Genomic DNA, 72,089 nt, shown 5'->3' with positions numbered 1-72,089 from the left:
CTGGAACTGGTCCAACAAATCATTGTCTTCAACGAGTCACTAGTTCATCCTTCCCTTCCCTTTACTTACTGTTGGTCCTTGTGAAGTCATTGTACGATTGCATCACCATTTGGCTTCACTGAGTGATTACTTATTCTGATTGGCTTTACAATATCTTCCTACCTGATCCTTACTGCCTAGCTGCTATTAGTCATTGCGCTTTCACTTCATTGAATATTTGACTATGGTTTGCCTAGTGTAGTCTACCTTCCGCTACATGGTAATAGGTTTATTTCTATCGTTTGTTTTCGAAACTTCCATGTTTTGAAGACTTTCATAAAAATCGCCTATTCCCCCCCCCCCCCTCTAGTCGATCACTAGCACTTTCAATATTACATAATCATTGCCTTGGATATCGTCATAACTTTGCGATTTTCTATCAATTGCTCGACGGTAATTTGTTCACCCACCATATTATTTACCTTCAAGAGAGAGGCCTCTTGTGAAACCTACGCCCCCGGGTCTATTTGCCATCATATTAGTTTCCGATCTATTATTTTGTAGTCTTTTATTTACAGATCTATAAACCAAAAAATATTTTATCTTTCATTTTATTTATCTATCTCTATCAGATCTCACATTTGCAAGTGATCGTGAAGGGATTGACAACCCCTTTATCACGTTGGGTGCGAGTGTTTGATTGTTTGTGCATGTATTGGTGATTTGCGTGTTCTTCTCCTACTGGATTGATACCTTAGTTCTTAACTGAGAGAAATACTTATCTCTACTTTGCTGCATCACCCTTTCCTGTTTAAGGAAAAACCAACAGAAGCTCAAGAAGTAGCAGTATACAGTTCATGGAAAAACGGCTCTATGGGCTGGCGTGGGCGGCGGCAGAGTCAGACCCCGCAAATCCGTAAATCAGTAATTTACATTTCAATTTTCGGCATGAAAACACATTTCTTTACTTCTTTATTTTCTTCAAGGGCATTGGATACATAATAATTCATCAAATCTTTGCTAGAATAGTAAGACCAAACAAAACAAGAACCACAATTAGACATTTTAGAAGATATCCAACTTCCATAACTGCTCCCACTAGTTGGACCAACATCTTCTCCATGCATTCAATGTTGATCTGCGGATTCTTGATCTTGCATTCTTCATTCTTTTTTTGGTTCTAGTGAAGTAGACATTACTTCCCCTCTAGTTCCTTCTCTAATTGCACATGCAGCCGCATCATTACCCTCAATTATACCAAGGTGTGCACGAACATCTATTAAGTTTCTTTCTATCAATAAATCAATATATTCTCCTTCCCAAAACCAAAATGAGTATCCATCTTCCTACACACATGACCATCTCAATAAGCTATCAAAATTGAACGAATAGGTTGACAAAGACGAATGAAAACAACAACATACCCCGTCGCTTTCGCATTTGAAGAATACTCATTCGGGGTGGTTCGGCGTGCTAGATGTTAGCCACAACACTGTCCGCATGCAGTCGTCGCACTGTGCAAGCGCCGAGCCTGGGCGACGGCCGGCTGAATCCTTGTCGGCAAACCTACGACGATCGCTAGAGGACAAACCAGTACCTGCATGCGGCGCTGGGGCTTTGCCGGAGCTGCGCGGGGTGCTCCCGGACCAATCCATGGCCCGGCGCAGCCACCGGTGGCCGGAAACACCAAATCCGGCGGCCGCGACAAACAGTCGCGGATCTGCAGCTTTCCGGCCGGCCGAGGTAGGAGGAATTGGTGGACGACAATCTCGGGCACGTGGCGGCCCGCCGGCGTGATCCCGCCAGCTGGTGTGGCCGGAATCGTTAGCGGTGGCCCGACGGTGGTGACTGGGGAAAAGCGCGGGCTGAAATGCCCCCTCCCGCCAACTGCTACCGCTATATACAGGGCACCGACAAGGCGAGGGGGAGAACCCGCATTTTCGTGGGTTGGGATGAGAATTTTGTCGTGCCCGTAATTTTTTTTTTACAGATCAGACGCATTTGCGGGGTTTGATCGGACAATATTTTCCACACTGACCCGTATTTTGACAATTATTTTACGAATCGGGACATTATACAGGGTCTGCTAGAGATGCTCTAATATCACCCGCCGCCGCAATGCCGGGCACCGAGCGGCAAGCGACAAACCCTATCTTAACACCAACACTGTTGCACGAGAGAGAAGATTCCCGAGTCAATTCTGTCGCTTGCCAGGCCCAGCCACGGAGGAGATGTACGAGTGGCCGTGGTGCCGGTGCGTGTGCAAACCTTTCCGATGGAAAGGCGTCCGTCGGCAAAATCACCATCAAGCGTGCCGGGGGAGCCGCTGCATGCGCTGCCTAGACGCCACGCACCGATGATCACCTGATCACGCATCCTGTGCATAAACTGTCGTGGTTGCGGCGCGCGGCAAGCGTATATATCCCACTACAAGTTGCGGCGCGCGGCAACATATGTGCATGGCTCCCTTTGCCCCTGCAGCCGCTCTCGCGCCCGCGCTGACCCGATCACATATCTTTTGTTTTTGTCGTCTGATCCGATCCGATTGACCAATCTAGCTAATCATTCGCTGTCGCCCTCGACATCACGTGCTTGTGTCGGCAACCAAACTAGTACGTACACGCGCACGCAAAACCGTCGTCGAGTAGGTTTCCTTGTTATATGGGCATGATACATATTAAAATGCTTTCCGAAATGATCATAAATTTAAAAGTTGTTGATGAATTTTTAAAACGTCCACACATTTTCAAAATATTCATGTATTTCTATAAAGAAAAATAAAAAAGGGAACATGTATTTAAAAAAAAGAACAGGAGAAAAAATCTTGTAGGGGGAAACATGCACACAAATTGAACCGAAATAGGAAGAAATATCCTACATGGACCAGCCCAATAGCGCACACGGTAGTGCGCGTTTGCTCGACCACCCATCGTATGAGCGAAATAGGAATCGCGTCACGCTCCTAAAAGGCCATCAAGGTTTCCATGATGCTGAAATTGGGAATTTCATCAATTTTTTGTAAACTCTGTCATGAGAATCGGCAATTTTTTGTCAACGGATGCTCTTATTACACTCGTAAACTTTGAAGGATCAGAACCCACTATGTAGCATCTACATCGAGAGGGGTGTCGTGGGACACTATGTGCATGCGGAAGTTTCTTGGTGGACCCAGATTGTGATTTCATGGAAGCAACTTTGGGAGGCCATCCCTCCCAAATCCAGAGCACCATTCTAGAGGGACGAGATGCGTTGAAAGTTGGCGTAGTTCAAAGAACTGGAGATGGAGCAAGCATGGGAGTATGTCAGCGTAATTGGTTACCGACTTACCGTGCAGTTCTAGACTCCTCCCCATGGTTGCCTTGTTGTCCAATCCTCCCCATTTGGTTTCTCAACTGATAAATCACATGGCATTTCTTGGATATTCTTCAACAACATTTCTTGCCAATGGATATTGATGTTATCAAGTCCATACTAATATGTACCTCGAACCAGGATGACTCATGGGCCTGACATTTTGAGAAGTCGGGAAACTTCGTTGTAAGATTGGCTATATAATGGCCTCTTTGATTCGCAGGATTTTAAAAATGTAGGATTTGGAAAAGTACAGGGTTGAAGTGGCATGCACACTTGAATCCTATAAGATTAGCAAGGAGTGCTTGATGACACAGGAAAAACAAAGAAATTATGAAAAGAGGTTGGAGTAGATTTTAGATTCCCTATAAAATGCAGTACAAAAAATTCCTATGGGATCCAATCCTATAAATCAAAGAACCACACAGAAAAAATTTCTAAGGATTTTTTTGCGAGTGACAAATTTCTAAGGATTTCAATCCTTCATAAATTCTATAGAATTCCTTTGAACCAAAGGAGCCCTAAAAGAGTATGGTGACAATAAGAAAACTCATGAAGCTTGGCTAGAGAATCAGTCATCTTCTTCGATGACTGAACAAAAAGAATGGTGCACCACCTGGAAAACAAAGGTGCCTAGAAAAATCGGCGTCTTCCTTTGGAGACTAGCGCACCAATCCATCCCGACGGGGAGTGAGGCATCATCGGGACATGGCTACCACATGGGATTGTTCTTTCTGGAATGCTTCAGACCATGACCGGCGTTATTCCCTTTTGGACTGTGCTATGGCTCGCAGCGTTTGGGCAAGTGAAGTGCTACCAGATTGACCCTAAAAAAGGAACTGCGTCCTGCTCCAAAAAGGGCCAGGAATCATATCATACATTTTGTAAGTCCGTACTTGGTGCCAAGTCGCAACAAGTCAGTCGTCCGATCGTAATGCATACTCTATGGCGGCAATACTTCAGCCGTCCGATCAGAAATCAGGTGGGAGCCGCCACAGGTTCTCACGATGTGACATGTCAACACTTTATGCGTGAAACACACTTTTAATCCGGTCTTTCAAGCGCTGATTAGTCTAGGACTTGCGAAAAGGCACACCACACGTCGTATCCTTTGAACCACAGTCACACCGAATATATTATGCGTGCGCCGGAATTTCACTGGGAGGCCTATAAATAGCATGTTACACCGCTGCAGACGCCATATAACACCAAGCTTTCACGTACGGCAACACTGCTGGCTAGCCACATCTAAACCTAATCAAGTGCTCAGCTGAAGTATAACAGCCGAGCTCGGCCGGCGGTGATCGAGCATGTCGAGGGATCCGCTGATCGTCGGAAGGATCGTCGGCGACATCGTCGACTACTTCGACGCGTCGGCGCGGCTGAGGGTGCTGTACAGCTACCGCGAGATCACCAATGGGTCCGAGCTGAGGCCGTCGCAGGTGGCGAACCAGCCGACGGTGCAGATCACAGGACGGCCCGGATCACTCTACACGCTGGTGAGTGCTCATATATACGTTATACGATTGATCTCGGTTTTTTTTCAACGGGAGTGCTAAATCTCAGTCGAACTAAGACTTTGAAGTCTTAGTCGATACTGTATTCATTAGATTTTACTTGAAGATTCGTGTAAAATTTTCTTTGAAGTTCTTCTTTCTTCTTTTTTTTTTAAATTCTATTCATTGACAGAAACTTCGTTAAGTCTCAGTCAAATGAGATCTAGCCACATTCTTTTTCAAAATTATGGTAGTTCGTTTTTATCATGCATGCATGTACGCACTCGGCCTTAGTTTAAGGAAGGTGGTACAGACATTTACATGTGTCTATCTATGTTTATGCGCGCATAAGTAATGTGATGGCATGCTTATTTGTTACAAGGTGATGGTAGACCCTGACGTACCTAGTCCAAGCGATCCTTCCCAACGGGAGTACCTCCACTGGTACGTGCATGATCATGCACTACAAAAATATCACTCAGTTTTTCTCAAAAAGAAAATCACTCATTAGTACCTACGCTGGCACCAGCTTGTTAAGCTAATTAACCAAGTTTAATTTCTTGCCTACACATATAGGTTGGTCACAGACATACCAGAACGAGGTGACGTCAGCTGTGGTAAGAAATTAATCTATCTCCTTGTCTTTTATATGAAGGAAAAAAACCACCCAACCGGCATTAATCCTGTGGAAACCATTAAGACCTTTGTGTGTTTGTGCATGCAGGAACTGAGGTGGTGCCGTACGAGAGACCGCAGCCGACGGCGGGGATCCACCGTGTGGCGTTCGTGGTGTTCCGGCAGGCGGCGCGGCAGGCGATCTACGCACCAGGGTGGCGCTCCAACTTCGTAACCAGGGACATTGCGGAGTGCTACAGCCTCGGCGCTCCGGTCGCCGCCGCCTACTTCAACTGCCAGAGGGAGGGCAGCTGCGGTGGCCGGAGGTACCGGTGAAGCAAGCTGGTTCTACGTACGCACGCACGCACGATCGCTCCATACACAATATGTGCAAGCTAGGTGTAGCTGCTTGTAATACATCCGGTGTACTACTGGCTAGCTATCTCGACCGGCCGTATGTAATTGTCCGAATATATATTGTGCACTTGGTGCATGGCCTAAACAAAGCATTAAATAATTTTAGGGAGCGTCTGTAACTCATCTACACCTGACATCATTGCGATTTGAACTGGATCTTTCACCCTTCGTCTCCCTCGTTTGCGTTGACTTTTTTTTACTTGGTACTAGGAAATTGCCCGTGCGTTGCAACAGGTACATAAATATTTTATATTTAATCAATGTGATTTATTTAGCATGGTTCTCACATTGTGCTAGAGAACCGAAATAAGAGATGCGAGATCACAATTTGTCAAATGAGTACACAATCAACTGTCATTTTTCCTTTTTCAGCTATGACACAAAGCAACGTCCAATCTTTCAATTCCCATTTTAATTATATTGGCAATATAGCTATATTTCTAGTGGTTACAATACCAATAGTGCACTGAAGTGCACCATATAGTCATACCACACGCATCAATTCACAAGCAACTGATTTGAATATGTGAAAGTAAAAAAAAGGAAAATCTAGTATACCTTTGGCACCCGCAAAAGAATCAGTAGAACTTTGGATCAAAAAAGTACATCAGAAGGTCTTGTTAGTTGCAACTCTTGCACAAGAGTACTCCTTATGCAAGCCAAAAATATATTGGCAGCGTGTGCTTATCTAATAGATCAAGGGCAAGCAAAAGCAATCGTTCCCAGATGCCCTAAATCTTCCTCGGCAAAGACCTTGCATTGCAAGTTGTTGCAGTAGAGAATCACCATGTATGCTGCCGCCTACACGCCCCTGGAGCAGCAAATAATGCACACCGACTCAATATAGGGAGTTGCAGAGAGAAAGCGAGCTGCCGCTCTACTCACATCCAGTAATAAGTATGTTCTTTTTAAGTAGAAGGGATGAGATTAATTAGTTTTTTCACTTTTGTATATTGGCACCTTGAATTCCAGTGGTTCTTGCACTTATTTTTGGCCGGGCTGCACTATCATGTTCACAATGGAACACAATGTCTATACCTTTACATAAAAATCTACAGGGGAATATGAGCTGCCAACCATCGTTCATGTACACTTTGATCTGAGAACCTGCCGTAGGCAAGTGAAAACTGTTTCTGAATTTCAGAAAGGAAATGGAAAAGAGGGTATGTGTTATATACCTTCAGAGTTTGTCTTCATCGAAAACCTTTCCAAGCGAACAACTATGAATTAAGAAACTGTATTTATAATGCACAAACATTCTCTTCATAAAAATCCATGCATTAACCATCGGGAGCTCTTCCATATCCTTGCAAAAGTAGTGTGGTTATGTTAGCAACAACTGAAGAGAACACGTATATTTATCTTAGCATCCCAGTGGCAAGGATAAATATTAAGAAACAATATGCACTATAACGCAACTAATTAATCAGAGCAATTCACTTCCTGTAACCGGAGATATGTAAATAGTAGGTATTCAATCACACTACAATCATAACTGCATATGCATCTCGAATGCCACCATTTGAGCATCATGCACGCCTAGCCAACAAATTGATTATAGTTCGATAAAACTGAAGCAGGTCCCCTTGGAGTAACACCTTTGCAAGGCATGGTTTTCTGACAAATGACGATTGAGACCACAACCAAAGGAACAGAAGTACCAAACTGAAAGTTTTCACATATCGCATTGTGTGCTATGGGAGCTTGCCGAGGGTAGGGCTGTCCTTGAGCCTATGACAAGTGGTTTGAGATTAAGCTTGCGGACAGTTTTGGCTGTGATAGACATTACCTATTGATGCTATGGTAGGCAAGGAACAAAAGAAAAAGCAAACACATCCTACATTAGACCTGATCGCATGGGCAGTCGAGCTGCCGCTTTAGGAAACCTTGGGCGCATATGAGCCAAAGGGGCTGTCCGCTACCCATCAGTGGTCGCCGGTGCTGCGACCCTTCTTGCTGCAAGGGTGGATTAGGGAGTTGTCGCCGTTGCTGGAAAGTCCTTGGTGGAGGACATGGGAGAAGATGGTGGTATGGAGAGGAGACTCTTCCTGGCTCGATTGCCACTGGTCTTGTTCCCTGGAGAGCGGGACAGGAGTAGTTGACCACCGATTGTTTGAGGCCTCTCTCAATTGGCTCTCGCACTGCCGACCGTCATCGCCCCTCGTTCCCTGGTGACACCATCGCCAATGGTCGCAGAAAGGGAGAAGAGATGACTGGGCGTACGTCAAGAGATAGTTGAGAAGAGGTGCCGACCTGCAAGAGCTCGTTGTCATCTGCATCACGTATTGCCGCCGCCGCCGCTGCCCCAAGAGAGACAATGAGATGTGTTTCGGGAGGAAAATAGGGTTAGTGGAGAGAAAGCTGAGGGGATTGAGGGGAGGGGTCGAACCGGTTGAGTGGACACATGGACGAAAAAACCAGTGAAAGGGTAAACGAAAAAATTCGGCGGAGGAGGGATGTGCGGGAGGAGGGCAGACGAAGGACAACGACGTAAGAGGGGAAACGGAACGCTCCGTTTCTTTTAGATAGTAGAGAAACCCGACCCGCTATACATTCACGGCGCGTCTATGAACAGTGACCAATTAGCCTTCATATTTTGTCTGCGGCATCCAAATCGCTCAAAGTTGATACCTCAAATCTATACAAACCATGGAGAGATATGGTGCCCGAGACTCCTCTATCTTGTATTTGGATTATCACCTAGCCGCCACTGGATTCTGACTTTCTGAGATCATGAGGTCTTCTCGATGGCGAGTCCGACGCCCCAGCCGAGAGAGGCGCCGCCGCCGCCGCCCAAAGCCGTGGCGCCCCAACCGAGTCCGGCGCCCCAGCCGCCGCCGGCGCAGACGACGCAGCAACGGCCGCCGGAGATGCTACCCTCGTCATCGCAGGAGTTTGATCCAGGCGGATCCACCACAACCTTGACTTTCGATCGGGACGGAGAGCATTCAGAGGGGCCGGATTCGCAGCAGTGGAAGATTCGGCTCGTCGACGTTCGGAGATCGGGAGATTGGCTCGAAGGACGCCTTCACTACAACATTACGTCGCGATGGTCGACAGTGCGAGATGAGGAGAATGATATACTTGCCGGTCAATACATACCGGAGGACGTCCGGATCTCGGAAGGTACGCAATTACGGATTGATGTATTTGACGTTGTTGTGGTTCAGTTTGTGCAGGATGATTGCAACCAGGTGGATCCAATCGATCTCATTGACTTGTCGTTGGACTCCGATGAAATGCAACTGGATCCACGGATTGGGGGTAGGTTCTGGGTTCTTGCAGATGTCAATGAGGATGAGGAGGACGAGGCAGTGGGCGCTGCGGACGCGGATTGGATGCCGCTGCCAAATCCGTCCGAGGCGGTGACGGGCCATCGGCGCGTTCAGGATATGAAGCGTGAGGCCGTCGAGTCGCCGAAGGACTCACGCTGGCTTCCCGTGGTTCCTCAGAAATTGACGATGAAGCCATGGATCGGGCCAATTCCTAAGGTATGCCGTCCACCTGTTACCTTGTCAGATTATTTTAAGCCGGAATCTTGGACTTTAGTTACACGGAGTAAGAAGAAGAAATGCAGTACGATGGCGCGGCTGCCGGCGCCGGTGACCAGCACGGCGGCTGAGATCCGGGTGGCTAGGAAGTCCCGTTTGAATCAGCTTTTGGGCCAAGCTGGGCCTAAGGCTGAGCGGGCCGACATGGGCTCTTGCATGACTGGGTATGTGGCCCCGCATGCGAGTCGTGAGGCACTGATCGACATATCTCGGCGGATCAGATCGGAAGTAGCTGGGTATGAAGCCCAGGCAAAACCGGTTTCATCTACGGGCAATCACGTAGCTGCATGCACGAGTTCGCCCGGTCGTCGTGATCGTAACCTTCTGCTGCCACCGCTTAGGGTTCGTCTACGCAGCGCCATTCTCGGGTTCCCTAAGTGTGGACCTGGGCGCGCCGCCCGTATCCCTCCTCTCGCGGCCATGGCGGGGCGTGGAGGTGGTCCGCCGGGACCGAGGCCTCCGGTGCCCGTGCCGGCCGCTGTGGGTCGCGGCAGTGGTGCACATGGGCCTAGGCCGCCGGTGCCTGGGCCAGCTGTGGTGGCGCCTGATACGTTTCTAACGTATTTATAATTTTTGATTGTTCCATACTATTATATTATCTGTTTTGAATGTTAATGAATTTTATTTTCCACTTCTATATTATTTTTGGGATTAACCTATTAACCCAAGGCCCAGTGCAAATTGCTATTTCTTTTGCCTATTTCAGTGTTTCACAGAAAAAGAATATCAAACGGAATTCAAATGGAATGAAACCTTCGGGAACGTGATGTTTGGAACAAACGTGATCTAGAGGACTTGGAGTGGACGTCAAAAAACGAACGAGGAGTCCACGAGGCAGGGGGCGCACCTACCCCCTGGGCACGCCCTCCCCCCTCCTGGCTCAACCGACCTACTTCTTCCTCCTATGTATACTCATATACCCCGAAAACATCCAGGAGCACCACGAAATCCTATTTTCACCGTCGCAACCTTCTGTACCCAAGAGATCCCATCTTGGGGTATTTTCCGGAGCTCCGCCGGAGGGGGCATCGATCACGGAGGGCCTCTACATCAACTTCATGGCCCCTCCGATGATGTGTGAGTAGTTTACTTCAGACCTTCGAATTCATAGTTATTAGCTAGATGGCTTCTTCTTTCTTTTTGAATCTCAATACAAAGTTTTCCTTGATCTTCTTGGAGATTTATTTGATGTAACTCTTTTTGCGGTGTGTTTGTCGAGATCCGATGAATTGTGGATTTATGATCAAGTCTATCTATGAACAATATTTGATTCTTCTCTGAAATCTTTTATGTATGATTGGTTATCTTTGTAAGTCTCTTCGAATTATCAGTTTGGTTTGGCCTACTAGATTGATCTTTCTTGCAATGGGAGAAGTGCTTAGCTTTGGGTTCAATCTTGCGGTGCTTGATCCCAGTGATAGAAAGGGAAACGACACGTATTGTATTGTTGCCATCGAGGATAAAAAGATGAGGTTTATATCATATTGCTTGAGTTTATCCCTCTACATCATGTCATCTTACCTAATGCGTTACTCTGTTCTTATGAACCTAATACTCTAGATGCATGCTGGATAGCGGTCGATGTGTGGAGTAATAGTAGTAGATGCAGACAGGAGTCGGTCTACTTGTCACGGACGTGATGCCTATATACATGATCATGCCTAGATATTCTCATAATTATTCGCTTTTCTATCAATTGCTCGACAATAATTTGTTCACCCACTGTAATACTTATGTTATCTTGAGAGAAACCACTAGTGAAATCTATAGCCCCCGGGTCTATTCTCCATCATATTAATCTTCCGTTAACAAGCTATTTTTATTACCTTTTATTTTGCAATCTTTACTTTTAATCTTTATCATAAAAATACCAAAAATATTATTTTACCATCTCTATCAGATCTCACTCTCGTAAGTGACCGTGAAGGGATTGAAAACCCCTTTATCGCGTTGGTTGCGAGGTTCTTATTTGTTTGTGTAGGTACGAGGGACTTGCGTGTGGCCTCCTACTGGATTGATACATTGGTTCTCAAAAACTCAGGGAAATACTTACGCTACTTTGCTGCATCACCCTTTTCTCTTCAAGGGAAACCAATGCAATGCTCAAGAGGTAGCAAGAAGGATTTCTGGCGCCGTTGCCGGGGAGTTTACACACAAGTCAAGATATACCAAGTACCCATCATAAACTCTTATCCCTCGCATTACATTATTTTTCATTTGCCTCTTGTTTTCCTCTCCCCCACTTCACCCTTGCCGTTTTATTCGCCCTCTCTTTCCGTTCGCTTTTTCTTTCGCTTGTTTCGTCGTTATGGCTAGTCCTTTATCTGTCCCTCTGTCTCCCGAGTTTGAAGTTCTTCACTTCAAACAAAGACAAGGAGAAAATTTAAAAGATGCTTGGTTTAGGATGATGGAATCTTATCGTAATTGCACCTTAGAGGTGAACTTTAGAATTTTACTTCGCAATTTTTATGTTGGACTAAATATGTCCCATAGACAATTCTTGGATTGCGTTGCCAAAGGAAATTTTATTGAAACGGATCCCGGTATTGCTCATGAAATTTTAGTGGGAATAGTGGGAACACTACCTCCACCAAAGGGGCCACATAATACCCAGGAAGAGACACAAGTTTTTGAGAAGATTTGCGAAGTAACGGAAATTTTACAAAAATCTCTTGAACCTCTCAAGAGTGTCAGCGGAAATCTTCATCGCATGAATATGTTAATTACCCTTTGCAATAAGCGGTTGGATTCTTTAGATCTAAAAATTTCCGAATATGAAGGGAAGCGTAAGGAACCTCCCGGATTCGAGCATGACTCCGCTAAGAAAATTAAAACCAAAGATGACCATACCTAGATCTATCATTGCTTTTAGGCCTAGCTAGGGGTGTTAAACGATAGCGCTTGTTGGGACGCAACCCAATTTTATTTTTGTTCTTTGCTTTTTGGTTCTATTTAGTAATAAATAATTCATCTAGCCGCTGCTTAGATGTGGTTTTATGCATTTAATTAGTGTTTGTGCCAAGTAGAACTTTTGGGAAGACTTGAGGAAAGTCTGCGATCTTGCTGTAAAAAACAAAAACTTTAGCGCTCACGAGATTTGCTGCCATTTTTTTACTGGAGAGTGTTATTTAGTTAATTATTTTTGCAGATGATTAATAGCTAAATTCCTCACGTCCAGAAAGTTATTTTAGAATTTTTGGGGTCCCAGAAAGTATTCTAAACCTACAGATTACTACAGACTGTTTTGTTTTTGACAGATTCTGTTTTTCGTGTGTTGTTTGCTTATTTTGATGAATCTATGGCTAGTAATAGAGTTTATGAACCATAGAAAAGTTGGAATATAGTAGGTTTAACACCAATATAAATAAAGAATGAGTTCATTACAGTAACTTGAAGTGGTGATTTGTTTTCTTTTACTAACGGAGCTCACAAGATTTTCTTTTAAGTTTTGTGTTGTGAAGTTTTCAAGTTTTGGGTAAAGATTTGATGGATTATGGAACAAGGAGAGGCAAGAGCCTAAGCTTGGGGATGCCCAAGTCACCCCAAGGTAAAATCCAAGGACAACCAAAAGCCTAAGCTTGGGGATGCCCCGGAAGGCACCCCCTCTTTTGTCTTCGTTCATCGGTAACTTTACTTGGAGCTATATTTTTATTCACCACATGATATGTGTTTTGCTTGGAGCGTCTTGTATGATTTGAGTCTTTGCTTTTTAGTTTACCACAATCATCCTTGCTGTACACCTTTTGGGAGAGACACACATGAATCGTAATTTATTAGAATACTCTATGTGCTTCACTTATACCTTTTGAGCTAGATAATTTTGCTCTAGTGCTTCGCTTATATCTTTTAGAGCACGGTGGTGGTTTTATTTTATAGAAATTATTGATCTCTCATGCTTCACTTATATTATTTTGAGAGTCCCTTAGAACAGAATGGTAATTTGATTTGGTTATGAATTTAGTCCTAATATGATAGGCATCCAAGATCGGTATAATAAAAACTTTCATAAAAAGTGCATTGAGTACTAGGAGAAGTTTGATACTTGATAATTGTTTTGAGATATAAAGGTGGTAATATTAGAGTGTGCTAGTTGAGTAGTTTTGAATTTGAGAAATACTTGCGTTGAAGTTTGCTAGTCCCGTAGCATGCACGTATGGTGACCGTTGTGTAACAAATTTACATGAGGTGTTATTTGATTTTCTTCCTTATGAGTGGCGGTCGGGGACGAGCGGTGGTCTTTTCGTACCAATCCATCCCCCTACGAGCATGCGCGTGATGCTCGGTTTTTGATGACTTGTAGATTTTTGCAATAAGTATGTGAGTTCTTTATGACTAATATTGGGTCCATGGATTATATGCACTCTCACCCTTCCATCATTGCTAGCCTCTTCGGTACCGTGCATTGCCCTTTTTCACCTTGAGAGTTGGTGCAAACTTCGCCGGTGCATCCAAACCCCGTGATATGATACGCTCTGTCACACATAAACCTCCTTATATCTTCCTCAAAACAAACACCATACCAACCTATTATGGCATTTCCATAGCCATTCCGAGATATATTGCCATGCAACTTTCCACCGTTCTATTTATCATGACACACATCATCATTGTCATATTGCCTTGCACGATCATGTAGTTGACATCGTATTTGTGGCAAAGCCACCATTCATAATTTTTCATACATGTCACTCTTGATTCATTGCCCTTCCCGGTACACCGCCGGAGGCATTCATATAGAGTCATACTATGTTCTAGTATCGAGTTGTAATCATTGAGTTGTAAATAAATAGAAGTGTGATGATCATCATGTAGGGTAACGCAGCAGAAAACAAAAAAATTCTGACCCACGCACCAGCCCAGGGCCACTATGGAGACTGCATACATGATTTGATCTTTTTCGTTACCGACTCGTAGCGTAGCGGGAAGTAGAGTCGATGACGATCAGCGGTGCAGATCCCCGCAGCTAGGATTTACAATCTCCCAACCGTGAGGATGTATACCCTCATCTGCTCCTCAGATAGCCCTTCGGTAGGACCTTCGAAACTCGGACGGTCACACGGACAGCCCTCCGAGAGGCACTCACGAACTAAGACCGAAACTACGATCTCTCTACAGAGTTGCACACATACGGTGTCATCTATCCGGCAGGGCTTCGCCGTCCAGAACTAGTTCCCGCCGGAACCCAGATAACCTTTTGGCTCTACGAAACTATTTCGCGGGGAGGGAGAGAGAAGCCAGATCATTGCATGGCACTTGTATGTGAGAAGGGATGAGGAGAATGGCAGCCCCTTCTCCTCCTTTTATAGGCCAAGGCAAGGTGTGGGGTGGTGGAGGAAATACCAAAATGCCCATGCTACATGTCCCACATGAAGGGTGAAATGGTAACTCAAGTGGGGGGACACCATGGAGGCACCCCCTTGGCCAGCCACAACCTTTCCCCCTCCCATAGGGGGGCAACAAGCCACCAATATGTCTCCTAGAAACATGGGTGCTCCCTAGACAAAAAGCCACCAAACATGTAACCTCCTATATATCTCCATATACCCTAAAACAATCGGAGAGCACAATAGATCGGGAGTTCCGTCGCCAGAAGCCTCCGTAGCCACCCAAAGTCAATCTAGACCCGTTCCGGCACCCTGCCGGAGGGGGCAATCCCTCTCTAGTGTCCATCTTCATCATCCCGGTGCTCTCCATGATGAGGAGGGAGTAGTTCTCCCTCGGGGCTAAGGGTATGCACCAGTAGCTATGTGTTTGAGATATCTCTCTCTCTTGTGTTCTTGATTTGGCACGATCTTGATGTATCGCGAGCTTTGCTATTATAGTTGGATCTTATGTTTCTCCTCCCCCTCTTCTCTCTTGTAATGAATTGAGTTTCCCCTTTGAAGTAATCTTATCGGATTGAGTCTTTAAAGATTTGAGAACACTTGATGTATGTCTTGCCATGCGTATCTGTGGTGACAATGGGATATCACGTGATTCACTTGATGTATGTTTTGGTGATCAACTTGCGGGTTCTGCCCATGAACCTATGCATAGGGGTTGGCACACGTTTTCGTCGTGATTCTCCGGTAGAACTTTGGGGCACTCTTTGAGGTCCTTTGTGTTGGTTGAATAGATGAATCTGAGATTGTGTGATGCATATCGTATAATCATGCCCACGGATACTTGAGGTGACATTGGAGTATCTAGGTGACATTAGGGTTTTGATTGATTTGTGTCTTAAGGTGTTATTATAGTACGAACTCTAGGGCTGTTTGTGCAACTTATAGGAATAGCCCAACGGATTGATTGGAAAGAATAACTTTGAGGTGGTTTCGTACCCTACCATAATCTCTTCGTTTGTTCTCCGCTATTACTGACTTTGGAGTGACTCTTTGTTGCATGTTGAGGGATAGTTATATGATCCAATTATGTTATTATTGTTGAGAGGACTTGCACTAGTGAAAGTATGAACCCTAGGCCTTGTTTCCTAGCATTGCAATACCGTTTACGCTCACTATTATCATTCGTTACCTTGCTGTTTTTATTATTTCAAATTACAAATACCTTTATCTACTATCCATATACCACTTGTATCACCATCTCTTCGCCGAACTAGTGCACCTATACAATTTACCATTGTATTGGGTGTGTTGGGGACACAAAAGACTCTTTGTTATTTGGTTGCAGGGTTGCTTGAGAGAGACCATCTTCATCCTACGCCTCCTACGGATTGATAAACCTTAGGTCATCCACTTGAGGGAAATTTGCTACTGTCCTACAAACCTCTACACTTGGAGGCCCAACAACATCTACAAGTAGAAGGTTGTGTAGTAGACATCAAGCTCTTTTCTGGTGCCGTTGCCGGGGAGGTGAGTGCTTGAAGGTATATCTTTAGATCTTGCAATCAAGTCTTTTAGTTTCTTGTTTTATCACTAGTTTAGTCTATAAAAGAAAATTATAAAAAAATGGAATTGAGTTTGTCTCATACGCTTCATCTTTTTAATATCTTTCATGAGTATGATGGAAAGGAAAATTGTGCTCAAGTGCTAGAAAAGAAATCTATAAAATGTTTGGCACTAAATCTTTGAATGATGAGCATGATTGCAATGTTGTTAGTATGAATTCTTTGAATACCCATGATGCTAATGATGATTGCAGTAGTTATGATGAAAATGCCTCCTATAAACATGTCAATTTTTGTGGAGTGCATATTTGCAAGTACACACCAAATAGGGAAGATAGATATTGCAAGGGGCATAAGTACTTAGAAAGCAAATTATTGCAAGAAGAGCTAGACGAATGTGCTGAAAATTTAAGATATCTTACCCATACTTGCAAACTTTGCAATGAACATGGTCATTTAAATATCAAATGCAAATTGTTTCATGACCGTATCGTGTCCAAAAATTGTGATGACTTGATTTCCCTTGCACATCATAATGAACTTAGTTTGCTCTTGGGTTATGAAGAAATGAAACATATAACTGAGGGTATTCTAAAATTTAATCTCGATAAACTTCTTGGTTTTGATCTAGATAAGATTTATATGTATTGTGCGGTGAATTGCATTGAAAATCCTTATATTGCCAATTACATAAAGAAAAGAAAAGAAATAGGAGATGAAGAGAATACTAATGAAAGGGAAGAGACTTCCCAATATCCTCCTATTATTTCTTATGATGAATCAGGTAACGAGGAGGAGCCTTCTATTCAACCAATCTCATTAATAAGGAGCTCCAGAAAGAGGATTGAACCCACACATGAGGTGAAGAAGAAGAAAAGAAAAAGGAAGAGAGGTAAAAAGGTATCGCTCCCAAATAAAGTTGCTCCTATTATTGTTGTGCCTCATGAAAATGAAGATGATACACTTGATGATGATCTCGTTATGCCTATTGCTTGTTGTGATGATTATGATTGGGAAGATAATGATACTTCTTATGATCTTGAAAATATTTTTGGCACTTGCTTGGAAGGATATAATAATTGCTATACTATTGGTGCTATCCATACTATTAATGATGAGAGTGATTATGCTTATGATATGAAAAGGCTCAAGCTTGGGGAAGCTATGTTTGATGAGGATGACATATTTGAGAATATATTTGCTGCAATTAATGTTTGTCCCAAGCTTGGGGATGCTATGTTTAATGAAGATGATATTTTTAGCCTCTCAAGTTTTGATATGCAAAGTTGTTGTGATGATAGCATGCCTTTTAGCTATTATGATTATATTGATGAAAGTGGGTTTGGAAGAGTGTCAACTTTAGGGAGTAGTGATCCCACAATATTGGAGGATGTTGAATCTTATAATATTTATGGAAGTGTATTTGGAGAGGTCATGACTTTATTTAGTGATGTATCCACTATTTCGGAAGAGGTTTCAATCGATTATGATGAGAACAAAGTTGCTACTTATGATGATTATTGTGATGAAACTTATGATATAGAAAGTAGTGATTATATTTATAAAACTTGTAATGATTATGATTACCCCTTCTCTGAACATTACTCTTTTAATGTGGAAACAATTTATAGTATTCGAGTCTCTTATGATACTCCCACTATTATTCATGAGAAGAATTTTGCTTGTGTGGAGAGTAGTAAATTTTTTATGCTTGTAGATCATGAAAAGAATGCTTTAGGTGCTGGTTATATTGTTGAATTCATTCATGATGCTACTGAAAATTATTATGAGGGAGGAATATATGCTTGTAGGAATTGCAATAATATCAAGTTTCCTCTCTATGTGCTTAAAGTTTTGAAGTTATGCTTGTTTTACCTTCCTATGCAAGTTGATTCTTATTCTCACAAGTTGTTTTCTCACAAAATCCCTATGCATAGGAAGTGGGTTAGACTTAAATGTGCTAGTCATATTCTTCATGATGCTCTCTTTATGTTTCAATTCTTATCCCTTATGTGAGCATCATTGAAATCATCATGCCTAGCTAGGGGCATTAAACGATAGCGCTTGTTGGGAGGCAACCAATTTTATTCTTGTTACTTGCTTTTTGTTCCTTTTTAGTAATAAATAATTCATCTAGCCTCTGTTTATATGTGGTTTTATGCTTTTAATTAGTGTTTGTGCCAAGTAGAACCTTTGGGAAGACTTGGGTGAAGTCTTGTTGATCATGCTGTAAAAAACAGAAACTTTAGCGCTCACGGGAACTGCTGTCATTTTTATTTGGAGAGTTCTATTTAGTTAATTATTTTTTAAGATGATTAATAGATAAATTCCTCAGGTCCAGAAATTTATTTGAGAATTTTATGAGTTCCATAAGTATACGTTTGGTCCAGATTACTACAGACTGTTCTGTTTTTGACAGATTCTGTTTTTCATGTGTTGTTTACTTATTTTGATGAATCTATTGCTAGTAAAATGGTGTATAAACCATAGAGAAGTTGGAATACAGTAGGTTTAACACCAATATAAATAAAGAATGAGTTCATTATAGTACCTTGAAGTGGTGATTTATTTTCTTATACTAACGGAGCTTACGAGTTTTCTGTTAAGTTTTTTGTTGTGAAGTTTTCAAGTTTTGGGTAAGGATTCGATGGACTATGGAATAAGGAGTGGCAAGAGTCTAAGCTTGGGGATGCTAAAGTCACCCCAAGGTAATATTTAAGGACAACCAAGAGCCTAAGCTTGGGGATGCCCCGGATGGCATCCCCTCTTTCGTCTTCGTTCATCGGTAACTTTACTTGGAACTATATTTTTATTCACCACATGATATGTGTTTTGCTTGGAGCATCATGTCACTTTTTTTTTGCTTGCTGTCATTTAGAATAATGTTTTTCATCCTTTAGTTTCAATAAAATGTCAAGGATAGCCTTTATCATGCTTAATTTGCAATTATACATGTTGCTGTTTGAAAACAAAAAGTTTACCGCTGTTGCAGAAATTCCACAGAAAAGTCAGAGTGTGATAAAATGTTGAAACCTTTTGAATAATGAGCCCTGATAAATTATCTACAGTGGGAATTTTATTTCATAGTTTTTGGAGCTAGGGAAGTATGATGAATCTTGCATTCTTTACAGACTGTACTGTTTTGGCAGATTGCTGTTATGTTTGCATTGTTTGCATATGTTTCCTTGTTTAATGATTCTATTTGATGATAGGAGTATTAAATATGCAGAGGCATTTAGTATGCAATGTTGAATAATAATTTTAGTGATTTTCTACAGTATAGTATAATAAGGTTTTTGCATTGGTTTATACTAACCTATCTCACGAGTTCTTGTTGAGTTTGGTGTGGATGAAGCTTTTGAGATTTAGGAAACCGTGATATGAGAGGAATTAAGGAGACACAAAAGCTCAAGCTTGGGGATGCCCAAGGCACCCCAAGATAATATTTCAAGAAGTCTCAAGCATCTAAGCTTGGGGATGCCCCGGTAGGCATCCCACCTTTCTTCTTCAACAATTATCGGTTAGTATCGGTCGAACCTAAGTTTTTGCTTCTTCACATGTTGTGTGCTTTCCTTGAAGCGTCGTTTTATTTTCTTTAGATTTTCTTGATGTTTGAATAAAGTACCAAGATCTGAAATCCTTAAATGTGAGAGTCTTCACATAGTTGCATAATTATCCGAATACTCATTGATCTCCACTTATATCTTTCAGAGTAGTTTGTTGTTTGCTCTAGTGCTTCACTTATATCTTTTAGAGCACGGTGGTAGTTTTATTTTGAAGAAATAGATGAACTCTCATGCTTCACTTATATTATTTTGAGATTCTTAAATAGCATGGTAATTTGCTTAAATAATCATAATATGCTAAGCATACAAAATTTGTAAGAATTCATATGAGTGTGTTGAATACTAAGAGAAGTTTGATGCTTGATAATTGTTTTGAGATATGAAGATGGTGATATTAGAGTCATGCTAGTTGAGTAGTTGTGAATTTGAGAGATACTTGTGTTAAAGTTTGTGATTCCCGTAGCATGCACGTATGGTGAACCGTTATGTGATGAAGTCGGAGCATGATTTATTTATTGATTGTCTTCCTTATGAGTGGCGGTCGGGGACGAGCGATGGTCTTTTCCTACCAATCTATCCCCCTAGGAGCATGCGCATAATACTTTGGTTTTTGACGACTTCTAAATTTTTGCCAGAAGTATATGAGTTCTTTATGACTAATGTTGAGTCCATGGATTATACGCACTTTTTCCCATCCTTCCACCATTGTTAGCGTCTCTAATACCGTGCACTTTTCGCCGGTATCATAAACCCATCATATACCTTCCTCAAAACAGCCACCATACCTACCTATTATGGCATTTCCATAGCCATTCCAAGATATATTGCCATGCAAGTTTCCACCGTTCCATTTATTATGACACGCTCCATCATTGTCATATTTCTTTGCATGATCATGTAGTTGACATCGTATTTGTGGAAAAGCCACCGTTCATAATTCTTTCATACATGTCACTCATGAGTCATTGCACATCCTGGTACACCGCCGGAGGCATTCATATAGAGTCATATCTTGTTCTTAGTATCGAGTTGTAATTCTTGAGTTGTAAGTAAATAAAAGTGTGATGATCATCATTATTAGAGCATTGTCCCAGTGAGGAAAGGATGATGGAGACTATGATTCCCCCACAAGTCGGGATGAGACTCCGGACGAAAATAAATAAATAAAAGAGGCCAAAGAAGCCCAAATAAAAAAAGAGAAAAGAGGCCATAAAAAAGAGAAGGCCCAAATAAAATAAAATAGAAATAAAATAAAAAATGAGAGAAAAAGGGAGAAGGGACAATGCTACTATCCTTTTACCACACGTGTGCTTCAAAGTAGCACCATGATCTTCATGATAGAGAGTCTCCTATGTTGTCACTTTTATATACTAGTGGGAATCTTTCATTATAGAACTTGGCTTGTATATTCCAATGATGGGCTTCCTCAAAATGCCCTAGGTCTTCGTGAGCAGGCGAGTTGGATGCACACCCACTTAGTTTCTTTTTGAGCTTTCATACACTTATAGCTCTAGTGCATCCGTTGCATGGCAATCCCTACTCACTCACATTGATATCTATTGATGGGCATCTCCATAGCCCATTGATACGCCTAGTTGATGTGAGACTATCTTCTCCTTTTTGTCTTCTCCACAACCACCATTCTATTCCACCTATAGTGCTATGTCCATGGCTCACGCTCATGTATTGCGTGAAGATTGAAAAAGTGTGAGAACATCAAAAGTATGAAACAATTGCTTGGCTTGTCATCGGGGTTGTGCATGATTTAAATATGTTGTGTGGTGAAGATGGAGCATAGCCAGACTATATGATTTTGTAGGGATAGCTTTCTTTAGCCATGTTATTTTGAGAAGACATGATTGCTTTGTTAGTATGCTTGAAGTATTATTATTTTTATGTCAATATTAAACTTTTGTCTTGAATCTTTCGGATCTAAATATTCATGCCACAATTAAGAAGAATTATATTGAAATTATGCCAAGTAGCACTCCGCATCAAAAATTCTGTTTTTATCATTTACCTACTCGAGGACGAGCAGGAATTAAGCTTGGGGATGTTGATACGTCTCCAACTATCTATAATTTTTGATTGCTCCATGCTACATTATCTACTGTTTTGGATGTTTATGGGCTTTATTATACACTTTTATATCATTTTGGGACTAACCTATTAACCCACAGCCCAGTGCCAGTTTCTGTTTTACCTTGTTTTAGGGTTTCGAAGAAAAGGAAAATCGAACGGAGTCCAATTGACCTGAAACTTCACAGAACTCATTTTTGGAAGGAAAGAAGCCCAGAAGACTTGAAGTGCATGTAAGGGAAGCTTTGAGGAGACTACGAGGTAGGGGGCGCGCCCACCCCCCTAGGGCGCGCCCTCCACCCTCGTGGGCCCCTCGTGGCCCCCTTGACGCACTTCTTCCTCCTATATATCTCCATATACCCTAAAATGATCGGAGAGCACAATAGATCGGGAGTTCCGCCGCCAGAAGCCTCCGTAGCCACCGAAAGCCAATCTAGACCCGTTCCGGCACCCTGCCAGAGGGGGCAATCCCTCTCCGGTGTCCATCTTCATCATCCCGGTGCTCTCCATGACGAGGAGGGAGTAGTTCTCCCTCGGGGCTGAGGATATGTACCAGTAGCTATGTGTTTGATCTCTTTCTCTCTCTCGTGTTCTTGATTTGGCACGATCTTGATGTTTCGTGAGCTTTGCTATTATAGTTGGATCTTATGTTTCTCCTCCCCCTCTTCTCTCTTGTAATGAATTGAGTTTCCCCTTTGAAGTAATCTTATCGGATTGAGTCTTTAAAGATTTGAGAACACTTGATGTATGTCTTGCCGTGCGTATCTGTGGTGACAATGGGATATCACGTGATTCACTTGATGTATGTTTTGGTGATCAACTTGCGGGTTCCGCCCATGAACCTATGCATAGGGGTTGGCACACGTTTCATCGTGATTCTCCGGTAGAACTTTGGGGCACTCTTTGAGGTCCTTTGTGTTGGTTGAATAGATGAATCTGAGATTGTGTGATGCATATCGTATAATCATGCCCACGGATACTTGAGGTGACATTGGAGTATCTAGGTGACATTAGGGTTTTGATTGATTTGTGTCTTAAGGTGTTATTCTAGTACGAACTCTAGGGCTGTTTGTGACACTTATAGGAATAGCCCAACGGATTGATTGGAAAGAATAACTTTGAGGTGGTTTCATACCCTACCATAATCTCTTCGTTTGTTCTCCGCTATTAGTGACTTTGGAGTGACTCTTTGTTGCATGTTGAGGGATAGTTATATGATCCAATTATGTTATTATTGTTGAGAGGACTTGCACTAGTGAAAGTATGAACCCTAGTCCTTGTTTACTAGCATTGCAATACCGTTTCACTCACTTTTATTATTCGTTACCTTGCTGTTTTTATTATTTCAGATTACAAATACCTTTATCTACTATCCATATACCACTTGTATCACCATCTCTTCGCCGAACTAGTACACCTATACAATTTACCATTGTATTGGGTGTGTTGGGGAAACAAGAGACTCTTTGTTATTTGGTTGCAGGGTTGCTTGAGAGAGACCATCTTCATCCTACGCCTCCTACGGATTGATAAACCTTAGGTCATCCACTTGAGGGAAATTTGCTGCTATCCTACAAACCTCTGCACTTGGAGGCCCAACAACGTCTACAAGAAGAAGGTTGTGTAGTAGACATCATGACCCTATAGGTTCGCTGAAGTATAGACATGATCTGGAACCCCTTCCGATCAATGATCAACATCGGAGCCGTGGACACCCATATTGACCCCTATACCCACACGAATGAATATTCGAGTGAACCTCCAGTTGCCGTGTGCTATTCCTATTGCTTCGGGATATGTTACAAATCCCCGAGGTGAGATTTACTTGCATCCCCGTGGATCAACGACTTGTCCACTATGCTAGTTACCTCGTTACCGGTTTTGTTCTCTTTTCTCGTTTCCGTGTTGCGGAATCCCTGTGATCCAATCACACTGTGTCTGGCCAGACGATGATGGATGTCGTAACACCAAGAGGGCCTGAGAATATCTCTCCATCGTCGGAGGAGCAAATTCCAATCTTGAGCTATCAAGTTACTTGACACACTTTTCCATGAACCCGTAAGCCGCCGTAATAGCCACCCATTTATGGATGACGTTTAACAAACCCCAAAGTTCATGAAGCAAGTATGAAGAAACTCGATACCCTCATGGTCTACGGAATTATGCAAACGTTAACCATATCTGTGTTATGTACCATTAACTTGTGATGAACGAATCTCATAGCATAACATCAATCCGGGTCGATTCAACACAAATGTTCTCTTAACATTGTGCCCTCAAAATTGCTGGCATAGACATGCCCATGACCAGGAAAACAGAATCATCATGCAACACTTGAGCTAGTATTAGAGGCCAGACTAGGAATACTTCTTACCATTTATTATTCCACACGTGCATATGAGTCTTCCTCCGAGCCTCGTGTTATTGCAGACTCGAGAACCATAGCAGTTATAGCATGGAACATAAACATAATTATGAACATGGAGATAAGTGATAGCATTTATTATTGCCTCTAGGGCATATCTCCTACACATCATTAATAGAGCATTGTCCCAAAAAAATGAGAAAGGCCAAATAAAAAAAAGGAAGGCCCCAAAAAAATATAAAGGGGCAATGATACTATCCTTTTTCCACACTTGTGCTTCAAAGTAGCAGCATGATCTTTATAATAGAGAGTCTTTTTTTTGTCACTTTCATATACTAGTGGGAATTTTTCATTATAGGACTTGGCTTGTATATTCAACACTGGGATTCCTCAAATGCCCTAGGTCTTCGTGAGCAAGCAAGTTGGGTGCACACCCACTTAGTTTCTTTTGTTGAGCTTTCATACATTTATAGCACTAGTGCATCCATTGCATGGCAATTCCTACTCCTTGCATTGACATCAATTGATGGGCATCTCCCTAGCCCATTGATTAGCCGCGTCGATGTGAGACTTTCTCCTTTTTTGTCTTTTCCACATAACCCCCATCATTATATTCTATTCCACCCATAGTGCTATATCCATGGCTCACGCTCATGTATTGCGTGAAAGTTGAAAAAAGTTTGAGATTACTAAAGTGTGAAATGATATGTCTTCAACGTATCTATAATTTTTGATTGCTCCATGCTATTATATTATCTATTTTGGATGTTAATGGGCTTTATTTTACACTTTTATATCATTATTGGGACTAACCTACTAACCGGAGGCCCAACCCAAATTGCTGTTTTTGCCTATTTTAGGGTTTCGAAGAAAAGGAATATCAAACGGAGTCCAAACGGAATGAAACCTTCGGCAACGTGATTTTCTCAACAAACATGATCCAGGAGACTTGGAGTGGGCGTCAAGAAACGATCGAGGAGGGCATGAGGCAGGGGGCGCGCCCTCCACCCTCGTGGGCCCCTCGTTGCTCCACCGACGTACTTCTTCCTCCTATATATATCCACGTACCCCCAAAACATCCAGGGGCACCACGAAAACCTAATTCCACCGCCGCAACCTTCTGTACTCGAGAGATCCCATCTTGGGGCCTTTTCCGGAGCTCCTCCGGAGGGGGAATTGATCGCGGAGGGCCTCTACATCAACTCCATGGCCTCTCCGGTGATGTGTGAGTAGTTTACTTCAGACCTTCGGGTCCATAGTTATTAGCTAGATGGCTTCTTCTCTCTCTTTGGATCTCAATACAAAGTTCTCCTCGATCTTCTTGGAGATCTATTCGATGTAATCTTCTTTTGCGGTGTGTTTGTCGAGATCCGATGAATTGTGGGTTTATGATCAAGTTTATCTATGAACAATATTTGAATCTCCTCTGAATTCTTTTATGTATGATTGGTTTATCTTTGCAAGTCTCTTTGAATTATCAGTTTGGTTTGGCCTACTAGATTGATCTTTCTTGCAATGGGAGAAGTGCTTAGCTTTGGGTTCAATCTTGCGGTGCTCGATCCTAGTGACAAAAAGGGAAACGACACGTATTGTATTGTTGCCATCGAGGATAAAAAGATGGGGTTTATATCATATTGCATGAGTTTATCCCTCTACATCATGTCATCTTACTTAAAGCATTACTCTGTTCTTATGAACTTAATACTCTAGATGCATGCTGGATAGCGGTCGATGTGTGGAGTAATAGTAGTAGATGCAGAATCGTTTCGGTCTACTTGTCGCAGACGTGATGCCTATATACATGATCATACCTAGATATTCTCATAACTATGCTCAATTCTATCAATTGCTCGACAGTAATTCGTTTACCCACCGTAATACTTATGCTCTTGAGAGAAGCCACTAGTTAAACCTATGCCCCTCGGGTCTATCTTCCATCATATTAATATTCCAATACTTAGTTATTGCTTTTGCCGTTTATTTTACTTTGCATCTTTATTTCTATTTATCATAAAAATACCAAAAAAATAAAAATGCCAAAAAATATTATCTTATCATATCTATCAGATCTCACTCTCGTAAGTGACCGTGAAGGGATTGACAACCCCTTTATCGCGTTGGTTGCGAGGTTCTTATTTGTTTGTGTAGGAGCGTGGGACTCGAGCCTGATCTCCTACTGGATTGATACCTTGGTTCTCAATAACTGAGGGAAATACTTACGCTACTTTACTGCATCACCCTTTCCTCTTCAAGGGAAAACCAACGCAGTGCTCAAGAGGTCACAAGAAGGATTTCTGGCGCCGTTGCCGGGGAGATTCGCGCCAAGTCAAGTCAAGATTTGACTCCTGACAACGAGCCATTTCTGGCACCGTTGTCGGAGTCTACACACAATTCAAGACATACCAAGTACCCATCACAAACCCTTATCCCTCGCATTACATTATTTGTCATTTGCCTCTCGTTTTTCTCTCCCCCACTTCACCCTTGCCGTTTTATTTGCCCTCTCTTTTCCGTTCGCCTTTTCTCCGCTTGTTTCTTGTTTGCTCATGTGTTGGATTGCTTGCTTGTCATGATGGCTCTACCTAGATTTGGTGATCTTCACCTTAAAAGGTTAGAAGAGATCGAAAGCAACGTCAGGAGTTTTATGACTTTACAATTTGAGCATAATAATTTCTTTAGGAACGAGCTTAAGGAACAAAAAAGCTTTATGGGTTATATGAATAAAGAGCTCGATGATATGTCTAAGGAATTTTATGGTTTGAAATCTCAGATTGCTCATCTTGAAAAATTAATGTCTGAAGTTTCGGATAAGCAGGCCACCTTAGTTAATAAGATGGCCTCTAAGCCGGATTTTTTTTATGAAAATAAGGATGAAGATCTAAAAGTTATTGATGTGTCTCCTATTAGATCTTTGTTTTGTAATATGAATATTGATAATGATGGGACTGAAGATGAGCCAACTTGAGCCACCTTTACCTAGAAGGCATTCCAAAAATTCGGAGTTTTTAGATCTTGATGCAAAAATTGGTAAAAGTGAGATTGAAGAGGTCAAAACTTTAGATATCAATGAACCTACTATTCTGGATTTCGAGGAATTTAATTATGATAGTTGCTCTTTGATAGATTGTATTTCCTTGTTGCAATCCGTGCTAAATTCTCCTCATGCTTATATTCAAAAATCAAAATAAAGCTTTTACTAAACATATTATTGATGCTTTGATGCAATCTTATGAAAAAAACTTGAGTTGGAAGTTTCTATCCCTAGAAAACTTTATGATGAGTGGGAACCTACAATAAAAATTAAAATTAAAGATCATGAGTGCTATGCTTTGTGTGATTTGGGTGCTAGTGTTTCCACAATTCCAAAAACTTTGTGTGATTTGCTAGGTTTTCGTGATTTTGATGATTGTTCTTTAAGCTTGCATCTTGCAGATTCCACCATTAAGAAACCTATGGGAAGAATTAATTATATTCTTATTTTTGCTAATAGGAACTATGTGACCATAGATTTCATTGTTCTTGATATAGATTTCAATCCTCCATGTCCTATTATTCTTGGTAGACCTTTCCTTAGAACGATTGGTGCAATTATTGATATGAAGGAAGGGAATATTAGATTCCAATTTCCGTTAAGGAAAGGCATGGAACACTTCCCTAGAAAGAAAATTAAATTACCATATGAATCTATTATGAGAGCCACTTATGGATTGCCTACCGAAGATGGCAATACCTAGATCTATCCTTGCTTTTATGCCAAGCTAGGGGCGTTAAACGATAGCGCTTGTTGGGAGGCAACCCAATTTTATTTTTATTCCTTGCTTTTTGCTCCTGTTTAGTAATAAATAAATTATCTATACTCTGTTTTGGTTGTGTTTTTTGTGTTTAATCAGTGTTTGTGCCAAGTAGAACCGTTGGGAAGACTTGGGGAAAGTCTTTTTGATCTTGCTGTAAAAAACAGAAACTTTAGCCCTCACGAGAATTGCTCCCATTTTTATTTGGAAAGTGATATTTAGTAAATTATTTTTGCAGATTATTAATAGATAAATTCCTCACGTCCAGAAATTTATTTTATAATTTTTGGGGTTCCAGAAGTTTGCGTTAGCTACAGATTACTACAGACTGTTCTGTTTTTGACAGATTCTGTTTTCCGTGTGTTGTTTGCTTATTTTGATGAATCTATGGCTAGTAAAAGAGTTTACAAACCATAGAGAAGTTGGAATACATTAGGTTTAACACCAATATAAATAAATAATGAGTTCATTACAGTACCTTGAAGTGGTGTTTTGTTTTCTTTCGCTAACGGAGCTCGCGGGATTTTCTATTTTGAGTTTTGTGTTGTGAAGTTTTCAAGTTTTGGGTAAAGTTTGATGGATTATGGAACAAAGAGTGGCAAGACCCTAATCTTGGGGATTCCCATGGCACCCCGAGGTAAAATTCAAATACACCAAAAATCCTAAGCTTGGGGATGCCCCGGAAGGCATCCCCTCTTTCGTCTTCATCTATCGGTAACTTTACTTGGAGCTATATTTCTATTCACCACATGATATGTGTTTTGCTTGGAGCGTCTTGTATGATTTGAGTCTTTTGTTTTTATTTTACCACAATCATCCTTGATGTACACACCTTTTGAGATAAACTCACATGATTTGGAATCTATTAGAATACTTTATGTGCTTCACTTGTATCTTTTGAGCTATATAGTTTTTGCTCTAATGCTTCACTTATATCTTTTAGAGCACGGCGGTGCTTTTAATATATAGAAATAATTGATATCTCATGCTTCACTTATATTATTTTGAGAGTCCCTTAGAACAAAATGGAAATTTGCTTTAATATAAAAACTTTCATAGAAGTGCATTGAATACTATGAAAAGTTGAGACTTGATAATTGTTTTGAGATATGGAGATGGTGATATTAGAGTCATGATAGTCGAGTAGTTGTGAATTTGAGAAATACTTGTGTTGAAGTTTGTGATTCCCGTAGCATGCACGTATTGTGAACCGTTATGTGATGAAGTCGGAGCATCATTTATTTATTGATTATCTTCCTTATGAGTGGCGGTCGGGGACGAGCGATGGTCTTTTCCTACCAATCTATCCCCCTAGGAGCATGCGCGTAATACTTTGTTTCGATAACTAATAGATTTTTGCAATAAGTATGTGAGTTCTTTATGGCTAATGTTGAGTCCATGGATTATACGCACTCTTACCCTTCCACCATTGCTAGCCTCTCTAGTATCGCGCAACTTTCGCCGGTACCATAAACCCACCATATACCTTCCTCAAAACAGCCACCATACCTACCTATTATGGCATTTCCATAGCCATTCCGAGATATATTGCCATGCAACTTTCCACCGTTCTGTTATTATGACTCGCTTCATCATTGTCATATTGCTTGCATGATCATGCAGTTGACATCGTATTTGTGCCTAAGCCACCGTTCATAATTCTTCATACATGTCACTCATGCATCATTGCACATCCCGGTACACCGCCGGAGTCATTCACATAGAGTCATATTTTGTTCTAAGTATTGAGTTGTAATTCTTGAGTTGTAAGTAAATAAAGTGTGATGATCATCATTATTAGAGCATTGTCCCAAGTGAGGAAAGGATGATGGAGACTATGATTCCCCCATAAGTCGGGATGAGACTCCAGACAAAAAAAAGAGGCCAAAAAGAAAAAAAGGAGAAAAAAGGCCCAAATAAAAAAATGAGAGAAAAAGAGAGAAGGGACAATGCTACTATCCTTTTTCCACACTTGTGCTTCAAAGTAGCACCATGATCTTCATGATACAGTCTCCTATGATATCACTTTCATATACTAGTGGGAAATTTTCATTATAGAACTTGGCTTGTATATTCCAATGATGGGCTTCCTCAAAATGCCCTAGGTCTTCATGAGCAAGCAAGTTGGATGCACACCCACTTAGTTTCTTTTGTTGAGCTTTCATATACTTATAGCTCTACTGCATCCGTTGCATGGCAATCCCTACTCACTCACATTGATATCTATTGAAGGCATCCAAGATCGGTATAATAAAAACTTTCATAAAAAGTGCATTGAGTACTAGGAGAAGTTTGATACTTGATAATTGTTTTGAGATATAAAGGTGGTAATATTAGAGTGTGCTAGTTGAGTAGTTGTGAATTTGAGAAATACTTACATTGAAGTTTGCAAGTCCCGTAGCATGAACGTATGGTGACCGCTGTGTAACAAATTTGAAACATGAGGTGTTATTTGATTGTCTTCCTTATGAGTGGCGGTCGGGGACGAGCGATGGTCTTTTCCTACCAATCCATCCCCCTAGGAGCATGCGCTTAATGCTTGGTTTTTGATGACTTGTAGATTTTTGCAATAAGTATGTGAGTTCTTTATGACTAATGTTGAGTCCATGGATTATACGCACTCTCACCCTTCCATCATTGCTAGCCTCTTCGGTATCGTGCATTGCCCTTTCTCACCTTGAGAGTTGGTGCAAACTTCGCCGGTGCATCCAAACCCCGTGATATGATACGCTCTGTCACACATAAACCTCCTTATATCTTCCTCAAAATAGCCACCATACCTACCTATTATGGAATTTCCATAGCCATTCCGAGATATATTGCCATGCAACTTTCCACCGTTCTATTTATCATGACACACATCATCATTGCCATATTGCCTTGCATGATCATGTAGTTGACATCGTATTTGTGGCAAAGCCACTGTTCATAATTTTTCATACATGTCACTCTTGATTCATTACCCTTCCTAGTACACCACCGGAGGCATTCATATAGAGTCATACTTTGTTCTAGTATCGAGTTGTAATCATTGAGTTCTAAATAAATAGAAGTGTGATGATCATCATTAAAGAGCATTGTCCCAAAAAATAAGAAAGGCCAAATAAAAAAAGGAAGGCCCAAAAAATATATAAAGGGGCAATGCTACTATCATTTTTCCACACTTGTGCTTCAAAGTAGCAGCATGATCTTTATGATAGAGAGTCTCTTGTTTTGTCACTTTCATATACTAGTGGGAATTTTTCATAATAGAACTTGGCTTGTATATTCCAACAATGGGCTTCCTCAAATGCCCTAGGTCTTCGTGAGCAAGCAAGTTGGATGCACACCCACTTAATTTTTTTTGTTGAGCTTCCATACATTTATAGCTCTAGTGCATCTGTTCCATGGCAATCCCTACTTCTTGAATTAACATCAATTCATGGGCATATCCCTAGCCCATTGATTGGCCGCGTCGATGTGAGAATTTTCCTTTTTTGTCTTCTCCACATAACCCCCATCATTATATTCTATTCCACCCATAGTGCTATATTCATGGCTCACGCTCATGTATTGCGTGAAAGTTGAAAAAAGTTTGAGATTACTAAAGTGTGAAATGATACGTCTTCAACGTATCTATAATTTTTGATTGCCCCATGCTATTATATTATCTATTTTGGACGTTAATGGGCTTTATTTTACACTTTTATACCATTTTTGGGACTAACCTACTAACCAGAGGCCCAGCACAAATTGCAGTTTTTTTTGCCTATTTTAGGGTTTCGAAGAAAAGGAATATCAAACGGAATGAAACCTTCGGGAACGTGATTTTCTCAACAAACGTGATCCAGGAGACTTGGAGTGGGCGTCAATAAACGATCGAGGAGGGCACGAGGCAGGGGAGCGCGCCTACCCCCCTGGGTGTGCCCTCCACCCTCGTGGGCACCTCGTTGCTCCACCGACGTACTTCTTCCTCCTATATATATCCATGTACCCCCAAAACATCCAAGAGCACCACGAAAACCTAATTCCGTTGCCACAACCTTCTGTACCCGAGAGATTCCATATTGGGGCCTTTTCCGGAGCTCCGTTGGAGGGGGCATTGATCACGGAGGGCCTCTACATCAACTCCATGGCCTCTCTGGTGATCTGTGAGTAGTTTAGTTCAGACCTTCGGGTCCATAGTTATTAGCTAGATGGCTTCTTCTCTCTCTCTTTGGATCTCAATACAAAGTTCTCCTCGATCTTCTTAGAGATCTATTCAATGTATTCTTCTTTTGCGGTGTGTTTGTCGAGATCCGATGAATTGTGGTTTTATGATCAAGTTTATCTATGAACAATATTTGAATCTCCTCTGAATTCTTTTATGTATGATTGGTTTATCTTTGCAAGTCTCTTCGAATTATCAGTTTGGTTTGGCCTACTAGATTGATCTTTCTTGCAATGGGAGAAGTGCTTAGCTTTGGGTTAAATCTTGCGGTGCTCGATCCCAGTGACAAAAAGGGAAATGACACGTATTTTATTGTTGCCATCGAGGATAAAAAGATGGGGTTTATATCATATTGCATGAGTTTATCGCTCTACATCATGTCATCTTACTTAAAGAATTACTCTGTTCTTATGAACTTAATACTCTAGATGCATGCTGGATAGCGGTCGATGTGTGGAGTAATAGTAGTAGATGCAGAATCGTTTCGGTCTACTTGTCGCAGACGTGATGCCTATATACATGATCATACCTAGATATTCTCATAACTATGCTCAATTCTATCAATTGCTCGACAGTAATTCGTTTACCCACCGTAATACTTATGCTCTTGAGAGAAGCCACTAGTGAAACCTATGCCCCCGGGTCTATCTTCCATCATATTAATCTTCCAATACTTAGTTATTTCTTTTGCTGTTTATTTTACTTTGCATCTTTATTTCTATTTATCATAAAAATACCAAAAAAATAAAAATGCCAAAAAATATTATCTTATCATATCTATCAGATCTCACTCTCGTAAGTGACTGTGAAGGGATTGACAACCCCTTTATCGCGTTGGTTGCGAGGTTCTTATTTGTTTGTGTAGGTGCATGGGACTCGAGCATGATCTCCTACTGGATTGATACCTTGGTTCTCAAAAGCTGAGGGAAATACTTACACTATTGCAGAACCGGGCTTTAGCGCCGGTTCGTAAGGGCCTTTAGTGTCGGTTCCATAACCGCCACTAAAGAGTGGGGACTAAAGGTCCCCCCCTTTACCGGTTCATCACGAACCAGCACTAAAGTGCCACCATGTGGCACGAGCCAAGCCCGGGTGCGTGTAGGACATTAGTACCGGTTGGTAACACCAACCGACACTAAATGTTTTGGTTTTATTTTTTATTTTTCCATTAATTTTGTGTTTTCCATTTAATTCTTTTTTGTTTGCTGGTATTTTACGATACTACATATTGTACACGTTATGCATATATATAAATAGATTTTCTCATAGAACCGATCATATATATATATCACTGAATGTCTCACAACCACCATTAATTATTCACACATACACATGTGTGTGTGTGTCTATATATATATATATATATATATAATTTCTCCTACATGTTGCCTTGGTGCCTTCGGAGCACGATAATAAGTGGTTCATGGGGGTGGTAGCGGGTAATAGTATTCTCCTTTGAGATCTATGACCTGGTCGAGCAAAAATCCTGCTATTTCCTCTCGAAGTGCTAGTATGCGCTCCGTTGTTAGGAGCTTCTCCCGCACCTCTTTGAACTGTTAAGAAGGAGATCAATATGCATGTGTATTAGTTGTGTGACTAGATATCGATAATGATGTAAATATTGTGAATAGTGTTCTGGCAAACGTACCCATTCCTGTCTTTGAGATTTGCTCCCTTTGGACGCCATCATGCGAATGTTCTCGCAAACGTAGTATGCACACAGATTATTCCCCGGAGCCTGCCTCAGGGCCTTTACAAGAATGGAATTTAATCATATAATAATTAATCAAGCATGATAATTAGTTGATGGTATTGAAACAAGAATTAAAGAGATGGTAAGCTAGCTAGTAATACTTAATTACTTACCTTGGGTCGATACCAATACATCTTTTGTCGCCATTTGCCTGGAGTCACCTTGATGAACTTTGCCCAAGCCCTGCCCGCCAGCAAAGAAAATGAACAAAGGGGTTATTAAATAATTGATATCAGGAAATGGCGAACTAATTAAATAGACTGAGATATAGTTAATAATGATTGAAATTACCTCCCGACTATCCCCTTCACGATGGCGAAGTCACTTTATGCCTTAAGTAGTGAGTCCAGTACTTCAATCAACTTTAATGATTAACAAGATCCAGTGGAAACTGCATGCGCACATGTTTTCATGTATTAATTAAGCGGGCATGTGCACAACACTAATCAACTATCCTAAACCCTATATACTTAATTATTAACATCTAGCTAGCTAGTAAGCAAAAACAAAATTTGTAGTACAAGAAAATGTGACTCACAGGAAGTTGTAAGGAAGTAGTATATCTTCATTGCTATTGAGGCGCTTGAAGAACTCTAGCATGCTTTCCTCTAAACTTGCTTGACAACTTAGAATATTCCATGTGTACTCATTAATGGTATTAGGGTCAATGAACCCAATGCCATAGCCTCCAGATTTTTTCATTTCATACATCTTCATCCTGCATAATACCACAGAAAAGAATATAGTGAGGATAATTACAGGTAATGATTGATCAAAATGATCACTACAGCTATCTTGGGACTTAAATTATAGAAAGAAATCACTTACAGACAATAGCAACTGACGAGAGATTTGTCGAGTGCATCTTGATTGTATAACTGAAATAGTTCTAAATACTCAACGGACAGAGCTTTCTCATGGTAGTAATGCTCCTCCTTGACATTCACCATGAGGGACTCTCGATTGGAAATCTTGGTAATGTTCATGTACCACTGATGCAATTCATACATTCTCGTTGGGAGGTTCTTGACCTCCTCGGGCTTGACCAAAGGTTGGCCTCAGACATATTGCCGTTTTATTTCCTCCTCTCTAAGAGGAGACATGGGATCGATGTCGAGGAGTTGTCCAACACTGATATCGAGCATTTTAGCCTGCCTTATATGCTCCTCGGTTATTACCAGATTGTTCAGCTGGGGAACGGTTTGCCCACAATAATATACGGCGCGCGTACTCTCATGTGTTGTTGGCACAACAAGCGGGGGGATCGATTGCGCCACCTGTTCTCCAAGTTGGGGAACGTTTTTCCCGCATTTTTTGGCAGCTGCTTGTTGGCTCGAGCTCGAGCTCGCTTCCCTCTGTAGTCGTGCTCGATGTGCCTTCCTGAGTTGGCGCTCATAGTCAGAGTCAACGGGATTGGGAGATGGTGCTCTAGCCATACGAATGAAGTGGTCAATCTTTTCCTCAGGCACTTTCTCCCTTGGCGGCGGTGCCGGTTTCAGTCCAAAATGGGCGTCCACTTGGGCCTTCACTATGGCTTTGTTTTGCTCCTCGGTTATGTCGTAAGGCCTCTGAGGAAGAGGAGCGAGGCTGCTTGGACCATATTTATATCGCTTGCCTCCGCCTGTACCTCCTGTACTACCTCGACTCGTACCGCTACGCACCATAGCTGCGGCGTGTCTCTTCTGCGATTGCTGAGGCAGCGGAGATGGCTGACGTGGTTGAGTTGGAACAGGAGTCTGCTCTCGCATTGGTGGACTTGGAGGAGCGGGAGTCTGCTGACACGGTGGTGGACTTTGAGGAGGAGTCGGCTCAAGCGTTCATGGACTTGGAGGAGCGGGAGTCTGCAGACACGGTGGCGGACCTCGAGGAGGAATCTACTCACGCGTTCGTGGACTTGGAGGAGCGGGAGTCTGCTGACACGGTGGCGGACTTTGAGGAGGAGTCGGCAGACGCGGTGTTGGTGGACTTCGAAAGATGATGCAATCCTTTCTCCAAAGGATGGTACGATGTATGGCCTCTCCCAGTGTGTGCTCGTCGTCACCTCCAGGTATGTCAAGTTGTAGCCCCGAATATGGGTCCACCACCTCAGCAACCAAGACACGAGCATAGCCCGCTGGAATCGGGGCGCAATGGAAGGTTGCTTCTGGGGTAATTGTGAAAGCAACGACGTCCGACACCTTCATGGATATGTTCTTCATTTTGAAGTGTAGCTCACAGTTAGTGTTCTCTATGATGTCATCCACAGGGTATGTATCCAGCAGTGCGTCGCCCGGGGCGGAACCAACGCTGCTTCTCGGCATGGATGGGACGGTGCTATCCAGTGCTGGACGATCATCCGCTTGCTGCTGCCGCTGTTGAGACCCCCTTTCCTGGCTAAGTGAGTCGATCTGCTGCTGCTGCTGGAATTTGAGTGCCAAGTCCACATGCCTTGCTTCTAGGCCTTGAAGGCGTTCTGCGTCCTGCTTCCTCTGCTCCTCCTCCAGCTTCCTCTTCTTCTCCTCCTCCCTCTTCTTTCTTGCACGGGTCCTGTAATCGTCGTTCCATTCTGAAAAGCCCTCATACCAGGGAATAACGCCCTTGCCTCGTGTTCTTCCCGGGTGTTTAGGATTTCCCAGGGCGCGCGTAAGCTCGTCGTTCTCTCTGTTGGGCGTGAACACGCCCTTTCGAGCATCTTCTATTGCGTCAAGTAACTTTTGTTCGGCTCCTTTTAGACTTGCCTTCTTCGAAACCTCGCCTGTCTTCGGGTCCAACTCCCCTCCATGCGCATAGAACCAAGTTCTGCACCTGGGGGCTAGCTCCTAGTAACTGGAGTGACCCTGCATCCTCCATATCTTGCTCAGACTTATCCCACTTAGGCATTGCCACCACGTAGCCACCTGGCCCCAACCTATGGAACTGCGTCTTTTTTCGGCATTGGCCTTGTTTTTTCTCGACCGTTCCTTAGATAATTCTGATTCCTTGAATTCCACGAAAGCGGGCCAGTGTTCTCTTTGCTTCTCCAGTGTTCCTGTGAATTCAGGAGTCTTCCTGTTTGCAGCGAGGTAGTTGGCCCATACAGTTTTCTTGTGGGTGTTGAATGCAATTGCCATCTTCTTAAGAGCAGCATCCTTGACTTTCTGCACATCTGCATCAGTGAAATAATCTGGTAGGGTGAAATGTTCCATCAGAGATTCCCAAAGATTGTCTTTTGCTCTGTCGTCGACCCAAGTAACATCTGGACGTTTAGTTTTTATCTCTTTCCATTCTTGAATGGAGACCGGGAGTTGGTCCTTCACAAGAACTCCGCACTGACAAACAAACTTGTTCGCAATGTTCTTAGGCGTGAGGGGTTCGCCACCCGCTTTGATGGAATCGATGTTGTACTTTACACCCTCGTTCAACTTTTTGCCCGGGCCTCGCTTTATCCTACTATCTGTAGAAGTAGATTTGCTCGATCCGGAAGGCTAAAAGAAGAAAGATCAATTCGTTAATATATCTTCAAATAAAAAACATGTGATGATCACTAGATGCCTGCTTATATAAATATACCTCGCCGGTAGTCTTTGTTATTTCAAGATCAACATTGTTTGTGTCATCATAATCATAATCATAGTTCATGACTTCATCAGCTCGGTCGTCCTGATCGAATATCTTATCATCACCCTCCACGGTATTGTTCAGATATTGGGAGCCGTCATCTGCTTCATTCATATCATCTGGCCTGGTAGGGCTGCGTATGATCTCGAACATGGACTCTTCTCCCTCTCTGCCGGTATTGTCCGCCATAGCTTTTATTTAACACTAATCCAGAAGAAATATAAAACAATTTAGTATTCAAATTACAATGCATGGATGCAATCAATAAGGAAAAACTGAATCATATAGTACATAATATGCATCGTCTCGAATAATATATAATCTCGAATACATCATCTCGAATAATATATAATCTCGAATACATCATCTCGAATAATATATAATCTCGAATACATAGTCTCGAATAATCACTGGCTAGGTAGCTAATAAATATCGAATACTACAGAAGAATCACGTGGACACCCAAAGAGAAGGAACCATCACAGGATCATATCTCCGGTCATCTGCCCAAAGAACCTACCAGGTATTGGAGAACCTAACGTCCATAGCAGCCATGTAGCGATGGACGTGCTCGTCCTCCTCCCTGACACGGCGACGCACCACCTCCGGCGGGGCCGGCTCCCTCTGCACCGAATGTGGCCCACGTGAACGCCACCAAAGGAGATCAGGGTCGACGACGGGACCCGGGTTCCTCACCAAGAGGCGAGCAAAGGTAGCACCTCCCAGTGCCAGCCCGGCGGGGCCCAGTCCCGGACATGGGTCCTCTGAAGCAGGACGTTGTCGCGAACGGGTCGACAGCGAGGATGCGGGCCGGGCATCGTCGAGAAAAAATACTATATGCCGCAAAAGTAACATTTTTTAAATTATTGGATTGTGATTTCTTATATACAAATTTAAAAAATGCTATCATTGCATATGTCAAAATTCTATATGCAATTTCATACTAATTAAGCATCTAACACTAAAAACAGAAAAACAACTTCTATACATCCATTAAAAAATAGAAAAACAACATTATATAAAAAATCCATACTAATTAAACACTAATTATATCCATCTAACATGCATTCATACATATATACTAGTGAAAAAATAATAATCTAAAACATGCAAACTAATTAAACATAAAAAAATACGTATATACTAATTAACTTAAGGAAATGTGTGTGTGTGTGTTCATCATGCTTGTGTGTGTATGGGCTCGAGGAGGGGCGGTGCCCATGGTGGCCGCCGGGGCAAGGGAGAGGGGATAGAGGGGGGAGAGCTCATAGCGGGGCGACAACGATGGCGAAGCAACGGCGACCGCGAGGCGACAGCCGGGGGCGGCGACGGGGGGCGGTGACGTGACGGGGGTGGCGAGGCGGGATCAGGCCGGGGGCGGCGACGGAGACGAGGGCGGCTACGGGGACGGGGGCGGCGACGGGGACGGGGGCGGCGACGGCAACGGCGCGCGACGGGGGCGGCGACAGGGACGCCGCGGGACGGGGGTGGCGACGGCGTCGATCGATCGGGGCAGGCGGTGCTTCGATGGGGAAACAAAGGGAGAATGAATTTTTTTCAAGTGCTGCTTATATAGAAGGCACCTTTAGTACCGGTTGGAGCCACCAACCGGTACTAAAGGTCTGTTTTGGCCAGGCGAAGCGGCGGGAACCGCACCCCCTTTAGTACCGGGGCATGGCGCCAACCGGTACTAAAGGCCCCCCTTTAGTACCAGTTGGAGCCATGACCCGGTACTAAAGGGTGTGCGCTGCCAGGCGAGTGGCGCAGAAGTTTAGTCCCACCTCGCTAGCCGAGGGGCACTCGCACCTGCTTATAAGCCCCGCCGCCGCTGTTGTCTCAAGCTCCTCTCAAAGCAGGCCTTCTAGGCCTACCTCTGCTGCGATGCCCTGTTGGGCCTACTGGGCTAGTAGGCCTGCATCCTGGCCCAACTAGAATTTGGGTTTCTAGTCGTATGCAGGCCGCTGTGGCCCAGTAGGTGGGCTTTTTTCATTTAGTTTTTTTCTTTTTTCTTTTCTTCTTTATTTATTTTGTTTTATTTATTTTTAGTTGTTTTTTGTTGTATTTTGAGTTTCTTTGTGAATATTTTTGCTTTAGGTACAAAAAATTACAAACTTTCTGTTAGTGCCGGTAGTTTTCAAATTTGAATAGTTTAAATTTTGAATTATTTGAATTTTGTGTGAATCACTAGTTTGTGAATAACTTAACTTTGAAAATAGATTTTTCAGTGATTCTTTTTTCTTATGTTTAATATTAGTGTGTTTTATCATTATATTCAATTTGGTAATGCTTAGGTATTTAAAAAATGAAATGCCTTTGTAACAGATGAGTTTTCGTCCGAAACCCTGATACTTCAAAAGAGATTGTCCATTTTGTACACGAAGTGCATCCAGTTTTTGCGGTAACCCTCTCTACTTTTTGCACATGCTATGTGGGTGAAATTAAGATACCATGCCAACTTTCAACCTTTTCTGAGTTCATTTGAAATGCTTTTCAATTTTAGGGTCATTTAGCTGAAAAAATCAATAAATGCATGAAAGAATTTGTTTGCACATAAAATTTCTTCGTGTTTCAAATGCCAAAACACATAACTACCCTAACTATTACAGAGATTCCCTCCTGGGTGTGAAACACAGAAGAAAGTTATGATAGTGAAGCCGATCACATCCCAGATCTTTGGGTGTGAAATTTTTTCTTCGCGTGTGTCCCTTTGCGTCGTAGCATGGAAAATCTTCATCATTTAACTGGATGCTCGGGTCAATATTCACTGTGAATGGAGCAATTTCATCAAAATTTTCATAATCTTCTGACATGTCTATCTTGTCATCCACTCCCACGATGTTTCTCTTCCCAGAAAGAACTATGTGGCACTTTGGCTCATCGTATGATGCATCCGCTTCCTTATCTTTTCTTTTTCTCGGCTTGGTAGACATATCCTTCACATAGAAAACCTGTGCCGCATCATTAGCTAGGACGAATGGTTCATCTGCATACGCAAGATTGTTGAGATCCACTGTTGTCATTCCATACTGCGGGTCTTCCGTTACCCCGCCTCGTGTCATATTGACCCATTTGCACTGAAACAAAGGGACCTTCAAACCACGTCCATAGTCAAGTTCCCATATCTCCTCTATGTAACCATAATATGTTTACTTTCCCATCTTGGTTGTTGCATCAAAGCGGATACCACTGTTTTGGTTGGTGCTCTTCTTATCTTGGGCGATCATGTAAAATGTATTACCATTTATCTCGTACCCTTTGAAAGTCATTATATTTGAAGATGGTAACTGGGACAACGAGTACAGGTCATCTTCAATAGAGGCGTCATGCATGGTATGTGTCTGCAACCAGCCGGCGAAACTACTGGTTTGTTCACATGTAATCCAGTCACCAGACCGCTCCGGGTGTTTGGACCGTAGAAAATTCTTGTGTTCGTCCATATACGGAGCCACCAAGGCGGAATTCTGTAGAACTGTGTAGTGTGCTTCAGTGAGAGAATGTCCGTCCATACATATTTTTTGATTCCCTCCTAGCATGCCTTTTCCATCCAGTCTGCCCTTATGCCGCATATTCTTTATCATTACCAGCAACTTTCCAAATCCCTTGTCAGATACACCATTCTCTGCCTTCCATTGCAGCAATTCTAGTGTGGTGCCCAACTTTTTCTTGTCAGGTTCGCAATTCGGGTACAACAATTTCTTGTGATCCTCTAACATGCGCTGCAACTTCTTCCTCTCCAAATCACTTGTGCAGTTTCTCTTTGCATCAGCAATGGCCCAACCTAGATCATCAGCGGGCTCATCTGATGCCTCTTCTTCAGCTTCTTCCCGCATTGCCGGCTCAGCTTCTTCCCCCATTGTTGTATCATTGTATTCAGGGAACCCATCATGGCCAGGATAGCTGTCGTCGTCCTCTTCTTCTTCATTGTCTTCCATCATAACCCCTCTTTCTCCGTGCTTGGTCTAAACATTATAGTGGGCATGAAACCGGACTCAAACAGGTGGACGTGAATGGTTCTTGACTTAGAGTAATTGTTATCATTCTTACAGCCAACACATGGACAAGGCATAAAACCATCTGCTGGTTGTTTGCCTCAGCCACAAGCAAAAAAGTTTGCACGCCATTAATGAATTTGGGAGAGCATCGGTCATCGTACATCCATTGTCGGCTCATCTTCATTACACAACACCGAAAAGACCAAATTAATATAAGTTCATACATAAAGTTCATACAACACTTAAATGCAACAAAAAAATAACTCTCTAGCTAAAGAATTTAAATGCAACAACAAATGTGATCAAGATCGCAACTAAGGTAACAATTGATCCAACAGCATAATGATACCAAGCCTCACTATGAATGGCATATTTTCTAATCTTTCTAATCTTCAAGAGCATTTTCTCCATCTTAATCTTGTGATCATCGATGACATCGGCAACATGCAACTCCAATTCCATCTTCTCCCCCTCAATTCTTTTCAATTTTTCTTTCAAATCCTCGTTTTCTCTTTCAACTAAATTTAACCTCTCGACAATAGGGTCGGTTGGAATTTCCGGTTCACATACCTCCTACATACAAATATCTATGTCAGCTTGATGGGCATAATTTATCAAAAACACGAAATGCAACAAATAGTTTTAAAAGAGAATATACCACATCCGAATCATAACCTGGACGAGGGCCGACAGGGACGGATATCAAAACCATGGCACTATGTATAACAGGCAACATACGGGTAACACAATTATACGAGTAACTATATATCCAAATCACACAAACATTAATTTTTATATAAAACATTCATGAACAAGAGGCTCACCACAAGGTGGTGCCGGCGACGGGACGGTGCGGGCGATCGACGGTGGTTACGACGGAGATTTAGAAGGCACTAAGTGAACCACACCTACATATGCAAACTAAGTGTTATTTTTGACCTCAAATTGCATATAAATCAAATACTAGCACATATATATAATTCCTCCCAAATTACTAAACTCACAAATCAATCACTATATAAAGCATTGCAAGAGCTAATCTAGCAATGAGAGATGAAAGGACAAAGTTGCTAACCTTTGTGATCATTTGAATGGATGGGGGCCTTCAAATCTTGACAAATTTTGGGCAAAATGTGTGATGAGCTTGAGAGGAAGAGGGGAAGAACAGAGAGGAGAGGGGAAAGGGGAAGAACAGAGCGAGCTCGGGTGGACGAAGGGTGTATGTAGGATGACCTTTAGTACCGGTTCGTGATACGACCCGGTACTAAAGGTGCTGGAGGGGCCCCGGACTGACAACATCCTGCCACCACTCACTTTAGTACCGGTTCGTGGCATGAACCGGTGCTAAAGGTTCGCCACGAACCGGTACTAATGAGAGCACTAATGTGCTTCACATTTGACCCTTTTTCTACTAGTGTTACGCTACTTTACTGCATCACCCTTTCCTCTTCAAGGGAAAACCAACACAATGCTCAAGAGGTAGTAGCGCCCATGCCAGCCGCTGCGGGTCGCGGCGTGGGTGCGCAGGGGCTGAGGCCTCCGCAGCCCGGGACTGTCGTGGTGGCGCCCCAGAAGCAGCAGCCGCCGGCGCGTGCGCTGCAGCCTCGGATTGCGCCGCCGCCTCACTTCGTCGCGCGGCCGCTGCAGAAACGGGATGGACCGGTGCAGACGTCGCACGCACCGCCGCCTCAAAATTCCGGGCTGCCGGCTGCGTCTTAGACTGGGCCACCTGAGCAAGTGGGCGATGGAGGCGCGGGACATGCTCGATTCCCAGCAAACCATGGTGGTAATGGACCGCCTCGGGGACAATGGGGTGATGATGGTTACAATGCTTATGGTGATGGCCATCATCGTGGCTCGTCGGCGGCGGGCGGCGGGCGTGGATATGCATGGTAGAGTGATGGAACAACAGAAAGACCTTTTCACGTCCCCTCGGGAGGCTTTATCGATGGGGGCATCTGGCCCAGATTACTGGTAGAGAGGTGGCTACCGAGGTTATCATGGTGGTCGTGGTGGTAGGAACCGTTACCGACAGCCTCCTCCACCCGTCGTTGTTGAGCCGACAGCCTCCTCGGAGGTGGTTGTTGCCGGACATACGTCGAAGTTGTCCGGTCAGGTTATGGACACGGTGATGGCGCTAGCTAATGCTGAGCTGCCTCAAATTGAGCCCATGGTGACGGGCTCTGTCGGTGCTGCTAACAAGTCAGACGGTGATAGAGCTTCCAAGTGGGCTCATAAAAAGGAGAAGATGTTGTGCTATCGTTGTGGTGAGAAGGGACATTTTATTGTTGAATGTGTGACCGAGATATGTGATACCTGCCTCAAGCCAGCGCATGATACGGGGAAGTGCCCGATACTGCGTGAACAGATGCCGAGTATTACCATTTATGGAGTTTACTGTGCCGAGTTGATGTTCTTTGAGTCTCCTAGTGCGAGGGAGATCCCAGAGGAGCCCCAGAGCACGGCCATGGGGGTTGTCAAAGTCACGAAAGGGGATGTGTCTGAGGCTCAAATTATGCAGAGGCTTAATTAGTTAGCTCCAGGTAACTTTCAGTGGGAGCATATCAGACTCGAGGCCAATATGTATAAGGTTGACTTCCCTACAGCAGAGGACTTGCAGTGACTTCTGAGTTTTGGGTTGTGCAGAGTGCCTGGCACAGAGTGCATCCTTGAGTTTCATGAGTGGAAGAAGATAGAGCCACAAGGAAAGCCTCTTACTCAGGTCTGGTTATGATTCTCGGGGGCTCCATCGAAGCCGCTGCAGGATGCTCGGATCGCTGCTAGCTTGGGGATACTGGTCGGGAAAACTGAGAGGGTGGATAAGGCCTTTACCCGAGCTAACAGGGTGGCCAGATTGCTGGTGAGTGTCCTGGATATTGAGTTCGTGCCAGACGTGGTTAAGTGGACATATAGGGGCCAGATATACAACCTTCAGATTGAGTTTGAGGACACCGATCTTTTCGCTGAGGCGCTGGCAGGGACTGATCTGGATATGCATGATAAGGATGATGGTTCGAGTAGTAAGGAGGCACGGATGGAGGATGTTGGGCGAGAGTTGTCCAACGGCCCGGGTTCCGCCTCACAGACGACCGGGAATGGGGCTGCACCATCATCTACGGTGCCTATGAACACTCTAAGATTTGGTTCGTTTGAGCCGGCTTCTGCTCCTCCCAGACTTTGGAGCGACCGGGTGGACTGTGATGATGTGCTAGAATGCACGCTCCCTCCCCTGGACTTTGCAGATGCAGATGGCTTCGTGGATGGCTGCTTGGATGTGTTTGTCACTGAGATGACTTCGGTCGAGGGGAGGATCATGGGCAGGAGGCCCCTCGTTCTCCTACTCCTCCTGTTGTTTCGTCACGGGTGAGGACTCCGATGATGCTGGGCACGGTAATGACTGTGTTGCAGATCGGTGATGGGACCGGTTTGGGAGGGCGGCCCGGGAAGGCGGCCTCGACCTCTACTTCTCTTGTGGCGGTCAGGGTGGCCGCTCCTGCGGTGTCCACGGGCTCCGGGAGCTGGCCGACGCCCGCTGAGCTGGAGGTGTTGGCCCAGGCGACGCCGGCCGTGGTGGCCGCGTCACCCTCCAGTCAGAGGGCCGGGTTGGGTGGGGAGCATGGGCAGGCGGCTTCCGCACTCACTTCCCTTCGCGCGTTTTTGGATGGGGTGCCCCTCGCTGTGTCCCCGGGCGCCGGGTGCCGGCTGACGACGCCGCAGGCGTTGGGTACCTCGCCGACGGCTCTTGGCGCTTCTCCGGATGGTGTAGCACGGCTATGCGTTGGGGATGGGGCTGGAGGCCTTACCTCAAACGGGACCACTCGGGAGGAGATCATCGCTTTTGGAGGGATTACGGATCCTGTATCTGAGGGGCGACGGATGAGCTGCCGCCTCCAGGATCAGTCGGATGTTGATGACATGCAGTAGAGGTGCGCCATGCGGGCAGCCAAGCTTCGTGACATTGAGGTCACTACTGGTATGTCGGTCAACACTTCCAATTCCATTCTGCATTTTTCCAATGATGAGATTATTCATAATGCAAATCAGTTAGGAGTTTCACTAGGTAGTAATGATAGTGAAATCTCTATGTCCGTTAATGATATCCTAGATCTTGAAGCGGAACGCGCTTTAGAACTGATTCGAAACTTAGCAGTGGTCAAACATATGAACAATTCTGACATAGATGCGTTGGGAGTCAGGGTGCTCAATAATTTTTGTGCGGATCTTGCCCCATCCCTTCCCGAGACAGAGGAGGATGATGGTTCTATATCCCTAAGGGACACTACCCCTATCGAGCCTCAGGCAGTTAGGTCCATGAAGCCCGGTTGTGAGGACCGAGTGGAGGATCAAAACAAGCCTAAACGCAAGTGGATGCGAAAGATTTATCCAGCTTTGGCGCTGCGTAGAAGTGCTAGGAACCGTACTACTATAAAAATTCATGATAAAATATGAGAGGAATCTTTTGGAATGGCAGAGGTCTGACAGACTTGGCTAAAAGAAGGTTTCTAGCGGATGCTTCTATCGAGCATAGGTTGGATTTTATCACCCTCTCTGAAACTGGAAGAGACAATTTCTCTCTCCAGTTTCTAAGTACTTTATCAGGAGGTGTCGATTTTGATTGGCATTGCCCACCTCCGAGAGGAAGATCAGGTGGGATCTTACTTGGGGTTAGATGCGAGTCGCTGGAAGTCCGAAGTGTGGTTATGGGAGATTTCGCTGTCAAGTTTCGGGTTAGATCAAAGGTCGATGGGTTTAATTGGGCACTGGTGGCGGTATATGGCGCCGCGCAGCCAGAACTCAAACTAGATTTTTTGGCGGATCTTGTCCGAATTTGCGGTTCTGAGCAGCTTCCAATCTTTGTTGGGGGCGAATTTAACATTATTAGAAGGAGAGAGGAAAAAACAATGATAACTTTGACGGCAGGTGGTCGTTTACGTTTAATACCATTATTGAAAGCTTGGATCTGAGAGAGATAGAGCTTTCGGGTAGAAATTTCACTTGGGCTAATACTTTGCCAAACCCGACGTTTGAAAAGATGGATCGAGTCCTCACGAGCGTTGAATGGGAGCAGAAATTTCCCATGGTAACAGTCCAAGCGTAAGAATCGCGCGCAATCTCCGACCACACCCCTTTGCTGGTTGACTCTGGTGAGGCAACACATGTGGGGAATAAAAATACCCTTTCTTTCGAATTGGCGTGGTTTGAAAGAGAAGGTTTCTTGGATCTAATAGCCAAGGGATGGGCTAAAGATGCAGGAGGGAGGACATTTGTTGAAAGATGGCAGAATAAGATAAGACACTTAAAGAAGTTTCTTACGTGGGTGGGCTAAGCATCTAGTGGGATTTATAAGGTTGAAAAGGATAGGCTCCTTACACTTATTCTGTCCCTAGATTTAAAAACCGAGTCCACAATTCTAGAGACCACGGAGCTACATGCTAAAGTAGACGCGCAGATGAGATTGAAAGAACTCCTGCGAGAGGAGGAATTGAAGTGGGCATTGCGAGCTAAGGTTCACAAAGTTGTCCAAGGTGATGCTAACACTCAATTCTTTCATATGATCCCCAATGGCAAGCACAGAAAGAAAAGAATCTTTCAGCTTGAGCAAGACGAGGGGACGATTTTAGGATAGGAAAACCTAAAATTATACATAACCAATTACTACAAGCAATTGTTTGGGCCTCTGGAGGATAATTTCGTATCCTTGGATGAGTCGAGGGTTGAGGATGTTCCTCAACTTGCTGCGGATGAGAATGATATTTTGACTGCCCCATTTTCGGAGAAAGAGGTGTTTGAAGCTATTTCACAGATGAAGAATAATAAAGCTCCAGGGCCGGATGGATTTCCGGCGGAGTTTTATAAAAAGTGCTGGCATATTATTAAAGGGGATTTGATACCGATGTTCCATGATTTATTCTCTGGACAGCTTCAGTTGTTTCATCTGAATTGTATGACATTATTCTCTTGGTGGACTATAAATCTGCAGTTGATGAGAAAAAGATAGCTAAACTGAAGATTGTACTCCGGTTTGTGGCATGTCTGTTGATATTCACATGCATATACCTTGGATGCAAGTCAAGAGGTAGAATAACTTCTCATTAACCCTTATCTCTCAAAAAGAAATATTAATCAAGGATTCATTTGAGACAATATTGATGAAACTATCATGTCAGGTAAAAGCAGCAGAAAAGTTCAAAACAAACATAAGCTAAAACACTTGAATGCTTCTGATGAACTTGGGAACGAAGATACAGAACTTCCGTCTGTTGGCTTTGAAGACATTCTCATTGCAACAAACTATTTCTCTGATCACATCATGCTTGGAAAAGGTGGTTTTGGAAAAGTGTACAAGGTAATGAACATTTTTAACTTCATTTCTGAAGAACAAATATTTTTGCCGTTCTCTTGTTAAACTGAAAAATGATGTGCTCGTGTAGGGAATGTTGGAAAATGGCAAGGAAATTGTTGTCAAAAGGCTTAGTATTGGATCTGGGAAAGGGGTTGGAGAGTTTAGGAATGAAGTAGTTCTAATTGCCAAATTGTAGCACAGAAACTTAGTTAGGCTTCTTGGTTACTGCATTCATGAAGACTAGATCGGCAGCGCGCCTTGGCGCGAGGGTGCCGGTCCTAACGATGTGGTCAAGCAAATATAATCATGGTTTAGCGTACGTATTCAAATAGGACAACAAAATAAAAGAAAGAAGAAACATTCACTTCTAATAAAAGACATCGAGTCACGTGACCACAAAAGGTAACCACTTCCATTAAGTTCAGTACTAAGAGCGCGAAAATGAGAGAGCAATGTCCTAATCTGAAACAAAGTTTGCAGCACATCCATATATAAGCAAGGCAGCTACATAGGATAAAGTTATACCAAAAACAACTTCACTGCAAAGGTAACATCTAAAAAAGGAGGTTAGTAAACACTTACTAATGATTCAATACTAAACATCAAGGTTCATCACACGATATTGGCAAATTTCATACCAAAGCATACTTGTTGTAACAAATATACTCAAAACAACTTCTCGGAGTATTAGTGCATTTCATAAAACAATGCTATGAAGGGGGGCATCCACGATACAACATACATGTTAGTCCTCAACTTTCATTTCTATCTATCTAAGTATATTGGAATTCCAAAGAGCGGTCTTTAGGGCGTCGTGCCCTGTCCAGCACCATGGTCCAGTGCTCAGATCCAAACCATAGAGCAGGTTACGGTGATCATGGTCCAGGTGGTGTCGAGTAGAAAAAACCACAATATATTACACGTGAAAGAACATGCCATTCTTGTACATAAGTGAACCCCTAACGAAGCAATGCCCTAGATCATCTTCACACACCTATGAGACTCCAGGTTGTAGCCTTAAAGATAAGTGTAGACAAACCATGTCAATAGTAATACATGGGATGCAAGAGTAGAGAACATTTACTGTACACAAAGCCACACCATTCTGTCATAGAAGTAGGGAGACAGAGCACTAAAACAAAGAAGAGTACAGTTTCCTTTCACCAACGGATGAACTTTGCAATTGACACTCAAAAGGGGATGAAAGCAATGGGAAATTTTCTTCTAAGACTGCCGCAAATCATTATGAATCATGGGCATGTGTCCTGCACACACACATGATGCATTTTTTATTATTACCATGCACTACTGCCTACTCTATATATCATTAAGAACAGGTCATTAATTCCTTTGTATGGTTGACACTAAGATAAAGTCACATGTTCAAATTCCATTAACCTAATAAGGCAGTAATTCAAACAGTCTGTCGAAGCCTTTCCAAAGAAGGCCCCTAAAAGATAATCAGCCAAACTATATGTACTGAACATAAGAACTTATTCCAGAGATATGTTAACAACACATTATGAAAGATTATACCTCCACAAAGCAAATCAGGGACGGCAAATCCACGAATGTCCATCCCCACTTCCTACAATTACGCAAAATAAAATCTAAGGTGAGAACATCACTGAATTCTAATTGAAAACTGAATTTTGCTCTGAACCATAGCATGCACTTGACAAAGTGAAATATAAAGAAATGGGGTTATTATATGAACCATAGCATGCACTTGAAAAAGAAAAAATGCGAACTGGAGCTAAACCTATATAATCATACAGTGGTATTTTCCTGAAAATTTAATCATAAAAAGAGAGAAAAGAAAAATCAGCGGATAAAAAGGCAATCAGCGTGCCGAATCACATCATTATATGAACAGGCACAAAGGTCAAACAGGAAGTCCAAGGAAGCCCGAGATGATGGTACCATATACATATTGTATACGAATATACCTTCATCGCCGGTGTATATTGGATCGCCACTCCGTGCCCCTTTAATGATGTTATTATATATCGGATGCTTAGTTGTTACTGCAGCTCTAGCATGAGCGAAAGCTCGTTAGTATTCTTATACTCATACGGCATTATATTTTTAACTGAACTAAGCATCCAACAGTGTGCGAACAACTAACCAGGGAGTCAATCAAAGTTATAGAACTAAAACTACACATGTACCCCAAAATCCAACTATCCATGTGAAATCGGAGAGAAGTAACCAACTGTTTTTTGTTGTCTTATATTTCTCATGACAGAGCCTGGGTGATTTTGTAATCAGTACAGTAACTGTAACCCACGTGCATATCAATGAGCATGATATGTGTCATGCACTATTTTGACAAACATGACAGAAAAAAATCCTTTACATCTACTGTTAACTTGATTCAGTTTCAAATGTAATGCTGGTTCATACATCCAGAGAAGCCTTGCTTATTAGCCAATTTAAGCCTTGCTTATTAGCCAATTTGAGAATCAGCCTCCTATAAGGCTATAAGTACCAATGAGGTAGGAAAAGAACAATATCTACCTTTTTATAAAACCAGAGAAGCAGTGGACCAGCGACTGGAGATGAAGAGCCCTCATGGTAGTTTATAAAACCAATGAGGCAGACTTTTCCACAATTATACAAGTTCGGATTAAGTCAAAGCCCTCCAGAATGGTAATGCACCAACTGCAGCACCATCAGTGTTAAGCATTTTAGTAAAATGATAAAAATAATCACATAAAAAGAAATGCCGGAAGCTTATATACCGGAGGCTCAGAAGGATAATTAGAGGTAAAATGTGCATCAAAGAAGAAGAGGCCATCATGGTAGGGTGTTCCCTTAGGGCCAATAATCGCAGCCCTAAGAAGATCCATTCTATCTTCAGCAACACAGGCAAAGATAGAAGCTACAAAAAAGAGTAGTTTTCGCAATTTATACTTCTAATTTGAGAAAATATACTGAGAAGGTGCAATAAAGAAGCCATATTTTGCTCAACTTCATAATATCAATCTGTTTGCTAGTGCTAAGTCAAATGAGAATTAGCTAAATCTCAGTAGACCAAACTTAGCTGCCGATTAGCCATAGGATTTAATTCTTTATCCAGATTAAAATTTCATTTATGTATCATCTTGGTGTTATTTCCCCCACCGTTGGATGAAAGATCCTAGGGCTCCCAGCGTTTACTGAGCAGTAGAAATCAAATATGCTATTTAAGCCTCACTATTTACTCAGTACAAGATACGCAAAACCGATACCAGACAAATCTAAGTATAAGTCTAGATCTAATAGATTTCAGAACTCACTCCAAAATCTTAAGATTTTACAGAGATAATAAGCGAAGAGCATAAATAGAATGCCTCCTTCCAGAGCAAGCTTTAAACTGACAGTTCTATACGTATCATAGGTACAGTGTGGATCCGTTTATGGCGTAGATTTTTTATTTGCCTCTGCCTATTATATCTTGCGAGACAGAGAAAAAAATGAGACGCCTAACAAATCAAGCAAGGCAACAAAGACGTATATTGAAACCTAGCACATGTACCCTGAAGGGAACCGCTAGCCAAACATATACTCATATATAGTGCTCTGTAAGCTCAAAAGTACTAATATTTCAGAGCAAACCATATACTTACGTCGCCACAAGCAAGCAAAAACAATCTTTGTCTGCATCTGAACTTCAGAAGCCAAATAATATAGAAAATAAACAATTCAAGGACTAAAATGAGGGTACTCTTTGATTCCTATTGTGGAGCGAGCGGTAGATTTCTTAGTCTGGTAATCTGATTTGGTAGTGCTTATACATCAAAAATTTGTTTATCAACAGAAAAACTATGTGATGCATTATTTACACACAAAAATATTTTTGTATAGGGTCGGAAATACATTTCAGCATCCAAAGCAATAAGAGAGAAATAATCTCAGTATAATTAGTACAGAGCAACAATATCTGAACTTGTTGTCAGTCAAAAGTAATAATATATGGAGATCATCTATCTTGCATGTGGTGCAACATTAAATTTAGCAGATCTCACAGACCAGACATGAATGTACTGAGTATAAAGGACATACCAGACCCATATATGAAGTAGAAAGGAAGACGCTTGAGTGACAAATGGGTTCGAGCTAGGCACATTTCAACTTTCTGTAGTTAAGCTGGAAAAACACCATAGTTGTTCACCATTTATCATCAATGGAAAGCAACCATATGCAATGCAGGAATCATAATCATATTTGTTCGTATCCATAAGACAAATACAAAGCAGGAAAATATCAAGGGAAAGCAACCGTATGAAATGCATATCACAAGACACGTGATTTCGGTCAAGTGGCTTTCAGGGGACCTCCATTGTGCAAAATGATAAGAATCGAGCTTGACATTTGAGAGAGAGGGAGAGAAGGAGAAATGGACCTGTAGATCATCAGCAGTATGATGTCCTTGATGGCGCCATCTGGTACATGGTGGTGGCGGCTTGCACTCTTCCTAGCCAATACCTCACCAGGTAAGGCAAGTCATCATGACCTTGTCCGGCTCCAGTGGCGACCTGCAAGCCAAGAAAATGGAAAGAGCAGAGGTCACACACACACAGGCTTTGTAACGGTTATTGATTAGAGTTATTTCTAATTAGGTGGCTTTGTAATGGTTATTGATTAGAGTTATTTCTAATTAGGAGGCTTTGTAACGGTTATTGATTAGAGTTATTTCTAATTAGGCAAAACACTGAACCAGTCTAGATTTTTTTTTCAAAACTGTACTTTTAGGAGGAAAAGGAAGATCACTCAACATAGTAAATACTACCTGGTGCTTCTGCCGAAGGAAGGAGGCACGCATGGCAAGCAGAAGCTCCATGGCCTGCTCCAATGGCAAGCAGCACGCGGTGTCAGCCCCGTTCAGAGCACAGGTCGAGCAGTAGTAGCAGCGACAATTTGATGGCCACCTTGATGCACTTCTCGCAGAGGACACGGTCACAACTCGTTGGTCCATCTTGTTCAGGGACACGGGGAGGTGAAGGTCAGCCCCTTTGGAGCAGCATTGGCAGTCCATCGACCACTCGCTCGTGATGTTCTGTTGTGAAGGTGGCGGTTCCATTTCTGTTCACCAAATACATGGAAAGATATTTATGCACTGCAGCACTTCAATAATGCATAGCAAATATATATCCAACCTCTACATTTTTTGTTACATAATGAGTGTAAAACCATTAAAAAAGAATAGCATGCAAGTAAAAGAGGGACAAATCAAGAGAAAGAATAATGCATGTATTGAGAATCATACATAATTACCACTGCAAAATCAGAAAAAAATGGTATACTAACTACTAATTATTGGAAGCAAAACAGAGTAGAGAGCAGAAATACATACAGCAGAAATCTGATAAGAATAATAAACTGGAAAACCTGACCAATCCGATCCTAACAGTACATTCAAGATCCTAAAACAAAAAGGATCACTGTCAGATTGTGCAGAAGTTTTCAAGTTTCTAGACGTATCGTATACACAAAGAGCATAACGTGAGTTTGTATGAAATATGAACATCCAAGAGAAAGTAAGAATTTTGAAAACATTAGGAACTTGTTCCAGCACGAAACAGCCGATGTATTATTATATTTTCTAGGTAACCAATGCGGAGCACGATATAAACCGGATAAAACAATACTCATAGTTCCCTTGGGCAGGATGGGAATGAATACCTTGGCCTGGACTGTAACCTGGTGGATTGACTGCCCCTTGGGCAGGCTGCAGCTTTCTTAATACAGTAACTGAGCATATGTGCAACCATGAACAGAACTGACAGCCTCTTGTCCAACTTATCAAAACAGGCAATATACAATTTCCTTTGACCCAAACAAAGAGGGAGATGATCTGTAGAACCTACTGATTGAGTAGTTAACATCAGTGTTTAATAGTAAGTGGATAAAGGGTGGCAGTAAAGTATATTTGTTTCTTGCGGAAAACAATACACTGAAATCCTAAATTTGAATCGCTCATTTGAATCTTGAATTTTTGTCCCTCGACCTTCAGCAGTACGCCAAAATTATAAATTTGTGAATTTATCGCATATGCGCTGTAGAAAACTATCTAATGAAAAATGGACATACCCAGAAAGGTAAAATGGAGGAAGAAACAATAGTCAAGAGAAGTACAATATGTGCATCTTCTGCTTGAAATTTCTCAGTCAGCACGACATCTTCTGATTTAAATCTAGCAGGTTCAGAACTACACTTTTTTTGTGACAGAATGCAAACTCCTAAAAATACCATTATGCACAAAATTTACATCCTAACATAGAGAGGGCACACATTTATGGTTGTTTGTAAGTCTTGTGGAGAGTAATCATGCTCAGACCTCATCGTCGTGTGAGCAAGACTGATGACTGCATATATGAGATTCTTGACATTGTATATGAGATTCTTGACATTGTAGGATTCCATGTAGTGATCAATAATCTAGAATATGGTCTGCCAAGACTCTAAATGAACTCCATACTGTCATATCTCTCGTATTGTATTGTAGAAGTATAAAGTAGATAGAGACACATTATCACTTCAAGACTAATCAGTTGCCATATATGAGACTGCATCAAGTGCAATTATAATAGTTCACGCTGCACAAGGCAATCACTTTGGAAACAGATCAGAAGATTCAGCATAATTAAACTGAACATTCTACACTATGCACACATAATACAAGCAATTTTGTACTGACAGTAAGTTCCAGTGACGAGAGCATCGCATAATATGGATATAGGGAGGGTTAGTTTATACCTGGTGGATCCACGAGAGGAAGTGAAGACATCATCGATGCCGGCGAACTGCAGCACCTTCTGGGGGACGCGGGCGGCCACGATTTCAGACCCCCAGGGGGCGGGCACCTGAGCTGCCGGCCAAATCCTTCCTCCGCCTGAAATTCCTCCACTTTGCTGCCGATTCCACGCTGCAAGAAGAAGAACCAGAAGTAGGGAGGAAAGAAACCTGGTCAGAACCAAATCCTGCGCAGAAAGAACAAGAAATCCATGGTGGGAAGCGAAGGAAACAGAGGAATGGAGCTAACCACGGGAACAGCGAAACGGATCCAACCATGGGAACATCCCCACGGCACCTAATTCTAATCAACAGAAAGGCAGCCACCAGCTAATTCTAACCAAAGCAAAGAGGATGGATTCGATTTGAGGGTTCTTCCACCAATCCATCTATCTATCTACAGATTGCCTCTCCTCCCCTGGATTTGATTCGGTTGGGTTCCTCTCCTCCCCGAGCGGAGGGGAGAGGATAAGGGGGAAGAAGGGGAGGCACGCACCGTACTGGCGATGGGACGGTATGGGGCTGGCCGTTCTTGTTCCCCCAGTAGCCCGCCTGACGGGCACGATGGAGAGCTTGGCGAGGATGATGGCGCCGCGGATGGCCGTGGCTGCCTCCTTGGCGCACTTGACGCCGAGGCCGACGTGGCCGTTGAGCAGCAGGGACGGACGGAGACGGCGTGGAAGGGCAGCCCCGGCGGACGCGCCCCCGCGGCGAGGTGGTGGGTTGGTGCGGGGACGTGCGTGGCAGCCGTGGACGGGGAGGATGGCCAGTGGGGAGCGGCGGCTGGGGTTGGCCGGGGCGAGTCGCGACGGAGGGAAGAGGCCGGCGGCGACACGCGAGTGCGGGAGCGACGCGGCTAGGGTTTCACCACAGGCGTGCCCCCTTTTATACCCCCGGAAAGCGAAATGACGAGAATGCCCTTGGCGGGGCACTGAAATTACACGTGGTGGCATGAACGAGAGGTAACTATTCATTCCTATAGTGCCAGCCCCAGATCCGACGGCCCAGCTCTTCCATGCGCTCGATCGGACGACCCAAAACTCATCAAGCAAACGCATCCGACGGCCGAGAGTTGCTGAGCTCTGAGGAGCCTTGTAGGAACATCCTTCTCTTATCTCTTGATGAGAAATTACTCATCTACGAATACTTACATAACAAGAGTTTGGATGCCTTCCTTTTTGGTATGTTCTGACTTATGTACGTAAAGAATAATTTTACATTAACTACGGCGAGGGTTTTACTATGGCTCAGAATACATCTCATTTTGCATGGATTTTGGAAGATGCTACAAAAAAATCTGTGCTTGATTGGTTGACCCGGTTCATGGTCATTAAAGGGATAGCAAGAGGCCTTCTTTATCTCCACCAAGATTCAAGATTAACAATAATTCATCGAGATCTCAAGGCAAGCAACATCTTGTTGGATGCAAAAATGACTCCAAAAATATCTGATTTTGGCATGGCAAGGATCTTTGGAGGAAACGAGCAACAAGCAAATGGGGACATAGTAAGTAATATTTATGCACCAGCTATGCTCAGTGTGGTATTCCCTTAAAGTATAGCTAATATATTTTCCTTCGAATTGTTCAAATAGTGGTTACATGTCTCCTGAATATGCGATGGAAGGTTACTTTTCCCTCAAGTCTGACACCTACAGCTTTGGGGTTCTTCTGTTGGAGATTGTAAGCGGGTTAAGGATTAACTCATCCCATCTCATAATGGACTTTCCAAACCTTATATCTTACGTAAGTATTACTAAAGCGTTCTAATTTCCAGCGGTTTAAGTACTCATAGTATCTTGACCAGAAATTGATTTCATTGATTCAGGCATGGAGCTTATGGGTTGACGGAAATGCAAGGGAATTGGTGGACTCGTCGGTTATAGAGAGATGTCCACTTGATGAAGTTTTACGATGTGTTCACATAGGACTCTTGTGCGTTCAAGACCATCCAAATGCTAGGCCACTCATGTCATCCATTGTGTTCATGCTAGAGAATGAAACAGCTCCGCTTCCTATCCCAGAGAAACATGTATATTTTACGTTACGGAATCATGAAGTTGAAGACCGGAGAAAATACATGGGAAGATCCGAGACTCAGAATGAAATGACCATCACAACACTGGAGGGACGTTAAATGTTTATTAGTTACGTTGTTCCTTGTTCGTAATTAAACTGCTAAAAAACCAGCGGTTGAGCAATTCCTATCAATTCATGTTTGCATACACGCAATAAGTGTACTGTCGAATAGATTGTTGTCAACATGCAGGTCGTATTTGTAAATACAGTCTCCTTGCTCCATGCACTTAATCAGTTTCTGCATTTGTTTTCACCTGGCCAAGTGAAGGAAGCTGCCTGGTCATGTCTGGGTTACAAACTTTTATGAGGTTTTAGAAAAAAGGAGGCTTTAAAGATAAATGTCCTAGAACATAAGTATGGTATGGGCTGAAGCAGTAAATAGAAACATGAAAGAAAACAAGGCAGTAATGCTCAGGCAATGGTGCGTCCTTCCTCCTTCATAGGGGTCTCCACAGCTGCAAAATGTTGATAATTTTGTATATGCAATCAGCTGGGATGCTTGATGAACAATCCCTCAATTAAAGCTTTGCTCCTAACATTCCGAAGGGTTTAGGGTTTAGGGTTTAGGATGTTGATAATTATGTCATGCACATAGACGATGCCACGCGTCACGAAGAACCTTCCTGATAGCCCTTATCATCGCTGCATCTCCATCAGTAATTACGAACTTGAGTTTTTTTTGACAGAGAGCTTTCAAGAACGTCTGAAGCAGCCAAACAAACATATGTACCTTCAGTCTCATCTAAAACAATGGTGCAACCAAATACCGTAGTGCGACAGTGGTTGTTTAGACCCATAAAAGGGATGAACGGCGTTCCATACATGTTCATCTTGTACGTACTGTCAAAGACGGTCGCATCACTGTAGTCAAGATAATCCCGACATGAGTGTGAATCACACTAGAACAGGTTTTTGAGCCCGCCTTCAACGTCAACAGTATGCTCAAAGAAAAAATATGGATCCTTTGTAGTCATCATTATTCCTATGGTAGTGTCAGGATCACCCCGTGCAAGCAGTTTCATCTTCTCTATAGCACATATTATACAACTCCTCTGAAACCATGCCTTAGCATACGACCCATACCTGTTGATGAAGTTGTCAAAACTAATGTGTTTTCTGATCCCAGCTTCTGTCATAGCTAAGATCTCTGTTCTGTGAAATTCTTTGATCTTATTATGAGACAAGAGAAGCGGGACTTCTTCCGGTCTTGCAAGAACGTGGCTGTGATCATCGACGAAACTGCTCACATACTAGAGTTCATGCTTTTTATCAAGCTTCACTGTTAAATGGGCTTCACAGAAGCATCGACTATTCAGTCTAAGCCTGTGGGTTTGGCCTTCCATGGTACAAATTTTGGCTTGTCATTTTCCTGCCTGGAACAGAGATACCTCCTCTCGCCGATACTTCCCGCGGGTCCTTTTCCATGTTTCAGCAAGTCCCTCCTGATGTTGAACCCTCCTTCTGCGTGCATGCGCTTCTGGGTGTGGTTGGGAGATGTCAACAGGCTTGCCACCCGAGGTGTCTTGCAGCTGGAGGAACCGGTAGAGCAGCTTGCGCACTTGTTCCATTGTTCGAAGCTAGGTGTCGAGGCCAAGCCGATGAGAAGATCGGGCCCCTTGAAGATGCTTGAGTACAAAGTTCTGCTTCACCTTGACAGGGTGATTGACTTCTGTTAGGCACCTGTGTCTTGTCCGACGAGCGGCAGAAGCGAGCAGAGCAACAACAACGGCATCCCGTCAGAATCGCGTTCTGAGGAGGGGCCACGAGAATGGCGTTACCAGTGGACTTTGGGACTAGAGCACGGGGCATCTCCACCGACGCCACCAAGAGCAAGTGCGCATTCTCAGCTTGGCCCTAGGCGAGATGGAGATGGCGGGTCTGGAGGTGGTGGTCACCACCTCGGCGGTGGGGATCATGGCCAGAGCTCTGGTGGCGGTAGGCCATCCAGGCGGGATGGCGGCTGCCGATTCGGAGGTGGAGGTCACAGCGGTGATCGCTATGAAAGCTACGGCGGCAGCCAGCATGATGGGTCTGCTTGGCAAGGGTTCTCGGTGGGGATGCTCGCTTGTTCGCTAGCTGTTGCGGCGGGGCCTGTAGAAGGTGGGTTGCATGCGCTGGTCACCAACGATCAACCAAGAAGTGGAAGCTCGTCAGATGCTTTCGGAAGACCCAACTCCTGTTGCTTGCCCCATCAATGATACTGATTTGCAGCGAGCGCTGGAGGCTGGCTAGTACACACAGCGGGAGGTAGTGGTGCAGCGCCAGATGATAGAGACCGATGTGTTTTCTAGGATGGAGAACCTCGGTGGTCCCAAGGATTCGATCATGTCTCTCCTGGAGATGGATCCTGACGAAGCACACACGGAAGAACCGGGTTCTAGGCCTTCTAGTCCAATCCCAGTCGTTTCGCCTGATTGGGCCGAGACCATCCCTCTGGCCCATGTATGCCCTGACATGGACGTGCCCACTCCTGGGCTTGTGGTTGGTGCCGATTTGGGTGCGCCAGATCCTATCGCCGACTTCCTCTGCGAGCTAGCTTCCCCCACCCATCTGTCGTTCGTGCTTGCACATGTAAGGTTTTTGTGACTATCAACGCTTGCACACTTTGCCTTTTGATAACATCCCCACTTAATCTCCATTATGTAAAAGCTTGTTTTGAGAATCATCCCATGGGCGTTAGTGGCACCCTTGGTTTGTTAATACATTTGTTATGAGCAACAAAGATTATTCCCAAGTCCTATGATTTATGTGACTAGTAGGCTAAGGTTGGTCATAGTGGGAGAGTAACTTAGCTATATGTGGCAAGTGGTTAATGAGGAGAAAGGTGTTTGCCGTAACATAACGCAATCCAAGGCAAAATGACTCTACATCTAAATAAATGAAGACTTGCATGATACCACACATATTTTACTACCCATTATGAAGGTAGTAACATATACTATTCCCAAGTCCTATGACTAGCCAAAGATTACTACTCCCTCCCATCCTTGTACTAAATCAACGACAACTAATATGGACCAGAGGGAGTATTAAACTTGCACCTGTGACACATTTATTTGTGGCCAGTGGGTATGTAGAAGGGGTTGTCAATATCAAGCACATAGGTCATAGCTAAACCCTGGCTAATTTACTTACCATGGCAATAATAATAGCAAACAATACTTTATGCATGAAAAATAATAATAAAGTGTGTATGCAAATATGGGTCCACCATGATCAAAGTAGGTTGCTTGCCTTGCTTAGCAAAATCTTCAATGCTTCTGGTCACTACTCGAATCCCTTGAATCTTCCTGAAAATAACATTTCTACATGCGAGAAAAATAAAAATTAGCACAAAATCGATAAACAGTACATGCAAAGGGCTCTAATTTACAAAAGTAGTATCTTTGGAAAGAGGGAAATTTAGATGAATTTACGAAAAAGAATGAAATGATTTGTAGTTGCAGTTGTATAAATATGATTTTTGCAAGTTTCTTGGATTTCAGATCAGAAAAAGTGAAATGGGCTAGAACGGGCCTGCCCGATTAAACATAACTACACCAAGGGGGTCGACAAAACAAATATGCCTTAATTTACACACTGAAGCGGTACACACTAATTTCAAACTTTCAGTAGGGCCCACTTGTCGACAAGAGAGAAAAGGGAGACGAGGGCCCACTTGTCGACAAGAGAGAAAAGGGAGAGGATGACAGGTGAGAGCCAGTTGCGGTGTAGATTTGGTGAGAAACTAGAGACACTAGCTTTTTACTTGGGTTGGATTTGATTCGTGGTGCTCCATACGGACAACAGCACCAACCATGTCAATCGTTTATTTTGCTGGAATCTATGTGATCATTTGATTTAGTTGTTTAATAAGCGAAAGCTGCCAATGGTTTGTTTCAATGTTTTTATGATGGGTTTAGCAAGTTCATTGTGTGTGCGATGGATTTAGCTCGATGTGTGCAGCCGGTTTGCTCACAGGCAAAGTGTTCGATAAATTGCGTGAATCAAATGTCAATTATAGGGAATTAAAGTTTAAGGCATCTACTAGCTGAGGAAAAGTTTAATCCTTAAAAAAATTGACTTTTGGGGATAGGGTATCAGCTAGAGATTCTCTAAGAAACAACCAAGAATCTATAACCAGAAATCATATTATTCCAATCCTAAACTTATACGTACATCCAAACAACCAAGAAACTAATATAACAAGTTTGTGATGCAAACATCCTTATATATCAAAAATTATTCTCCTCTTCTGTAAAAAAAATTATCCCCACTCTTGACAATTCAGTTGAGACAAGACGGGCATATCTCTCGGGTGATGAGCTTACTGACACTCATAAATTCTTTCTAGTTCAGTATGTCAGAACTGAGCTAATCAGTTATTATACCAAAGCCATATATGCTACCACTATTATTGGACAGAACGTGCAAGCACGGTGCACTAGTCAGATCTTGTCAGGTAAGCTATCTTTACCATCTAACCATAACGAATACTCAGTAGTTAGCCACAGCCACGGACAGCGCCATCAGCCTCCCGTGCACACACACAAACACAAAGCAAAGCTCGACGCTTTCACTCGCTGCACATGCACAAACACAAAGCAAAGCTCGATGCTTTCACTCACTGCACTATACTGGGGACAGGTGCAGTTTCTTCACTAATAGAGAAATAATGCATATGGTTCAGACTTTTTCAAACAACAAAATTGCAACATCATATTCTCATTCCTAACCTTCGAGTGCAAAACATCAAGTCTGCTCTGGCAGGAGCAGGACTAGGATCACCCATAGCCACGATTTAATTTTGTCAGGTTTTTCACTCCTTGCACTATGATGAACGCAGGCAGAAGTTTTTCACTGGAGAAGCATTGTACAGGTTTCAAACTTCCTTAGACAAGTTTGCCTGAATGCAAACGCATCATGTCTGCTCGACTAGGATTACTCACAGCTACAATCAAGATTGTGCACGAGTGTCAAACACAAGTGTCCGCAACATCAGAAGATTATATTTTAACATATCAAACATTGCAATGCCAGCAATTTCATGGTCCAGGCCAAGCATCGAGGAAACTTGTTTTTGCTAAAGAAGAGATTTTTTTTTGACAACCTGTTCCATAACCTGCCTAATTAGCTCCAATCTGTCTCAACTAATCACAAGAAAAAAATTGCAAACGAACTATGTTGCACGCATACTTGATACGTATCGGATACGCAGTACGGGGATACGCCTGATACGCCAATTTTCTAAAAACATGGATACAGGGATACGTTTATATATAGATATTACATATATTAATTATTACAAATATGAAGAAAAAATTTAAGGAGCTTCTAGGTCAAAGCATGCCTCAGTACAATTACCTCTTTCTTTTCTTGCACTTAGTCCACTTCCACTAATTGGCAGTGAATCCGGGGAGGGGCTGAGCTTACTTCTTGGCGTAGTGGAGCAGGGTAGAGTTAGACGAGCTTCTTCACCTCAAGCGACTACGCGAGACGTTCCTGACCACCTGCGCCTCAAGCACAGTAGCACACACGCAATTCAGTCGCCCAAATCCGCGGCGTGAGATGAGATGAAACGAGACGAGGGGAACGCTAGCCGGACCTGCCGGGAGACGTGGTCAGCGTAGACGCCATGCGCGATGCTTGAGCGCGTCGACTTATCGCCGTCGAAGCGGGGAGTCGAGGAGCGCCAGGACGGCGACGGCATCCGGGTCGTCGTACAGGTGCCCATCCCCGCGCCGCTCGCCCGCATCCCGAACATCCCCCACCCTAATCTAGGCGTACGTGCCCCGGCTATCCAAGGCGGCGGCGGCGAGGCTGGGGCTGAGCGCCGCGGATCTCGGCAGCCGTCGCGTTTCGCCCGGTATAAGAGAGACAAGGTACACATGGAGCGGCCCGCATACGTTTTTGGTTTTTTGAGCGGGCCGCATACGTGTCCGTGAGAGGGACTGGGCCGTATTTTCTGTGGGTAGGGTCCACATACCGCGAGACACCTCCTCTGTTTATGTAGTTTGGGCTGGGTGACAGAGAGAAACGTGACAGGCCGAAAGCCGAACTTTCACCGGTGGAAGTTGATGCGCGGTGCCGCCGTCTCGACTGCTGACCCGCCGCCGCCGGCGCTTCCTGCTCGTGATGCCAGCTAAGTAGAGCATCTCCAGCCGTTGTGCCTTTCAGGGACATTTTTTGTGCCGGATCAAGATCTGTCGGCGCTAATTTAGCTCTTGGGGAGGGATTGTTCCCAGTAGTTGAGCCCCAGCCACGCCTCCGTGTACGCGCAGGAGGTGAGCGGCATCGCGAAGGCCGCGGCAACCGAAGAGGCGGACGACGAGCCCGCCATCCGCTGCCGGTCGCTGTGCGCTAGGTCGGGAAGGGACGCCGGCGCGGCGAGGCGGAGCAGGGAGAACCGCGTCGAGTCGCTCGCGCCTGCCAGGAACGCGGCGGGCATCGCGACAAGCAGCAGGGTCAGGCGGCGACCCGCCATTGCCGACGGCGCGACAGATTCTTGGTTTCGTATATCCGCCCCCGCCACCGCCTCATCTCGCCCGCCGATTGCCGCAGCATGGCCCGACTGTCGCCCTCTCCGCATGTGTCGCGCCCGCTGGCCGGCTCCCCTGCTCCGTCATCGCGCCGGGTCCGGCTCGCTACGTCGTCCAGCCGGCCTCCCGCACGCCCGCGGACCCGGCAGGCTCCTGCCCCGTGCGCGGCAGCCGGCTGCTTCGCCCACGCGCCGGCTCCGCGGCCTGCCATCCTGGCACCTTCAACCACCCTCCTGCCGATGATACGTCCATTTTGCATCATACTTTTATATCGATATTTATTACATTATAGGCTGTTATTACACATTATGTCACAATACTTATGCACATTCTCTCTTATTTTACAAGGTTTACATAAAGAGGAAGAATGCCGACAGCTGGGATTCTGGGCTGGAAAATGAGCAAATATTATAGACCTATTCTGCACAGCTCCAAAAGTCCTGAAACTTCACAGAAAACGTTTTCAGAATATATAAAAAATACTCAGCGGAAGAGATTCACCAGGGGGCCACACCCTGCCCACGAGGGTGGGGGACGCGCCCTACCCCCCTGGGCACGCCCCCCTACCTCGTGGGCCCCCTGGTGGCCCTCCGGTGGCCATCTTCTGCTATATGAAGTCTTTCGGTGGGAAAAAATAAGAAGCCATCTTCTCGGACGAAACTCCGCCGCCACGAGGCGGAACCTTGGCGGATCCAATCTAGGGCTCCCGCAGAGCTGTTCTGCCGAGGAAACTTCCCTCCCGGAGGGGGAAATCATCGCCATCGTCATCACCAACGCTCCTCTCATCGGGAGAGGTTAATCTCCATCAACATCTTCATCAGCACCATCTCCTCTCAAAGCCCTAGCTCATATCTTGTATCCAATTCTTGTCTCCAAGTCCGGGATTGGTGCTAGTAGGTTGCTAGTAGTTTTAATTACTCCTTGTAGTTGATGCTAGTTGGTTTATCTGGTGGAAGATCATATGTTCAGATCCTATATGCATATTAATACCCCTCAGATTATGAACATGTTTATGCTTTGTGAGTAGTTACGTTTGTTCCTGAGGACATGGGAGAAGTCTTGCTATCAGTAGTCATGTGAATTTGGTATTCGTTCGATATTTTGATGAGATGTATGTTGTCATCCCTCTAGCGGTGTCATGTGAACGTCGACAACATGACACTTCACCATTATTTGGGCCTAGAGGAAGGCATTGGGAAGTAATAAGTAGATGATGAGTTGCTAGAGTGACAGAAGCTTAAACCCTAGTTTATGCGTTGCTTCGTAAGGGGCTGATTTGGATCCATATGTTTCATGCTATGGTTAGGTTTACCTTAATACTTTTGTTGTAGTTGCGGATGCTTGCAATAGAGGTTAATCATAAGTGGGATGCTTGTCCAAGTAAGAACAGTACCCAAGCACCGGTCCACCCACATACCAAATTATCAAAGTACCGAACGCAAATCATATGAGCGTGATGAAAACTAGCTTGATGATATTCCCATGTGTCCTCGGGAGCGCCTTTCTCTATATAAGAGTTTGTCCAGGCTTGTCCTTTGCTACAAAAAGGATTGGGCCACCTCACTGCACTTTATTTACTTTTGTTACTTGTTGCTCGTTACAAATTATCCTATCACAAAACTATCTGTTACCACTTATTTCAGTACTTGCAGAGAATACCTTACTGGAAACCGCTTATCATTTCCTTCTGCTCCTCGTTGGGTTCGACACTCTTACTTATCGAAAGGACTACAATAGATCCCCTATACTTGTGGGTCATCAAGACTTTTTTATGGCGCCGTTACCGGGGAGTGAAGCGCCTTTGGTAGGTGGAATTTGGTAAGGAAAAATTTATATAGTGTGCTGAAATTTACTGTCACTTGTTACTATGGAAAGTAATCCTCTGAAGGGCTTGTTCGGGGTATCTTCACACCGACCAGTAGAGCAAAGAGTTGCTCCTCAACCTACTGAACCTACTGAAAATGAAAATGTCTGCTTTGAAATTCCTTCAGGTATGATAGAAAAACTGCTAGATAATCCCTTTTTAGGAGATGGAACAAAACATCCTAATGAGCATCTAATATATGTGGATGAAGTTTGTGGATTATTTAAGCTTGCAGGTGTACCCGGAGATGTTGTTAAGAAGAAGGTCTTCCCTTTATCTTTGAAGGGAGATGCATCGACATGGTATAGGCTATGTGATGATATGGGGTCTTGGAATTGGAAACGATTGAAATTGGAATTTCATCAGAAGTTTTTGTTGGAAATATGCCCTAGAGGCAATAATAAAAGCATTATTATTATATTTCTTTGTTCATGATAATTGTCTTTATTCATGCTATAACTGTATTATCCGGAAATCGTAATACACGTGTGAATACATAGACCATAATATGTCCCTGGTAAGCCTCTAGTTGACTAGCTCGTTGATCAACAGATAGTCATGATTTCCTGGCTATGGACATTGGATGTCATTGATAACGGGATCACATCATTAGGAGAATGATGTGATGGACAAGACCCAATCCTAAGCATAGCACAAAGATCGTGTAGTTCGTTTGCTAGAGCTTTTCCAATGTCAAGTATCTTTTCCTTTGACCATGAGATCGTGTAACTCCCGGATACCGTAGGAGTGCTTTGGGTGTATCAAACGTCACAACGTAACTGGGTGACTATAAAGGTGCATTACAGGTATCTCCGAAAGTGTCTGTTGGGTTGACACGGATCGAGACTGGGATTTGTCACTCCATATAACGGAGAGGTATCACTGGGCCCACTCGGTAATGCATCATCATTATGAGCTCAAGGTGACCAAGTGGTTGATCACGGGATCATGCGTTACGGTATGAGTAAAGTGACTTGCCGGTAACGAGATTGAACAAGGTATTGGGATACCGACGATCGAGTCTCGGGCAAGTAACATACCGATTGACAAAGGGAATTGTATACGGGGTTGATTAATCCTCGACATCGTGGTTCATCCGATGAGATCATCGTGGAGCATGTGGGAGCCATCATGGGTATCCTGATCCCGCTGTTGGTTATTGACCGGAGAGTCGTCTCGGTCATGTCTGCTTGTCTCCCGAACCCGTAGGGTCTACACACTTAAGGTTCGGTGACGCTAGGGTTGTGAAGATATGTATATGCAGTAACCCGAATGTTGTTCGGAGTCCCGGATGAGATCCCGGACGTCACGAGGAGTTCCGGAATGGTCCGGAGGTAAAGAATTATATATAGGAAGTGCTGTTTCAGCCATCGGGACAAGTTTCGGGGTTATCGGTATTGTACCGGGACCACCGGAGGGGTCCCGGGGGCCCACCGGGTGGGGCCACCTATCCCGGGGGGGGGGCCACATGGGCTGTAGGGGGTGCGCCTTGGCCTGTATGGGCCAAGGGCACCAGCCCCTATAGGCCCATGCGCCTAGGGTTTCCATATGGGAGGAGTCCCACTAGTGGAAGGCACCCCTGAGTGCCTTGGGGGGGAGGGAAACCTCCCCTGGCCGCCGCACCAAGGAGATTAGATCTCCTGGGCTGGCGCACCTCCCCCCTTGGCCCTCCTATATATAGTGGGGGAGAGGAGGGATTTTATACCTCAGCCTTTGGTGCTTCCTCTCTCCCCGTTACGTCTCTCTCTCGTAGTATAGGCGAAGCCCTGCTACTGTGACGCCCTGCATCCACCACCACGCCGTCGTGCTGCTGGATCTTCATCAACCTCTCTTCCCCCCTTGCTGGATCAAGAAAGGAGGAGACGTCATCCGTTCCGTACGTGTGTTGAACGCGGAGGCATCGTCCGTTCGGTGCTAAGATCATCGGTGATTTGAATCACGTCGTGTTCGACTACATCATCCCCGTTCTTTGAACGCTTCCGCTCGCGATCTACAAGGTACGTAGATGCATCTAATCACTCGTTGCTAGATGAACTCATAGATGGATCTTGGTGAAACCGTAGGAAATTTTTTTTGTTTTCTGCAACGTTCCCCAACAGTTTTATCCTATGCATCTTCTTCATCGTGATCGCAATTATATATATAATTTTTGGCCTCGCGAAGGAGAAAGCATCGCTCAAGTTTAGGGGAGGCTTAAATCAATGTTATATTCATGCCCCAATCATGAGCTCTCAAGAGAAATGATTATTCAAAAAATTTATGCTCGGCTTTCTGATAACAATCGCACCATGCTTGATACTTCTTGTGCTGGCTCTTTTATGATGAAGACTATTGAATTCAAATGGGATTTATTGGAAAGAATTAAACGCAACTCGGAATATTGGAACCTTGACAAAGGTAAGGAGTCAGGTATGACACATAGTTTTGATTGTGTTAAATCTTTTATGGATACCGATGCTTTCCGTAAATTTAGCACTAAATATGGACTTGACTCTGAGATAGTAGTTTCTTTCTGTGAATCTTTTGCTACTTATGTGAAGGAAATATGCCCTAGAGGCAATAATAAAGTTATTATTTATTTCCTTATATCATGATAAATGTTTATTATTCATGCTAGAATTGTATTAACCGAAAACATAATACATGTGTGAATACATAGACAAATAATATGTCACTAGTATGCCTCTACTTGACTAGCTCGTTGAATCAAAGATGGTTAAGTTTCCTAGCCATAGACATGAGTTGTCATTTGATTAACGGGGTCATATCATTAGAGAATGATGTGATTGACTTGACCCATTCCGTTAGCATAGCACTTGATCGTTTAGTTTGTTGCTATTGCTTTCTTCATGACTTATACATGTTCCTATGACTATGAGATTATGCAACTCCCGTTTACCGGAGGAACACTTTGTGTGCTACCAAACGTCACAACGTAACTGGGTGATTATAAAGATGCTATACAGGTGTCTCCGAAGGTACTTGTTGGGTTGGCGTATTTCGAGATTAGGATTTGTCACTCCGATTGCCGGAGAAGTATCTCTGGGCCCACTCGGTAATGCACATCACTATAAGCATTGCAAGCATTGCAACTAATGAGTTAGTTGCGGGATGATGTGTTATGAACGAGTAAAGAGACTTGCCGGTAACGAGATTGAACTAGGTATTGAGATACCGATGATCGAATCTCGGGCAAGTAACATACCGATGACAAAGGGAACAACGTATGTTGTTATGCGGTTTGACCGATAAAGATCTTCGTAGAATAGGTAGGAGCCAATATGAGTATCCAGGTTCCGCTATTGGTTATTGACCGGAGACGTGTCTCGGTCATGTCTACATAGTTCTCGAACCCGTAGGGTCCGCACGCTTAAAGTTCGATGACGGTTATATTATGATTTTATGTGTTTTGATGTACCGAAGGAGTTCGGAGTCCCGGATGAGATCAGGGACATGACGAGGAGTCTCGAAATGGTCGAGACGTAAAGATCGACATATTGGACGACTATATTCGGACATCGGAAAGGTTCCGAGTGATTCGGGTATTTTCGGGAGTACCGGGAAGTTATGGGAATTCGTATTGGGCCTTAATGGGCCATACGGGAAAGGAGAGAAAGGCCTCAAAGGGTGGACGCACCCCTCCCCATGGGCTGGTCCGAATTGGACTAGGGAGGGGGGCGCCCCCTTCCTTCCTTCTCCTTTTCCCTTCCCTTTCCTTCCCTCCTACTCCTACTACTTGGAAGGGCTCCTAGTTCTACTAGGAAAGGGGGAATCCTACTCCCGGTGGGAGTAGGACTCCCCTAGGGCGCGCCATAGAGAGGGCCGGCCCTCCCCCTCCTCCACTCCTTTATATACGGGGGAGGGGCACCCTAAAGACACAATAATTGATCCCTTGGATCTCTTAGCCGTGTGCGGTGCCCCCCTCCACCATAATCCACCTCGATCATATCGTAGCGGTGCTTAGGCGAAGCCCTGCGTTGGTAGAACATCATCACCACGCCGTCGTGCTGACGAAACTCTCCCTCAACACTCGGCTGGATCGGAGTTCGAGGGACGTCATCGAGTTGAACATGTGTAGAACTCGGAGGTGCCGTGTGTTTGGTACTTGATCGGTCGGATCGTGAAGACGTATGACTACATCAACCGCGTTGTGCTAACGCTTCCGCTTTCGGTCTACGAGGGTACGTGGACAACACTCTCCCCTCTCGTTGCTATGCATCACCATGATCTTGCGTGTGCGTAGGAATTTTTTTGAAATTACTACGTTCCCCAACAGTGGCATCCGAGCCAGGTTTTATGCGTTGATGTTATATGCACGAGTAGAACACAAGTGAGTTGTGGGCGATACAAGTCATACTGCTTACCAGCATGTCATACTTTGGTTCGGCGGTATTGTTGGATGAAGCGGCCCGGACCGACATTACGCGTACGCTTACGCAAGACTGGTTTTACCGCCGTGCTATGCACACAGGTGACTAGCGGGTGTCAGTTTCTCCAACTTTAGTTGAACCGAGTGTGGCTACGCCCCGTCCTTGAGAAGGTTAAAACAGCACTAACTTGACAAACTAGTTGTGGTTCTGATGCGTAGGTAAGAACGGTTCTTGCTAAGCCCGTAGCAGCCACGTAAAACTTGCAACAACAAAGTAGAGGGCGTCTAACTTGTTTTTGCAGGGCATGTTGTGATGTGATATGGTCAAGATGTGATGAGATATAAGTTGTTGTATAAGATGATCATGTTTTGTTGAAGTTATCGGCAACTGGCAGAAGCCTTATGGTTGTCTCTTTATTGCATAAGATGCAAGCGCCAAATAATTTTTTTTTTGAAAAGACAGTAGGAGAGGCTCCTACTGGTTGTATATATTCCTTCCTTTTGTGGCTAGTTACATGTGTGTTACAGAGTAAAGGACATAGCAGAAGCCTGCCATCCCTTCACCCCTGATGGGGTGGAGCTTAAGATGGGTACCAAAACAAGGGTTTACTACAGAAAGGTCAGGGAGGGGGTTTAGGCTAGCGAGTTACAAAAAGTAGTTACAAAAGTTTTTTGTGCCTCCTTCACCCTGTATTGGAGGAGGTCAAAATCACCCTTGAAACGTGCCAACCAGGAGCTAGTGCTGGGGCTGACCCCTCTGAAGTGTTTATTGTTGCGTTCCTTCCACAAACTCCAAGCTGCTGTGAGGAAAATTTCCATGAAGAGATGTCTTCGGTCAGACTCACTAGTTTGTGCGATCAGATCAAGCCTGGAATCAAACCCCGGCCATGCAATGCCGATCTTGTCCCAGCAAGCCTTACTGAACGGGCAGGTGAAGATCATGTGGTCCACTGTTTCTTTAATATGTTGACCACAGAGAAGGCAATCAAAGACCTCACCAATGTTGTAGTGGCGACGCTTCAGCATGTTCCTTGTATTCAGACGATCAAGAAGCAGCAGCCAACCAAAGACTTTAATTTTCATGGTACTTTTAGATTTCCACAGTAGCCTGAAAGTTGGATGTCTCGGGGCCAGCCTAAAGCAGAATTTATAGTAATCAGCAGACTTAAACTCAGTTTGTCCCCAGGTATAGTGCCAAATGTCCGTGGTAGACGTGGAAGGGCGCATGTGTGTGGTTAGGGTTTGCATATCACGGACTTCCGAAAGAGCTTCAGGAGAGAGCGACAGGTGAAAGAGGTCATGCAGCGACGTGCTCTCTAAGAAGTCCTTAATGGACGCATCTTCATGCAAGGCGAAGGAAAAGGCCCGAGGGTGCGACGTCTCAAGGGTGTCATCAAGCCATAGATCTTTCCAAATGAGAGCAGTTGTCCCATCAATCACTTGGACACGTGAAACGCCATGGTATTTAGGTGTAAGTTTAAGCACGTCTCGCCACCAGAACGAGCCCACCGCGTCCAACGCGTGTGGAATTTTACCCGCGTAGTAAGTGTCCCAAAGCAGGTGCACCCACGGGACATCCTTCTTGTTATAGAACTTGTGAAGGAATTTCATGAGTAAAGCTTCATTTTGGAGTTTCAGGTTGATCACGCCAAGGCCTCCATATTTCTTTGGCTTGCAGACCAAGTTCCAAGCGGCTAGAGAGTTGCATTTATCTCCGTGTTCGGTCTTCTTATTCCAAAGGCAGCGGCGACGGATCTTGTCCAGCATCTCAACTATTTGGGGGTGTAACTTTAGGGTGCACATGGCATAAATAAGCAGGGACGTGACGGTTGCATTAAGCCATGAAAGCTTCCCCCCGTATGACATCATGGAAATCGTGGCGGTAAGGCGTCGTTCGGCACTGCAAACGAGAGGCATGAGGTCATGCACCGTAGGTTTGGAGATACCCATTGGAAGACCAAGGTATGTAAACGGCATGGCGCCAACCGAGCAGCCAAAGATTGCAGCGAGCTCAGCAGTTGAGGTATCATCAAGGTTTATAGGGATAAGAGTGGACTTGTTGAAGTTGATCTTAAGACCAATGGACATTGCATAGTCTGAGAGAATGTGCTTGATAATTTCAGCTTGACGTGGGCATGCGGGGAGGGCCAGGATGGTGTCGTCGGCATACTGGATGACAGGATATTCAGATTGACCAGGGCAAGGGAAAGGTAGCTCGATCCTCCCCTGCCTAAACGCATCGTTGATGGCCGCCTGAAGTAGATCAGCCGCAATGACAAAGAGCAAGGGGGAAAGAGGGTCACCTTGGCGTACCCCACTCTTACAATGAAATTGGCGGCCCGGCACACCATTTAGTAGAACAGATGATCTCCCAGAAGAAAAGATACAATGAACCCAGTTAAGCCATTTGTCAGAGAAACCCATATGCTTCATAATGTTGATCATAGGATCATGACCAATAGTGTCAAAGGCTTTCGCAAAGTCCAGCTTGAGCAGAATGATTTTGCATTTTGATGCATGACATTGATGGATATA

At 43.7% G+C, this 72,089-nt stretch overlaps 1 protein-coding gene, 2 long non-coding RNA genes and 1 pseudogene across 9 annotated transcripts; 2 read left to right on the top strand and 2 right to left on the bottom strand.

Moving 5' to 3' along the window:
- Positions 1-4,549: 4,549 nt before the first annotated feature.
- On the top strand, positions 4,550-6,025 carry LOC125534188 (protein FLOWERING LOCUS T-like). The gene is made up of 4 exons (XM_048697467.1): positions 4,550-4,829; positions 5,209-5,270; positions 5,403-5,443; positions 5,551-6,025. Exons 1-4 carry the CDS (start codon positions 4,641-4,643, stop codon positions 5,775-5,777), a joined length of 519 nt encoding a protein of 172 aa, XP_048553424.1. The 5' UTR covers positions 4,550-4,640; the 3' UTR covers positions 5,778-6,025.
- Positions 6,026-45,539: 39,514 nt separating this feature from the next.
- Positions 45,540-56,861, top strand: LOC125537975 (annotated as a pseudogene).
- Positions 48,552-55,553, bottom strand: LOC125539838. Of its 7 annotated transcripts, none has more exons than XR_007297060.1 (11): positions 55,223-55,553; positions 54,691-54,859; positions 53,617-53,800; positions 52,724-53,016; positions 52,337-52,469; positions 51,997-52,080; positions 50,694-50,833; positions 50,470-50,613; positions 49,899-49,984; positions 49,486-49,537; positions 48,552-49,214 (listed from the first exon to the last, which is right to left on the bottom strand). It is a non-coding gene; the product is annotated as an uncharacterized LOC125539838 (long non-coding RNA). The 7 variants fall into 7 exon arrangements; XR_007297058.1 differs by having other exon boundaries at positions 48,552-48,965; XR_007297059.1 differs by having other exon boundaries at positions 48,552-48,965; positions 49,899-49,976.
- A 2,544-nt stretch (positions 56,862-59,405) lies between the features above and the next one.
- On the bottom strand, positions 59,406-62,641 carry LOC125534187. Its single transcript, XR_007294415.1, has 3 exons — positions 62,388-62,641; positions 62,216-62,292; positions 59,406-60,108 (listed from the first exon to the last, which is right to left on the bottom strand). It is a non-coding gene; the product is annotated as an uncharacterized LOC125534187 (long non-coding RNA).
- Between the last annotated feature and the right edge of the window lie 9,448 nt (positions 62,642-72,089).

Source organism: Triticum urartu, chromosome 2, assembly GCF_003073215.2.
Source record: "Triticum urartu cultivar G1812 chromosome 2, Tu2.1, whole genome shotgun sequence".
Lineage (NCBI taxonomy): Eukaryota > Viridiplantae > Streptophyta > Magnoliopsida > Poales > Poaceae > Triticum > Triticum urartu.
Note: the sequence above shows the minus strand (reverse complement) of the source record. Positions and strands in the feature narration are given on the sequence as shown.

Excerpts from the sequence above, each read along its gene's own strand:
- LOC125534188 (XM_048697467.1), top strand. The coding sequence starts at position 4,641 with ATGTCGAGGGATCCGCTGATCGTCGGAAGGATCGTCGGCGACATCGTC. Across the intron at positions 4,830-5,208 it reads CCGGATCACTCTACACGCTG|GTGATGGTAGACCCTGACGT; the intron begins GTGAGTGCTCAT and ends ATTTGTTACAAG. Across the intron at positions 5,271-5,402 it reads CAACGGGAGTACCTCCACTG|GTTGGTCACAGACATACCAG; the intron begins GTACGTGCATGA and ends CTACACATATAG.